This window comes from Miscanthus floridulus, chromosome 16, assembly GCF_019320115.1.
Source record: "Miscanthus floridulus cultivar M001 chromosome 16, ASM1932011v1, whole genome shotgun sequence".
In the NCBI taxonomy this organism is placed as follows: Eukaryota; Viridiplantae; Streptophyta; class Magnoliopsida; order Poales; family Poaceae; genus Miscanthus; species Miscanthus floridulus.
Window position 1 is genome coordinate 10,098,774 of NC_089595.1, and position 72,089 is coordinate 10,170,862.

The following is a 72,089-nucleotide window of genomic DNA, read 5'->3' on the forward strand; positions in this document are numbered from 1 at the left end:
TATGTAGAACTCGACGGTAAACGCAAGAGACAGTCGATTTATCCTGGTTCGGGCCCTCGATCTTTGATCGAGTAATAGCCCTACATCCAGTCGGTGTTTAGCCTTTGCGTTGGATTGATTATCAAGTGTTGTGTCATACCGGCCGAGAGCAAAAGAGCTAAAAACAAGCTTGAGCCCGCCGATGAGGGTAGCTAATAAGCTAACACCCGAACCAAAAAGCAAAATTGCTGAAAAGACACCTGAGCATTCTGGCCGAGAGCAAAAGAGCTGAAAGCATGCTTGAGCCCACCGATGAGGGTAGCTAATAAGCTAACACCCGAACCAAAAAGCAAAATGGCTGAAAAGACGCCTGAGCATTCCGACCGAGAGCAAAAGAGCTGAAAACATGCTTGAGCCTGCCGATGAGGGTAGCTAATAAGCTAACACCCGAACCAAAAAGCAAAATGGCTGAAAAGACGTCTGAGCATACCGGCCGAGAGCAAAAGAGCTAAAAACATGCTTGAGCCCGCCGATGAGGGTAGCTAATAAGCTAACACCCGAACCAAAAAGAAAAATGGCTGAAAAGACGCCTGAGCATTCCGGCCGAGAGCAAAAGAGCTGAAAACATGCTTGAGCCCGCCGATGAGGGTAGCTAATAAGCTAACACCCGAACCAAAAAGCAAAATGGCTAAAAAGACGCCTGAGCATACCGGCCGAGAGCAAAAGAGCTGAAAACATGCTCGAGCCCGCCAATGAGGGTAGCTAATAAGCTAACACCCGAACCAAAAAGCAAAATGGCTGAAAAGGCGCCTGAGCATACCGGTCGAGAGCAAAAGAGTTGAGAAGATGCTTGAGCCCACTAATGAGGGTAGCTAATAAGCTAACACCCAAACCAAAAAGCAAAACGACAGAAACTAAGTCTGAACATAAATCAGAGCAATTTCAAGACAAGACCCTCCAGCTTCTTGTGCCAAAGAGCAAGAGGCTCGGGGGCTACACTCAGAAGATCCCAAGAAGCGTTACATGGTTTTGCTCAAGAAAGCACTCGGACAACGCTTGTTCCTGCTCAACAAGACTTAAAGAAAGCAAGACGAGGCTTCTAGAGCTCTACCATGAAGTGCTCGGGGACTTGCCGGTCCTAGGATATTTTTGTAACCAAAGATAGGACCAGATGCTGACCACACTACGAACCAAGCCAAGAAGAAGAAACTGGAGATATCCTAAGTCTTTTTAGTACTAACAAGAACACAAAGTTTATTGAGACAACGGTCTATACCAGGTTGTTTACAAGTCACAGACAAAAGCCAGACAAGCACTTGACAGATCAAGGAAGCCTGCCAAAACATCAACCTACATATACCGAGTTGTTTACAAGGCACAAACTAAAGCCAGAGAAGAACATGATAGATCAATAGGGTTTGTCAAGACAATGATTTACCCAACCCGGGTTGTTTATGAGATAAAGAAATACAAACAAAGAAGACATCAACAAAGAACAAAAAATCTCCATTCAGTTTTCAAGTATAGTGTTTTGTTATAGAAGCTAGAATACAAGAGTCGATTACATCAGGCATTGTCATCAGGAGAAGAAACATCAATGTTAAGATTATCTAAAATCTTCCTGGCTAAGTCATCAACCTCAGGCTCCAACCTCTCAATAGCATCCAAGTACTCTTGGCTCTCGGCTTCATCGGTGACCTTGGACAAAGGAAAGTCTAGAGAAAGAACCCAAACCTAGGCAAGGACGTTCCTGGTACATAGATGGGCACACCTCTTCACGAACTCCTGGAAACGAGTCGGCACTTGGGGAATAAATTGAGCCCAAGATTGACCGTCATCTGCTGGAGTCCGAAGAAGGTCGGCTACTGACCAAAAAGACTTCCACAAAGCATTCCAGTTATCAGTAGCCATTGCCAACCTACCAGTCAAATCTTGAACAGTCTTTTGGGCCTGCATAAGATCCCTATCAGCTCCACGCCTAATCAACTTAGCAAGCGTGAGTTCTTCTTCAGCTCGAGTAATTACCTCCTCATCTTTGTTGTTGTTAGTGCGGATGAGTGTCTTCATCTCTTCGATACCCTCCAAGAGCTTCTGCTTTTCAACTCAGAGAGCTAGGCGAAGCAATAAAAACAAGTCAGCAGAAAGGGAAGCCAGAATACAAAAGGAAACAAGCGGAACCTGCAATACCTTTGCACTCGTTCTTCATGGACTCCACCGCAGCATCCTTTTGCTTCTTCACCTCTACCACCTGGGCATGAAGAGCCTTCTCCTCCTTCTAATGCGTCTAACGCTTAGTCTCCAGCTTGGCCCGATAGAGGTCAAGCTCTGCCTTCAGGGTACTCACCTCAGAGGACAACTTTTTCTCATTTTCAGATGAGAAAAAGAAGCTGGTATGATCATGAGAAAAAGACTGAGCAAAAAGAGACAAAGAAAAACAAGACATAAGGACAGAAGAAAAATGAACATCCAAAGAAAGAACTACAGAAAAACTTACTTGGAGCTTTTCCCCAAAAGAAGTCGCAAGGGTCAATAAGCTTCCCCAGGTGGCAGTTAGCTCCGACAGTCAATGAGTGGCATCAAACTGCTGCACCACGTCATCAGCAAAAGGCAGACCATCGGAGGCAAGAAGAGGAGAAGGAGAAGTCGGTCGAGGCGAAGAAGGCACAACCAGGGCAATCTCTTGGGAAGCCAAGGCCAATCCCTTAGATGAACCCGCCGCCATGGCCACGGTCACTTCGGGAGCTAGCAAATCAGCAGCTATGGACTCTATCCCCCTCACAGCCACCTCGGCACCCGTGTGTTCTGAGTCCTGAGACTCAGTACGTAAGGGCGCACTAGAGGTTTGACAAGAAGTCGACTGGAGGCTTGGGGAAGATGAAGGCCTGAAAGTTGACAAGGAAACCCGTCAAAAAGAATAAGAAAAAGGAGAACAGAAGCAGAGAAATAAAACCAGAATTCACTCACTCAGCTATCTTCTTCTTCATAAAACCAAAAGAAGACCTTGTAGGGGGAACCACGGCAGCAAAAACGTCACTGCCACTCAGCGGCAGGAGCGGTATAGCCGGTACCGGAGCACTAGAAGAACTCGATAACAGAGCTACAAAAGAACTCGGTGCCGGAGCCTCAGAAGAACTGGTACTCGACGACCGCCTACTATAAGAGAACAAGACCAAAGTCAAAACAAGAAGAGGGTTTCAACAATAGGAAAACAAGAAAAGAGCTCACCGACGAGTAACGAGGGGAACATCATCATCTTCTTCTTCCTCACTCTCAACCAAGGCCACCATAGCACCAGCTGAAAAAGGACAAAAGTACTCGGTTCAAGACAAAAACCAAAAAACAAAGGGACAGAGCATATTAATATGCTCACCTAAGAGCATGCTAGCTACAACTGGAGTACCTGGACGAGTACTTGACTGGCGAGACTTCTTGGCAGAAGACAAACTAGAAGAACTTTTAGCTCGACCCCTCTTTCCGACACTACGAGGGCCTCGAGGAACTAGACGAGGAACATACTCTTCATATACGTCAGAAAATGTGGAAGAAACACTAGGAAGCATAATAGCAGTTTGAAACTTACTGGTCAAAGACGCCCCAGCAAGACTACCCCCAGCATCCAAATTTGTAGGGAGTTCATCAAGGGGAATTGGATCAGCGAAATTACGTCCCAATTCCTATAAAAGAGTAAAACAACAAGACAAGGAAGATTAAGCAAAAATGGGTACAGCAAAAGAAATACAAAAAGTACCCGCACAAAGAAAAAACAACTTATAGCTGGAAGCAGGTTGTTTGCATGGTACTCAGAGACAGTAAGCGGGACAACGCTTGCTCCTTTCAGCATCTTCTGAAGACGCTCGAGTACCTCCTCGTCAGTCAACTCATGGGCAGGGACCATGCGAGAAGGATCCTCAGCCTAGAGTACTCAAAATCGAAGTTCTCTCGCTCCTTTAGAGGCTGAACATGACGGCGAAGAAAACTTGAGACGATACCAAAGCCTGTCAAGCCCTGCTGTTTCAGAGTACTTATCCTCTCAAGAAACGACTGGATCGCTTGGAGCTCGTCCGACATTAGAGGGATCTTTTCCCAACGGTCATTAACCGAGGGACCAGATCTAAAATGAACAGTGAGAGGGGGAATCAGATTGGCGGTGTAAAACCAGTCGGCATGCCAATCCCTCACAGAATCAACTAGGTCATAGTCAAAGAATTTGCTTTTGAAACCCTAGCGAAACTAAATCCCGTAGCCGCCAAGAACATTAGTGTCTTCATGACGGGGTTGAGGCTTCAGACGAAAGAAGTGACGAAAGAGAGAAAGAGAAGGAGGAATTCCAAGGAAAGTTTCACAAAGATGAACAAAAATAGAAAGATGGAGGACGACATTAGGAGTTAGTTGGTTTAGACTAACCCCAAAATAACCAAGAAATTGATGAAGGAAGGCAGAAGCAGGAAGGCAAAGTCTAGCACGGATAAAGGAGACAAAAAGAATAATCTCAACAGGACCTGGAGCAGAGACCCGATGCTTGCCTAGAGCTCTCCATTTAGCAATGTCCTTGCTTTGGATCAGACCATCGCTAACAAGCTCGCGAAGCTGGTCTTCAGTCATTGTTGGAGCCAGCCAAGCCTTCTGGGTAGCCCTCATGGCCACGAACTCTTGGTTCTCGATCACAGAAAGTGATAACTCCTCATCCACAAAGGTTGCCTGGGACTTGCTCATGGCTTTCTTCCTACCCATGTACTAGCAGAAACAAAAAGGCACTAGGGAAAGACGAGGCTAAGACAACGACGCTCAGATGATGGCGGCAATGGCAACAGCAGAGTTGCGAAGGCTAGGGTTTTCAAGGCAAAGACAGGGTACCAAAGAAAAGGAGGAGAAAGGCCTTTAAATAGATTTTACACCGGTAAAAATGTGGCCCACAAGGCCCATTTTAACACGGCATGAGGACGTAACGGTCCATTTACCGACGCAGTGAAAATAAAGGACAGCTCAAATCCACACAACGGTACAGTTCAACGGACAGATTTCAGACTTATCCATCCAGCACCATGGCAGAATTATCATATCACCACAAAAAGAACTCATCAACAATAAAGCAAAGAAGGGTTATCTCACAAGGAGCGCAACGACCCGGTCGTTATAGAAAGAACTCAGAAATCTCATCAACAACCGGGACACCAGAAAAATAAAGAATTGCAACTCAAAAGACAAGATTCTTTCTATTATAACTAGTTTCAAAAATAGAAGATTACGCATCTTACAAGACTCAACGAACTCGGTACCATGAAAAGCAAAGTAGCAAAGAGGAACCCAGACACGGCTAGGCTCTGGAACGACTACGTGTTCCAAATTGCTACTCGGCAGGACAAACCGCCCTCGGCTACACTATTTTCTTCAAAGGACGGGCGCAGCGCATCCAAGGCGGAAATCAACAGCACGGTAGGACAACATGGAGCAAAGAAGGCCGACAGGCATCTGTCTACCCAAGTCCGATGTGATGCTAGATATGATGCTGATCTGCACCGGACAGTCTCAAGGCAGGCGATGAGGATCAACCCAGAACTGCCATATGAAGGATCGCATCCCACATCACAAGACTCCCTCCAACTACCGCCATGTACTTCCAAGTACGATGCTACTGCGGGATTAGCCTACCTCTAATCCCTATCACAAGACTCCCTCCAGCTACAACAAGACACACAAGAACTGCAAAATACGCTCGGCGGCTGCTCTACTTCACAAACTACCATATTCATGACTACAGAGACTTCAGAACAAGCAACAAAATGCTCAATGAATCAAAACAGCACTCTAGGAGGGTATTTATAGACCGAAGGAGCGGTGCACATGGATCAGGAGCACCAACGAAATAAGCCTAACAAAGGACACAGTGAAAAGACAGAATTCAATAAAAGAGGACTCAGGCATGAAGGAACAGTACCCAAGGACAAGCATATTCGAAAGGATATACCAACACTGTACAACTCATGAACAAACATCATTCACACTCAACCACCACCATACAACTACATCTGACAACAGCAGACTACCAGAGAATATGCCAAGACCCTACATCAGAGTTCTTTCTGAACAAAACAACCCAGATATATGCTCAGGGGCTACAACATGAGAGGTATATAGTTCTTTTAAACAACTCAGATTCAAGATCCTCCAACTTTTTGTTCCAAATAGCAAGAGGCTCGGGGGCTACACTCAGTGAGTGCACTTTTTTCTTCAAAAAAGTGCACGTCACTCTGAAGACTTCTTTAGGACAGACGACTTCAGGGCCACACGATAAAAAGAACCCGGACATAGCTATATCCGAGCTCTTTTCGACAAAAAGAACCCGGACATAGCTAAATCCGAGCTCTTTTCGATAAAGAACCCGGGTATATGCTCGGGAACCCTTCGACGAAGAATTAGGGCAATTTCATGAAAAGACCCTCAAGCTCCTTGTGCCAAACAGCAAGAGGCTCGAGGGCTACATCCAAATAGGAGTACTTTTTTCTTCAAAAAGGTACACACCACGCGAAGATCTCACAAAGCGCTATATGGTTTCGCTCAAGAAAGCACTTGGATGACGCTTGTTCCTGCTCGACAAGACTTGAAGGAACAAGATGAGGCTTTCAGAACTCAACCATGAAGTGCTCGGAGGCTTGTCAGTGCAGGACCCATGGGATACTCCGCAAGGAAGGGAGAAGAACTAGTCTAACTAGGATTCTTCCCCTGTAATCTTAGTAGTAGTATTATTCTATAATCCTACTAGGAACTCTCATTGTAAACCAACTAGGACTCTGGCCTCCTGACTATATAAAGGAGGGCATGACTCCTTAGATCAGGAGTTCAGAGAACAATTGTACGACACAACACTTGACAATCAATCCAACGCAAAGGTTAAACGCCGACTGGACATAGGGCTATTACTCGATCAAAGATCGAGGGCCCGAATCAGGATAAATCGACTGTCTCTTGCGTTTACCGTCGAGTTCTGCATATGCTGAAGCTCGAACAAACTGCCCCGGGGACCCCCGTGGCAGGCTATCGGTGGTGAAACAAAGATCGAGGGCCCGAACCAGGATAAATCGACTGTCTCTTATGTTTACCGTCGAGTTCTGCATACGCTGAAGCCCGAACAAACTGCTCCGGGGACCCCCGTGGTAGGCTATCGGTGGTGAAACATCGACAGCTTGTTCGGGCATCGCTAGCGAGGAGTCCCCGGCGTCGCTAGCGATGATCGAGCACCGATGAGCGAGGAGTCCCCGGCGTCGCCAGCGATGATCGAGCACCAAGGAGCGTGGAGTCCCCGGCGTCGCTGGCGATGTCTGAGCACTGATAGCCTACCATGGGGGTCCCTAAGGCAGTTTGTTCGGGCTTCAGCGTATGTAGAACTCGACAGTAAACGTAAGAGACAGTCGATTTATCCTAGTTCGGACCCTCGATCTTTGTTTCACCACCGATAGCCTGCCATGGGGGTCCCTAGGGCAGTTTGTTCGGGCTTCAGCGTCTGCAAAACTTAACGGTAAACGCAAGAGACAGTTGATTTATCCTGGTTCGGGCCCTCGATCTTTGATCGAGTAATAGCCCTATGTCTAGTCGGCGTTTAGCCTTTGCGTTGGATTGATTATCAAGTATTGTGTCATACAATTGTTCTCTAAACTTTCGATCTAAGGAGCCCTGCCCTCCTTTATATAGTCAGGAGGCCAGAGTCCTAGTCAGTTTACAATAAGAGTTCCTAGTAGGATTATAGAATAATACTACTACTAAGATTACAGGGGAAGAATCCTAGTTAGACTAGTTCTTCTCCCTTTCTTGCGGGGTATCCCATAGGTCCCGCACTAACAAGCCCTCGAGCACTTCATGGTTGAGTTCTGGAAGCCTCATCTTGTTCCTTCAAGTCTTATCGAGCAGGAACAAGCATCGTCTGAATGCTTTCTTGAGCGAAATCGTGTAGCGCTTCCTGAGATCTTTGCGTGGTGTGTACCTTTTTGAAGAAAAAAGTACTCCCATTTGGATGTAGCCCTCGAGCCTCTTGCTGTTTGGCATAAGGAGCTTGAGGGTCTTTTCTTGAAATCGCCCTGATTCTTCGTCGAAGGGTTCCCGAGCATATACCCGGGTTCTTTGTCGAAAAGAGCTCGGATTTAGCTATGTCTGGGTTCTTTTTGTCAAAAAGAGCTTGGATATAGCTATGTCTGGGTTTTTTTATCGTGTAGCCCTAAAGTCGTCTGTCCTGAAGAAGTCTTCTGAGTGATGTGCGCTTTTTTGAAGGAAAAAGTGCACTCACTGAGTGTAGCCCCCCGAGCCTCTTGCTATTTGGAACAAAAAGTTGGAGTGTCTTGAATCTGAGTTGTTCGAAAGAACTGTATACCTCTCCTGTTGCAGCCTCCGAGCATATATCCGGGTTGTTTTGTTCAGGAAGAACTCTAATGTAGGGTCTTGGCATATTCTCTGGTAGTCTGCTGTTGTCAGATGTAGTTGTATGGTGGTGGTTGAGTGTGAATGCTGTTTGTTCACGAGTTGTACAGTGTTGGTATATCCTTTTGAATATGCTTGTCCTTGGATACTATTCCTTCACGCCTGAGTCCTCTTTCATTGAATTCTGTCTTTTCACTGTATCCTTTGTTAGGCTTATTTCGTTGGTGCTCCTGGTCCATGTGCACCACTCCTTCGGTCTATAAATACCCTCCTGGAGTGCTATTTTGATTCATTGAGCGTTTTGTTGCTTGTTCTGAAGTCTCTGTAGTCATGAATATAGTAGTTTGTGAAGTAGAGCAGCCCCCGGATGTATTTTGTAGTTCTTATGTGTCTTGCTATAGCTAGCGCCAGCTGTCGATGTTTTACCACCGATAGCATGCCACGGGGTCCATGGGGCAGTTTGTTCAGGCTTCAGCGTATGCAGAACTCGACGGTAAATGCAAGAGACAATCGATTTATCCTAGTTCGGGCCCATGATTTTTGATCGAGTAATAGCCCTACGTCCAGTCGGCATTTAGCCTTTGCGTTGGATTGATTGTCAAGTGTTGTGTCGTACAATTGTTCTCTGAACTCCCGATCTAAGGAGCCATGTCCTCCTTTATATAGTTAGGAGGCTAGAGTCCTAGTTGGTTTATAATGAGAGTTCCTAGTAGGATTACAGAATAATAATACTACTAAGATTACAGGAGAAGAATCCTAGTTAGACTAGTTCTTCTCCCTTCCTTACGGGGTATCCCATGGGTCCCGCACTGACAAAGACCTAGTATAGTTTTGATTGGTCCCTTATAGTAGAGATGACAATTCTAGAAATTGCCTTAATCGGAGTCACGGATCCTTCCTTCCTATTTGTCTTGACTGACTTCCATATTTGACTTGATTGACTTTCATTGGTTTCCATTTTACCGTAGACTGCGGGATGGGCTGGAAATTGCCTTGATCGGAGTCACGGATCCCTCCTTCCTATTTGCTTTGACCGACTTCCATATTTGTCTTGATTGACTTCCATTGGTTTCCATTTTACCGTAGACCGCGGGATATGTGAGGCGTGCGTTGAAGCCTGGATGGGGGAGATCCAAATAACGTTGGCCATCGGATCAAGTTAAAGCCTATGAGAAAAGATTAGGAGCCATAGCTTTTAATGATATGGTAATTCTTGGAACAATTTCGTTGGTGCACAATGGTTGTAGTCTCTCAGTAGGTGACTTTTTTTAGAAGACATAATATAGTTTTGATTGGTCCCTTATAGTAGAGATTAAAATATATACTCATCTCTTTTGTACCCTAACCAGTAAAAAATCTATAAGCCAATACCCAATATATACTCATCTCTTGCTGTGTATATGTTTTTTTTACGAAAACGTTTTTTTTGTCGTATTTGATTTTTTTTCGATTTGGAAATGGGGAGGTTGTTTTTTTACTGTGTTTTTTTTGACGTGGGACGGGGCGATGCAGATGATAGCTGTAGGGATTTTTTAGGTGTAGATAGATAGATAGAAGATAGCTACCTATGTGGACGTGGCGATCGTATACACAATGATTATCTCCTTTTTTAGGTGGTCTGATGCGGATTGCACGTGGATAGGCTAAGACTGATCTAGAATTTTTCTTTTGACCAAGACCAATCCGGATTTTGCATGTGGGCATGCACGTGCACCGTATATCCTGGGGGCGAGCGTCTAGAATTTTCCTTTTGGTAAGACCGATCAACGTATTCTCGGGGACAAGCGTGTACACGATGTACGTTGTGGATGAAACCGATGTACGTTGTGGATGAAACCCTATGAGGTTTTTAGGTGGTACTAATTGACGACGTGGGATGATCGTGGAATTGATCACGATTGTTACGGGGATTAATTTTTACCTTTCTGATTTGCTGCGGTTGTTATGGGGATTGAGCTGATCGTATGGAGCGAGTACGCGTTGTCTTCCTGATCTGATCGTATGGAGCGACTTTGGTGTAGCATATGTGGACAGAATAATTATGAATGCTTTAGTTGTAGAGATTTCTACTATCCTTGGTAGAATCTTGATTCTCATTTATTAGGTCATCTTTAACAACAACACCTAAAATACAAGACCCATTCGTCATTTGGATAACGCTACAGGCAAAAGGTTCAATACCTATTTGACATCTTCTTCAACAACAAGACAAAAAAATGCTTTCTGTAAATGGGTTTTCAGGAGAGAGGATACTCATATTTTAGTTGTGTCTCTCAGGCAACTCAAAATAGGTCTCCCGTATAGGTAATCTGTTGAAGGCTGATTTTGAGTCTTTTACTATCCATTTTGGGTTTAGGTCTCCTTCAGCCTGTTCGGTTGGCTGGTTCATATCGTTGCTGGTTCATGAAGAAGTACCGCTAGCTGGTTTGTGTGAGAAAAAAATACTATTTCGATTGAAAATTTATGATCATTTACGACAAGTCACAGCCAAACGAATAGACTGCTTATTGGAGACCGTCTTAGAACCCAAACTTCTCAACGACCAAAAAACTTGAAATGACCTAACGACTGGTAGGCCCACAATATTGAAGTCGCTCTGGCGCACAATGTTTATGTACATCGCCTCTTTCAAACGTTTCGAATGCAAGACCTTTGACTCGCCTCTTTCACCCGATCAATTTTGAACCTTTTTATCTTCAGTGAATATCTCTTCTTTCGTTACTATAGATATACTACTAGCAATCCTTAATAATCTCTATATATCTTTTCATTACATAAAATAAATATCTCTAATCTAATTAATTTAGCCCTTAATTAGTTCCCTTCGTATGGTCGACTTTATTATATTCGCAAACCAGGAGAGGACCCCCGTTCCGTCAGCTCTCCAAGTCGGAGTACGATCGGTCAATCAAGGGCCGGTTTAGTTCACGAAATTTTTGGCGAAATGCTACTGTAGCATTTTCGTTGTTATTTGATAAATAGTGTCCAATCATAGTCTAATTAGGCTTAAAAGATTCGTCTCGTGGATTTCGTCTAAACTGTGTAATTAGTTTTATTTTTTATTTATATTTAATGCTTCATGCATGCGTCCAAAGATTCGATGTGACAGGGAATCTTAAAAAATTTGGCGTTTTGGGTGAACTAAACGGGCCCAAATCAAATCGGGCGCAGGGGCAAATGCGTCATTCCATAGGAGCCGCCCACTGTCCATGCCCCCCCCCCCATTGGCGCTCCGCTCCCTTCCCGAAACGCCCCGAAAGCCTTGATCCACGGTGACTGCTACGACTTGTCAGCCACCGATCTGTGGGCCCGTGTCGGAAAAGGGACCCGCTGGCGGTGGCACATCCGCCGGTGGGTGGGACCCGCCCGTTCCACCTCTTCCCGTCCAAAGTGGGCGCCATGGAGGGAGGGGGGAAAATTGGGAGGGAAGCCCGGAAGGAAGGAGCCGTGCTCGCCCGCCCAACGGCAAAACCCAAAATTTGAACCCCGAGTCTCCACCACCACCACGACTACCCCACCAACACCAAAACCCCTCATGCCTCCGCCTTCCATTTCCTCGCCCCACCGATCCGCCATCATTCCCCTTCCCCGTTCCCACCGCGAAACCCTAGCCTGAGCGCCGCCGCCGCCATGCCGGACCTCCCCTGCGACGGCGATGGCGTCTGCATGGTCTGCCGCGCCGCCTCCCCGCCGGAGGTCGACCTCCTCCTCTGCTCCACCTGCGCCACGCCCTGGCACTCCCCGTGCCTCTCCAAGCCCCCCGCCCTCGCCGACGCCGCCAGCTGGAGCTGCCCCGACTGCTCCCCCGACCCCGCCGCCGCCGCCGCCGACCCCGCTCCCTCGGGCTCCGCCAACACCCTCGTCGCCAAAATCCGCGCCATCGAGGCCGACCACACCCTCTCCGACCAGGAGAAGGCGCGCCGCCGCCAGGTCCTCCTCGCCGGAGACGCCCCCGACGACGACGACGACGAAGCGGCCGACGATGCCCTCGAGATCTTCGGCAAGAACTTCAGCTGCGTCTTCTGCATGAAGCTCCCCGAACGACCCGTCACGGTAAAAACAAAACTCTCTTTTCTTTTTACATCAGCCGCCGAATCGTCTTCTAGAGTGATGCGCGTGTACTCCCCTAGATCTTCTCCCTTCTGGTTCGGCCTGTTCAAATCCCAAGGCTCTGGATGCTCATCCACTGTTTACCTTTGTGTTTGCTTGCTTGCTTCTTGACCTGTATTCCTACACTTTCTAGTCCCAGTGCCGCGGCTTTTTTTAATTAAAAATGAAAATAGTTAAACCCTTTCTTATCGGAGACGGTCTTAGAACCCAAACTTCTCAACGACCAAAAAAAAACTTGAAATGACCTAACGACCGGTAGGCCCACAATATTGAAGTCGCTCTGGCGCACAATGTTTATGTACATCGCCTCTTTCAAATGTTTCGAATGCAAGACTTTTGACTCGCCTCTTTCACCCGATCAATTTTAAACCTTTTTATCTTCAGTGAATATATCTTCTTTCGTTACTATAGACATACTACTAGCAATCCTTAATAATCTCTATATATCTTTTCATTACATAAAATAAATATTTCTAATCTAATTAATTTAGCCCTTAATTAGTTCTCTTCGTATGGTCGATTTTATTATGGCCCGTTTGCTGATCTAAATCTTGGTTACAACTAATTGAAAAACACTATTCCAACTAAATTATTATAAAAAAAATAATGTTCCGACTAAAAAAAAAAGCTGAACAAATCCAACACGGAGTAAGCCGAACGGGTGGCAAACCAGGAGAGGACCCCCGTTCCGTCAGCTCTCAGTCGGAGTACGATCGGTCATTCCATAGGAGCCGCCCACTGTCCATTGGCGCTCCGCTCCCTTCCCGAAACGCCCCGAAAGCCTTGATCCACGGTGACTGCTGCTACGACTTCTCAGGCACCGATCTGTGGGCCCGTGTCGGAAAAGGGACCCGCTGGCGGTGGCACACAGAAACCCGCATCTGCCGGTGGGTGGGACCCGCCCGTTCCACCTCTTCCCGTCCAAAGTGGGCGCCATGGAGGGAGGGGGGAAAATTGGGAGGGAAGCCCGGAAGGAAGGAGCCGTGCTCGCCCGCCCAACGGCAAAACCCAAAATTTGAACCCCGAGTCTCCACCACCACCACGACTACCCCACCAACACCAAAACCCCTCATGCCTCCGCCTTCCATTTCCTCGCCCCACCGATCCGCCATCATTCCCCGTTCCGACCGCGAAACCCTAGCCTGAGCGCCGCCGCCGCCATGCCGGACCTCCCCTGCGACGGCGATGGCGTCTGCATGGTCTGCCGCGCCGCCTCCCCGCCGGAGGTCGACCTCCTCCTCTGCTCCACCTGCGCCACGCCCTGGCACTCCCCGTGCCTCTCCAAGCCCCCCGCCCTCGCCGACGCCGCCAGCTGGAGCTGCCCCGACTGCTCCCCCGACCCCGCCGCCGCCGCCGCCGCCGACCCCGCTCCCTCGGGCTCCGCCAACACCCTCGTCGCCAAAATCCGCGCCATCGAGGCCGACCACACCCTCTCCGACCAGGAGAAGGCGCGCCGCCGCCAGGTCCTCCTCGCCGGAGACGCCCCCGACGACGACGACGACGAAGCGGCCGACGATGCCCTCGAGATCTTGGGCAAGAACTTCAGCTGCGTCTTCTGCATGAAGCTCCCCGAACGACCCGTCACGGTAAAAACAAAACTCTCTTTTCTTTTTACATCAGCCGCCGAATCGTCTTCTAGAGTGATGCGCGTGTACTCCCCTAGATCTCCTCCCTTCTGGTTCGGCCTGTTCAAATCCCAAGGCTCTGGATGCTCATCCACTGTTTGCCTTTGTGTTTGCTTGCTTGCTTCTTGACCTGTATTCCTACACTTTCTAGTCCCAGTGCCGCGGCTTTTTTTAATTAAAAATGAAAATAGTTAAAAAAAAAAACCCCAAGCCTCCTCTGTATGTTCATGCCATCTATTTTCGTTCTTATTTATTTCAGATTTCTGATATCAACCTGTACCGCTACATTTTTGAGTCCCAGTGGTCCTGCTGTTTTTTTCCCCACAAAAATAACAACATAAGATAAATAACCCAACGCACCTTCTGTGTTCTTGCATCTATTTTCGTTTTTTATTATTTATTTATTTCAGATATGCCTATATTGCTATAATTTTGAGTCCCAGTGCTCCTTCTGTCTTTTTAAATAAAATAAAACAAAGTAAAAAAAAGCTCTTACAATATATTCCCATTTTTATTTTTTATTTGTTCAGATATAAACCTGTATCGATACACTTTTATTCTGCACTGTATATCCTTGTTTCCCAATCAGATTTTTACCCTTAGTGAAGTATCTGCATAATGTATATTTGTAATGTTCCTTAATTGGTAAGTGTTAGTTTACTGAAACTTACCAGATATCACGGATCATGCATTGTCTGTATGTTTGTAACGGTTTCTGTACGGAGTTTCTTTAATTGGTAACATAGTGGTAGTCTCTTTAGTCTTTACTCTTTAGGAGATGATTAACCATTTCACTCAATAATTGCTTGTGCCAATTCTAATCTCTATATGCTTTTCTTTTGCAGACACCCTGTGGCCATAACTTCTGCTTGAAATGCTTCCAGAAGTGGATTCAGAATGGGAAGAGGACCTGTGGGAAATGTCGGGGACAGATCCCGGCCAAAATGGCTGAGCAGCCAAGAATCAACTCTGCGCTAGTTGAAGTTATCAGGATGGCTAAGATTTCAAAGAATCCTAACTCTGCTGGCTCGGCAGTTCCGTATCACTACATACGAAATGATGATAGGCCTGATAAGGCATTTACAACCGACAGGGCTAAGAAGTCTGGAAAAGCAAACGCATCAAGTGGCCAGATCTTTGTGACCATTGCACCTGATCATTTTGGCCCCATTCTTGCAGAAAATGACCCCCGCAGGAATATTGGTGTTCGAGTTGGGGAAACATGGGAGGACCGACTTGAGTGCAGACAATGGGGTGCTCACTTTCCTCATGTGGCTGGTATTGCTGGCCAGTCTACGTATGGTGCTCAGTCAGTAGCTCTTTCAGGAGGGTATGAAGATGACGAAGATCATGGAGAGTGGTTTCTTTACACTGGAAGGTTTACTAATTTAACCACTTGCTGTTCTCCTTACTTTTCATGACTGATCCTACATGTCATCTCCTTATTGAAATGTCTGCAAAATTATTTCTACTAGTGAAATGTCCTGCAAAATTATATCTACTAATGCAGTGGTGGGAGGGATCTAAGTGGTAACAAGCGTACAAACAAGGAGCAGTCATCTGATCAGAAATTTGAGAAGCTGAATGCTGCTTTACGCATTAGTTGCTTGAAGGGCTACCCTGTCAGGGTTGTGCGGTATGCTTTCTTTTGATAAATACTTGCACATAAAACTGCAATCTTCTGGCGATTTCTGTTTTTTTATATGACTGGGGCCCTGCTCTTGCTTGATAATGTCAATGATGTTTCCTGGTTGTATTTAGTCTTGTCTATCTCTCTGTTTCCTGAATTCTGAAACATTGAGGTTGTTGGGTGTTTTGACAGTTAGTATACACTATGTCCTGCAATTGTTGAACCTTTGTCTCACTATATTGTCTTAATAGGTCGCACAAAGAGAAGCGATCCTCATATGCTCCTGAAAATGGTGTGAGGTATGACGGGGTTTATAGAATTGAGAAGTGCTGGAGGAAGATTGGTATTCAGGTAACTTAGTTCTCCTTTATACAGATTGCAGATGTAGATATAGTTTCATACTACTCCCTCTGTCCACGTATAGTAGCTGCAACTCAAAAAACACCAAGACCAAGGAGCTGATTAATTACCACGTGTTTTTAGGTGTCTTCCTTTAATTTCGCCTCCAAATAACTGTACCCCACGGTTCTCCGTCATACGCCATTAGCACTCGCCCCCGCATGCATTCCGTTTTGGCTTTCATGCGCATGTAGTATCCTTCTGTCTAACGTCTAGTGCTAACGGCCAGCTGCATGCGCGAGAGCCAAAAATTCCGAGCATAAATGTTGCATGCAGCCATGAGCAGAGCTGCCTTGTATTCAAGGACAGAAAAAAAATATGGTTACACCTAGTATATGTGGACGGAGGGAGTATGCAGCTACTTATTAGCTGACAAAAGCATATGGAAATGTATTTACTCTTCTGTCTTTTTTTTTTGCCACAGGGTAAGTTCAAGGTCTGCAGGTATCTCTTTGTACGCTGTGACAATGAACCAGCTCCTTGGACCAGGTTGGACAAAACACTTAGCCTCATCACTTCTAGACTAGTTCCTGATCTTCAGGAAAAAAATGTGATTCTTCCTGCTGACATCTGTGCTCTGATTTTTAGTGATGATCACGGTGATCGTCCAAGACCCTTGCCAAAGATAAAGGAGCTGCAAGGTGCAACTGATATAACAGAGAGGAAAGGGCATCCTTCATGGGATTATGATGTATGTGCATCCTGTTTCTTCTTTCAGTGTTACTGTACTGTGTTATGGATGGTTTGTATTCATTGTGATAGGAGAAAGATGGCTGGAAATGGATGGTGCCTCCGCCAGTCAGCAAGAAGCCTGTTCTCTCTGGGGATCCTGAGACCGACAAGCAAATCCGGAGAGCAACAAAGCGGGCTCATTTGTCTGTTGCTGAAAGGCTGCTTAAAGGTTCTTGCTCTTCTGTTTGATTTATTATTTACTTCTTAGGTTCCTTTTATGATGTTGCTGTGAAAGTGTGGTCTCAGGATTTGTTTGTGTACCCTGATCCTGCAGAGTTTGGTTGTTCTATCTGCCGGGCGGTGATTAAAGAACCACTTACGACTCCATGTGCTCACAACTTTTGCAAGACTTGTTTGCTTGGGAAATATGATAGCCAGTCCTCTGTGAGGGAAAGAAGCCGTGGTGGTCGGACTCTAAGGGCACAGAAGATTGTGAAGACGTGCCCTTCCTGCCCAACTGACATCTGTGACTTCTTAGAGAATCCCCAGGTGTGTTGAAGTACTGAGTTTGTTGAAGCATATATACTCTAGAGTGCAGAGTTGGTCATATGATATGCTTTTGTTATGTATTTGTTTCAGATCAACCGGGAAATGATGGAGCTGATTGAGACTTTGCAACGCAAGGCTGTTGAAGAAGGCAAGGTGGCTTCGGATGATGCTGAGGAATGTGGTGATGGTGACTCGGAGGAAAATGATGGTGCTTTGGTGAAGGGAGAGGATGATAGCGGCTTGAATGAGGAAGATCAAGACAGTGCAAACGCTGATGCTAATGCTGATGGTTCTGTGAAGATTGTGGTTGAAATCAAGGAGGGAGGAAAAGATGATAAAAAGTCAAAGATGGGCACGACTGAAGTGGTGGATGTGTTAGTTGATGAAGATGCTGCGGAACAGACGAAGAAGTGCAAGGTTGATGAAGATGCTGCGAAACAGACGAAGAAAGCGCAAGAGGATGAAGAGCAGTGCTGCGGTGGAAGAGGTTGCTTTGTGCGGCACTCCTGTGAAACGGACCAGGAAGAGTGGTGATATGGATGCTGAAGGCAATGGCAGTCCTGCTGTGAGCAGCGGCCGCAGGGTGACCCGGAGCAGCAGTGTGAATGCCACTGGAGCTGATAGTCCGGCGAGGAGGACCAGAAGCCGTGCCGGAGCTGATGCTGGTTGCTGAAGGTAGAGGAAGCGTGGTGCGTGGAGCGTGGATGCTGATGGTCTGGATGGAAGCAGAAGCCAGTCGTCGAAGCGAGGAGCCGTCTTTTTTGGGGTGGTTGTACGTAGACTGGGAACCTTGCGTTTTCTTTTGGTTGGGTGGTGCAAGTAAGACACTCTTTGCTGTGCAGTGTTGCAGCTGTTTCTTTTTGGTAGACCGATTGCTGCTTCCTGGATGCTAAGCGTTCATCCAAGACCCTTAAAACTATTTAAGACCCATTGGGCGTATAATTCCCGTTTCCTACTTGAATTTAATATCTGTCTATGACTATTCTATGTCGTACTCTTATGCGCGTGATTTTATCTGATCGAGTGCCGCATCCTACCTGCTTGCTCGTTCACTGGAAATTCTATAATTCACCTTGAATCCCAAATTCTATAGAGGTCCCAAGTCAGTTCTGGCCCCGAGATACAGTCAGCTCTGGACTTGGGAGATTGTTTTTTTTGGGTGGTGGTGGTGGTGGTGGGGCGGGGGGGTGGGGGGGGGGGGGGGGGGGGGGCGGGGTATCTTTACAGTCGTTTGTTCTAAGTATAGCTTGCTAGATGATGAACGCAGTGGCAGGCAACCATTCAAACAAGGAGGATCAACCAGCACACCAGAATCTGAGGACTGCAGAAGTTTCACAAAGACAAGGCATCCGAACATTTGCTTGTGCACACCGTGAACACGTGATGTGCACATAAATGAGATCAACCATAGCAAGATGAACCCTAAGAAAAACAACTCAAATTGATGACCATTTTCCAATCCTGGTGAGTTCAACTGTAAAACTTTCAATTTCACCCGCAGAAACACACCCCTCTTCCTCTCCTACCACTTCAGCTCTTCTACATACCTGTAGCCGCTTTACAATTGACATATAGCTCGCTCAATGGTAGGGCAAAACCAAGGCACGATTTAGGGTGAATCTTCAGCAGGCTCATGCAGAGCAGAATTCTCATTAGTCTGTCACACTCAACAAGTCACTGCCTTGCTGACGAGGACAAAAAAAAGAAGCAAAACTGGGGATGATTTATTACAGGCTCTTCAGCCTCCAGTTAGTGGGCAAATACCGCCTGTCCTCAGTTGGATTGGGAGCCAGCTTCTCTTTAGTTAGGAGAGGTTGATGTACTTCCCTCTTTAGTAGTCTCTGAACCAGTGAGTGGTCTGTTTCTCCCAGACCGAGAACGGACATTGTTACCCACAGGGAATGGCTCCTGATAATGAACATGTGCAACTCTGTGTCAGTTCACAACACAGCAAATTTTGTTTGTACAAGTTAAGGATTACCAAAAGGTTTGCTACAGCTTAACGTGGGTGGGACTGCTACATGCGTTAATTAAGGTATACAGTGATGACAACGAGAGAATATTACACGTACCTGATCTCCTGCATGTGGACCATCTTTGTGGAAAAGCATAGGACGGCACCATTTCTCTTCATTCATCAGGCTAGAATTCTGAAAATGAGCAATCAAAGCATTCCTTCCCTGGATTCTGGCGTATGCAAGTGATGCCACTTTCTCACTATTGAACTTCTCCCATTTCTTGCCGTTGAATGTCTGAAAAAAATTATTCAATCCAGGAGTTAAACTGGATATATTTTCCCTTACTGTGAGGTATCAAGCAAGGCATGGGCACAGCAGTATACCTTGTAAAATGGAATTATGTACTGTGGATCTGTCATATTGATGAAAGCATAGCCCACGTTACATTTGTTCTGAGGAAAGCAAAAGCCGCAAGAGTCAGACCCTATGAATCTCACTACAAGTTCCATCCTTCACACTTCGGGGGAAAAATAATAACATACCTTAAAATCAATTGGAAGGTAGATGAAATCATAGGTTCCTCGGTGATTCTCATCAATGACAGCCAAAAGCAGCTTACAGTTGTACCTGTTGATGGCATTGACTATAAGTCTACAGAACAAAAAAGGCCAACCTGATACAATAACCTGGGTGTATGGCATCAAAAGTTGGCATAAGGTGTAAACGTACTTGTTAGGAATGTTTTTTATCATCAGTGTGGTGCGCGAGTCTTCACCCTTAGCTATGCGGTCAAGGTCCAGCTCAAACTGCTTCTTGTTTTCAGACTGGGCAGCATTTCCATCATGCCTGCGGCTCCTTATCCGATCATTAGTGGCATCATATGAGGTAGGAAACATGCACCATAGGATTCCTTCCGTTGGCCGCATGAAAAAATTGTTGAATCGATGGAAATCCAGCACTTACGGGGGAGAACATGGTCTCCCTGTAATTTCCTCTGGCAGATGCAAATACAGAGAGATCTGATGGATACAGCTGAGGGCTGCCAGGAAACCCTACACTTTCAAGGGATCCTGGATGAAAAGAGTGTGCATTTGCAAAACCACCAACACTGTTTGGAGCTGAACCCAAGTAATGTTGGTCCATAGGATGGGCAGCAGTGCGCCGCACATGAGGAGGCATAGCAGGGTAACAGTGCATATGCACTGGTTGCTGAAAGTTAGACCACAGCATTGGAGCAGAGGGGCTTTGAGGAAAACCATTTGAGTTACTCCAGGTATAGTGATGTCCATGAAGGGGGCAACTTCCAATTCCAGTAACTCTAAATTCTGCAAAACAAACAAACAAACAAACAAACAAACGATGAACTTTGAAACAGAATAAAAGAAAGCAGCATAACACAATCTAATCGGCAATAACCCATAAGTATAACATCAGCTAACACATCAACGTTTGTACCCATATACCCGTGCTTGGCAACAGTACATATGTGTAATTAAATCTAGTGGAAATAAAAAAGAGCACCAATTTTACAAATCCATGCTAAACAGGTGAGGGAAAAGACAATTATAAGAAGTTTGCCGAAGAAATTTTACCTTCATTTTGATCAGAGGAATGACCATGAAGGTCACTGTGGTCAACTTTGTGATTATTGTAGTCCATTCCTTCAGTTAATCTGAAGTTAGAATTCCTTGCATTTAATGTCATGGAGTTAGAGCCATTGCAAATACCATTATGGCGCTCTGGCAGTGAGTGTGGGTGGAAGGCTTGCAGTCCACCTCCAAAGTTGCCATGACCAAGCGATCCACTAGGTTCACCAAGAGCAGTTTGATTACTGTGCTGCCGTGTAGATTCAATTCTGATAGGCGATGATAACTTCTGAGGAGCATTCACAGAGAAGCCATGTTGTGATTTATCGTGTTGTGGTCTAACTGGAGAATATAAATTATGAACAGTGCTGCTCTCCCAACTTTTAGGGTCTAACTTCCCTGTTTGACATGTGAAAAGAAAGTGCAGGCTCATTTATGAATACTAGGAAGGGGCGAATAATGTTAGAAATGACTACAACTCATATGTTACATACCAATGGTCCCAAGTGGAGAGTTCTTAAGTTGGTGAGCTACGGCATTTTGCTTCTGTTCTCCAGAACATTGCTCTGTGAAGCTGGTAAGCACAGAGAAAACATGTTACTTCACCACATAAACTGATAGGGTTTGGTGGCTATATAGTATAACTTGCCAACCAGAATGCCTGGGAGTGGAAGTTTAGAATTCAGTTGAAGTTGTACGTTACTCAACCATTAGACATGATAAAAGTACTAGTTATTGGCTATTTGTTTGGTTCTCATGCAAATCCTATTGTTAGAAGGATTTGAGCAAGTTGGTAAGCACCACAAAGGCTACAAGAGAAACTGTGAAAATGTGAAGCAACATTTGTTTTCCTTACACATATAAGCACTTGATTACCTTTTTTGTCCCACTATCCATATATTACTACTTGAAATATCTTTGGAAAATCTGCTAGCGTATTAGTCCCATGTGATGAAGAAAGATGATAGTGTTCGAGAAAAAAAAATGAAAGATGATAGTATACAGTGTATGTATGACAAGATAATTGGTCATTATGAGATGCTACTGGAAATGGTGAAATGATGCCAGCCAAGTTAATTACCAAGATCCTGCTCCTCCAGAACGGCTATGGTCAACCTTGATTTGTGAGCATGACATGTCACCGTTGTTGAGGTCATTCAGCGCTTCTTGTGCTGCTCTGGTATCATAGAATTCTACAAATTTCTTATTGCAGCTTGTAGGAGCATTGTAAATCTATAACCCAAAAGGAAAAGAAGATCGTCAGAATAGTTTGGAACTCGAATTTCACAAAGAATGTTCAGAAGTAATATTACCTCCTTGACATCGCCAGAAAGTTGACTCTTGAAGGACTCTTCACGAAATTTGTTGACATTGTTGGAATCATCATGCTCTAGCTCCAAACCTCCTCCAGTGTAGAATATATCTTCATCAGCATCATCCTGGTTAGACAAGCCAGTGTATTCGAAGCCATCAATAATTCCCGATATCAAGTCATCGTCATCGGGAAGGAGATCTCCAATAGTTTGAGCTTCCATTTCTTTCATGGACCCTAGAGGTTCATCTCCCTCACAACCAGAATCATTTGCATCAGCTGATTGACCATAAACGCCACTTGCCATCAATCTTGCTGCTGCAGCGTTGAGGCAAGGGGGGAAAACATTGTCAAGGTAAATAAAGAAACTGGCTAATAATAGCACATTTTGGACGAAATAATGATGGCACCAGCTCTCCAATCTCTAGTAAGTATTAGTTTCTTGAAAAATGCAAGGGGAACTCACATTTGCTACTGAAGACTTCGGTGTAGGAGCTGGATGAAGGGCAGTCTCTGTAGTCATGCACATGTTGATCAGCACTAGTTGGTTCAACAAAAGATGGCCCTCCTGTAGACAAGCCAAGACTGGACCTGGAGCTACTGAGGACATCGCCCCAAGAAATTGATGGTATACCGGGAGCATTTTCTTGTTGGCCCACCAAATTACCCAGGTTAAGTATGCCCAGGTGCCCCTCGAAGGCTTGACCTCGTTGATGTTCCAGACCAGCTGCAGGACTTGAGCCCATGGGATGGACCTTATCAAGTGGAGAAGTGAAAGTAGGCTTGCTCCCTGACATTAACGAACATGAACAAATACACTCAGTTCCTGAAGAGCTGTTCAATCTATTGTCATGTTACAGCCTTCAACAAATGAGTCCGACGATACGTTGATCAAGGCATTTAATTGCTAACTGTGCTCACTGAACCATCCAACTAATTCCTACCTAATGGTCTTGAGCAGAAGTTGTATAAACATTCCAGGATAAGGGATGGCCAGGCTCATTCCCTGCCCAACTGCACCCAAAATGCTTACTAAAAACTGGATGCTGATGAATTAAGCAAACCTAGGTGGCATGCATCTAGCAGTCCATATGGGAACTTCCTGGCAAGAGAAAGGGTGAACTAAAACGATACATCAGACCAGCTAAGTTTCTGGTTTTAGTCAGTTAGTTATTAATAATAAGGCACAAAGAAAAATTAGTCGAGAATCGAGCAGAATATCTGCCCATCCCCGCACAATTTGTAAACATGAATCATGAGCTTATCAGTTGGTATATGCAGGACGAGCTGGACAAGGCAAGTTAGGTATGTATCATTTTAGGAGATTTAATTTATTTAAGGTACAATAACTCCACTAACTACCAACAGCAAGTATAGAAAGGTCCATACATTTTGCAAGGTTCAATAATACATGAGGAAATGAGAGAGGGAGGGGGGAAAAAAAGAAAGGCCTAACTGACAGTTTGCATCATGCAAGAAGCAACAATCATATGAAGTGAAATAGCAGCCACGATATATTTTTTTTTTAAATGAAGCATGTTGCGCACCTTTGTGATTGACCATTGACACTGATGATTTCCAGAATCCAACTTGCCTCTGCGTAAGGAAGACATGGGAGGTAAGGAAAGCATGTAGATGTACTGATTTTGCATAATTAATCTGAGAAGAGAAGGGGGGAAAAAAAGAAGCAAGCTAGATTTTTGTTGCTAACCTCAGTGGGGACGAGATCCTGGGAGAAGAATGATGAAGACGGCGATTCTGACAGGGGAGCAAACGGGGACAGGTGGCTCCTGTCAACGGCTCCGGATGCTATCACCATAGGTGCAGGATTACAGGAAGCTCCGTTGTTTTATTTGGCAGGGCTCTAAGTTTGTTGTCTGCGTATGGCACCCCCACCCAGTTTTGTTTGTCGAGGAAACCCAGCCCAACTCAACTCAAAAACTGAAACCGCTGGAGGTTATGGTCCCTCTCGATCATTAACTGCTTCCTGCTTAAGAAACATCGAAGAGGGAATGAGGTGATGAGGAGGAAACATAAAGCCAAAGAAAGTCTCATTCATTTATTACAGGTAGTTATCTCATTGTCATTGATGAATAGACAGCGGGAAATGAAGACAGGTTTTATGGATCGTGGCCATGGAATGGGATTACAGTATTCTTTTAAAGTAAATAATAGTAAGTTAGTAATAATAATATGAGAATTCATAGATATAGGAGTAAAATTGATTAAGGCAGGGAACGATGTGGAAAGAAAGAAAGAAAGAAAACGTGTGCAGGTAGAGAAAAAGGCAGAGAGGTGAGACGACAAGAAAAGGTTGCTTTTGCTTGCTAGTTTTTCACCATTAATCAGAAGAAGAAAAACAAAAAGGGGGAAAGGTCGCGTCCTGCCTGGCAGAAACTATAGTAAGAGAAAATTACTAATCGGAGGCGGCGGCATCAAATCCCCATTGGTATTTGGTAAGAGCAGCAAGAGAAGAGGGAAGAGGAAGAAAGGGAAAAGGACGGGGGGGGGGGGGGGGGGGGGGGGGGGGGAAAGAACTGACCGAAACAATAAGGGAAGGGAAATCTGGTGTTGCAGTGGTTCTTGAATGCTTTGCTATTGACTTATGGGCAGCATGAATGTGGAAGGCCCCCCTCTATTCGCCAACCCCAGATTAATCAGCAGGATGGATGGGTGGATTTGTAAGTAGTAGTATGTCAGAGCGAGGCAGGGTGGTTCCTCTATCTAGTGCTTGCTGATACTAATACTAGTAATAGATAGTGTTGGAACAGCAAGCATGCGCTGCCGTGCCCTGCCCTGACCTCTCGGAGAAGAGAAGGGAGGAGAGGAAAAGAAGAGGAGTACAAGTGGAGAAGGCATTGCTTTGGCTTGAGGCAGGAAGCAGAGACAGAAATGGATGGGATTGGAGTGGAGTGCAGTGTTGGAGAAGGAAGAGATTGAGAATGCAGAGGAGACGAGACAGACAGAGATACCAGGGGAGAAACGGAAATGGAAAATGGGGGGCGGAGGAATGGAGGAGGAGGAGGAGGAGCTACGCAGCACGCCTACGCGATTCCAATCCAATCCACCCGGGCCACCGGCGGCCGCCATGCCTAGTTGCCTTGGCTTGGCTTGCATTAATGAATTCTCCCGCACCGCAAGCAAAGCAAGCCCCCCCAAATGGCCAAATCACCTTCAGCTTCAGATTGATTGGCTTGGGGAAGCAGCAGCAGATGGCTTGCCGCCGCACGCAAACGCAACGCCGGGGAAAACGTCCGCCGTTACGCAAACAGCATCAGCAAGTAATAAAATCAGTTGTGCTTGTTACTGGGCTTTGGATTCACGGATCGGAGAGGGGGAGGAGGAGGAGTAGAGCATCTCAATCTTACGATGGAAGAATAGATCCACATACTCCTCCTCCTCCTAGGTAGAGCTAGAGAAAGAGAGCAAGCAGCAGCAGGAAGAATAGCAGACAGATGCATGTAGGAGTATGCCATTGCCGTACCTCTATAGGTCGCCTGTACTGTAGGAGTACGATGCGATGGAAATGGCAATGCAACACGCTGCTGCTTCCTCGTCGGGGGCGAGTGGCGAGGGCAGGGGGTCGCCGGCCGGAGCCCGAGGAGATAGGAAAGAGTACAGGTAGCTATACTCCCGAGTCCCGACTCGACTCCCGTTGGGTTTCGTTGGGCGGGGTCGGAAACAATAATGGACGCAGAGCCACCAGGCACAGAAGCACGACGAGGAGGAGGAGGGAGGGAGAGGGGGGAAGAGTCCAACACACCAGAACAGATGATGATGACAAGAACAAGAACAAGGAAGAGGAATCAATTATTAGAAAGAAGAAAAAAAGAGGAGTACATTTATTTATTACTTTATTTATTTACAAATGAGATTAGTGCTCGTCTCTTCTCCTAATATCAATATATAATCCTCACTGATCCTGGAGGCTGGAGCATGCATGGAGGTCCTTGATTCCACCTGTTCCTGATGGCGCGCGAGAAACACGAGGGAGGGGAGAATTGCAATTGGATGCTAATCGGCCCACTCTGCCGTTGCCTCTTCAAAAATCCCTCTGATAAGGCCCCGTTCGGCTGTCAGTCTTTTGGTTAAAATTGGCTGAAAAATACGATTCTAACTAAATTATTGTGAGAGAAAAACATTGTTCCAGCTGAAAAAAAGAAGCCAAACAAACCGAATATGAGGTAAGCTGAACGGGGCCGATATCATCTATTTACTCTATCCATGGTATTATCAGGCTCTTCTTCTTCTCTCCGTAATATTGACACGTTTTGGTTCCCCGCCACAAATTGTCACACAAATTTGCTAAAGCCAAGTGCTCCTAATATTTACCACACTCTACTGAGAATACTCGAATAGAATCCTGTCACTCTCGTCACACGTTGTAACAGATGGTAAGTGGTGGTAAGTTCCGTCTAGCAACCAAACACCTCCTACTCACTCCACATTAATCAAGGCGAAGGTGCTTGTGATGTATTTTACATTATAGCCATTTAGAATCATCATACTATTTATTCTTTGTAAATGTAATTAAATTAGCAATAAAAATGACTTCCGATAGGGCTTTGTTCGTTTCACTGAAATTTGGCTTATGCTGAAATGTTGCGAGAGGAAAATATTGTTTGACGCTGAAAAATACTGTTGAAGTCGTGCAGCAGAATCTTAAAAAAAATACATCTCTTCGGTTTTGAATTTTTGATATGGAGGAGGAGGGAGCAACCGAAGAGGCAGGCAGGAGGAAGGGGCAAGTGCAAGGGCACTCAACCTCTATCTATCTATTGCCTTCGCTGCTCCTCGCATCCGTCCTATGCTTAGGGGCCTTTGGAGAGAGCTTCAACTTTAAGCTTTTGCGAAAAGAATCACTCTCAAGTCTCAACCAGTAAAACGTTCATAGTGCCAACTGATTTAGGTGGGTATCAACAGATGATCACTTCTCCATTTACACTGAGAGCTAAAAAAGCATGCTTCACTCTGCTCCCTGTTATATTCTGGTGGGAATCAGCAGAGAATCAATTCTTATTAGCTTCCCACCTTGCTCCCTCCTAGGAATCTAATGGAATCACTCTATCGGAAAAACAAGGAGCAGATCTGAAGAATCAGGGAACGGAACTCTCCCAAACAAGGCCTTAACTTTCACCGCCCCTCCTCTTCTTCTCGACTTGTATTTTTTTTAAAATATATATACACTTAATCCAATATGTACCGGTACTGGTTTTTTTAAGAGTTATTTTTATTCATACCATTATAATTTTGCAAGTTTGGAGATACGCCATCACAATTTGTCTATTTAGAGAACTGCCATTATAATTCCACCTCTCCCTCATGCCATTTTATACGTCTAGCTCGTATATGGACCCGCTGTCAGGACGTATGCATACAAGGAAGACGTATGGTCGTTATGTCTTCGTCTCAGTTAGAACAAGCCCGCCCGCGGCGGCCAGGGCGCGAACGGAGCGGCAGCGCGAGCCTGGACCGCGGACTCGGCGGAGTGGTCGAACCACGACTGCGCCAGCACCGTGTGCCCCTGTGCCACCAGCATGCTCTCCAGGAGCTCACGCTCGCCTACCACCTGGCCATCGGCGACGCGGCGCTGGGGCTCCACGCCCGCGCCCGCGGAGTTCACGCTCCACCGGGTCGCCGGCGACGCTTACGCGAGCACCGACCGCGTCACCGCAGCCTAGGGCGTGCGCTTCGAGGTGCGTGGCGCGGCAACCGAGGAGGAGGTCGCGGCGGACGTCTTCTTCGGCTGGCCGTGGCAAGGAGTCCGACGCCGAGGCACACGGCCCACACGCCCATCTCCTCGCCCACCTCGCCTTTTCTAACTGAGGAGACGGAGACTTAACGCTCGTACGTCTTACCGTATGCATAAAGCCTGACAGTGGATCCATGTCCGAGCGAGACGTATAAAATGGCACGGATGAGCGAGGAGCGAAATTATAATAACAGTTCTCTAAATAGGTGAATTGTAATAGCGTATCTCTAAACTTGTAAAATTATAATGGCATGAATCAAAATAATCTTTTTTCTTCTTCTATTTGTATCTATGTTTTGATTTGTTTATAATCCCAGAGATGATGTTTTATTATGGATATCTTGTCGTGCAAAACAAAGCAAGCAATGGTTGGTGTCGCTCTCCCACGTTCGCAAGCAACTCCTATCCTGAATAACAAAAGGAAATCCAACTAGTGAGACGTGAGCCCAATTGGTTTCGAATCGCTCCCAAAAAAAAATATAGATATATAAGTTTTCCCTCCCGGTTCCGGCAATGGAATGGAATATGCTCTGCTCCGTCCGTCCCGTGAAGCAAGACATTCGAAAATTCATCTGTATGGATGGATACTGTACACTTTCTTTTAGTGGTATACGTACTTGACTATTTTGCTTCGTCACTAGTGTGCGCGCGCTACAAATCCTACTGTATTTTTCTTTCTTTATATAATGGATGGAAAAGGAGAAAGAAAAAAGATGAGACGGCTGAAAGTTGGAACAGTGTCATTGTTAATTAATGTAGTATACTCTGTATGCTAACAAAAATGTAGTATACTCCGTATGTATGTACCACACAAAATTCGAGTCAAAAAGGGTACGTACGTAATAGCTCTTGCAGTCTTGCTTGGTACGTACGTAGTACTGGCAGGCATATGACTCTGCTGACCTGCATTTTCTTTCTTCTCGTGGATCCGTGTCGCTCAGCTCCATGGACTACTTGGAGCACGAAATGTAGTAACTCCTTCCTGTTTCTAGAAGATGTCGTTTTAGATAAGTCTTGGATCAAACATTAAAAATATAAATTATAAATAACTTTTAAATTATTGAGTTTAGAAATATGAGAACCATATGAATACATTTGTTCTGAAATATACTTTCAAAAAAATATACATATATCACTTTTCAATAAATATTTTTATAAAAATAAGAAGTTAAAGATATGCTTCAGAGATTGTGTGTATAGGAGCCGGCGTCCATCTTCACGAAGTAGCATTCCATCCCGAAGAAGCCACCTAGGCTGGAGTATCATCTTGCCCATCCTGGTCATCACCGAGGATGCGTCCTGCATCTTCTTGATCTTCCCTCTGGCGCTTCAGGACCCTGTTTGACAAGCGCAGCATCGTGTTGATACCTTCGATCAATTGCTCTCTGTCCGGCTCAGGAAAAAGACCTACCCAGTATTTCATAAGCGCACATATATGACAGATAATATCTAAAGGACTCTTGATGATGATTTTGTCAAAACATGCTTTATTGTGTGACTTCCAAATTGCCCAACAAATAGCTGAAACTCCTAAAACATGATACTTTCTATCAAGAGGTAACCATGTCACACCATCTCCAACTTTGATCTAAGTTCCCAGGAACAGTATCAGCTCCAAAACACTTAGCCACAATTGCCCATACTGATTTTGCAACATGGCAATGGAAAAAAAGATGTGAAATACTTTCAGGTTCATCACAAAAGTAACATGTCGGATCTCCTTGCCACTTTCTTTTAAGAAGATTGTCTTTAGTCAGTATAGCATCATTCATAAGTAGCCACATAAAAATCTTGATTTTTGTAGGGATCTTTCCCTTCCACAGTATTTTATGATAAATCCCAGCATCACTCCTAGTCAAGGCATTATACATTGATTTCACAGAAAATTTATTGTTCTTTTCTAAAGACCACAAAACCATATCAGAGCCATTACCAAAGTTCAAGGTTGAGACGTCACACAAAATTTTCTCCCATTGCAATCTAAGATCTTCAGGTAACCATCTACGGAAAGTAATTATAGAGACCTCATTCCTAACCTGGTCAACCATAACATCTTTAAGATTACACAAGGCAAAAGGTACAGGAGCAATCTCACACAAGGGTTGCTGGTACAACCATGCATCTTTCCAGAAACGAGTATAGCAGCCATCCTTAATGCTAACATCCCTGCCTAGCAAATAAACCTCCTTGACTTTGAGTAAATCACTTCAGATATGAGAGTCATTCAGTTTATGTGATACATTATGGATTGAGTTGTTCCTTAAATACTTATATCTGACTATCCTTTGCCACAACCCATCTTCTTTTTCCAACTTCCACCACCACTTACAGAGTAAGCTAACATTCATTTTCCTCAAATTTTTAATTCCCAAACCACCTTTTTTTTTTCTTGTTTTTGCATATTTTTTACCATTTCAACAAATGATATTTCTTTTTCGTCCCCCTCCTTGCCAAAAAAAGGATCTTCTGATCTTGTCCATTTTATTCACTATTGTTTTAGGCAACAGGTAAACCGACATGTGGTATATTGTTGAATTGTTGAGACTAGAACTGATCAGTGTAGACCTACCTGCAATGGACATACAGATACCTTTCCAGACATCCAATCTTTTCAAACATTTATCAATAAGTGGTAACCAATCCCTAACATGTAAACGACTTGGACTAACCGGTACACCCATGTACTTAATAGGGAAGAGCCCAACTTGACAGTTGAATAATTCAGCATAGGTCTGTCCCAGATTCTCTTCATCATTGATTGTGATAACTTCAATTTTGTTAAAATTTATTTTGAGACCAACTATCATTTCATACAGATATAGCAAAAACTTCATGTTATTTGCCCCTTCCATATCATGTTTGAAGAAAATTATTGTATCATCTGCGTATTGAAGAACAGCAACTCCATAAGGAATAATATGATCAATCAAACCAGTGAAAAGGCCATTATGTTGAGCTTTAATGATCATTCTAGTCAAACAATCAGCAACTAAATTGAAAAGGATGGGTGAAAGGGGATCACCCTGTCTAAACCCCTTAAAACTTTTAATGTAAGGACCAATAGAGTTGTTCAGCTTCACACTTACAGTACCTCCTGTAACCACCTGTTTGATCCAGTTGCACCATTTAGGACAGAAACCTCTCATCTCCATGCAATAAAAAAACAGATTTCAATTAACCTTATCATATGCTTTTTCGAAATCTAACTTTAACCTTAACGTATCTTCATATTACCACTATTTAGAATTGTCATGGTATTATTCTCTACAGATTTAATTTGATCTTAGATTGTTTGACTTCAACCAGATCTAAAAGTGCATCCTCTGTGGACCTGTACGTATCTGCCTTCCTGCTCATTTTTTGCACTGTTTTTTTTTTCTATTTTCAGGGCTCTTTGGAACGCAGAGGATTGAAAAAACACAGGAATAGGAAAAACGTAGGAATGAGATAGGCATGCATGTGTAAAACAGAGGATCGTAAAACACAGAGATGTTGGGTGAAAGGTTATTTAGTTGGGGCATAAGAAAAATGAAGGCTCCACTTTGCTTTAAAGTTAAGGTCCAATAAAAAAATAACACCAAGTGTGTGCTTTTGCATGTGTTTTTTTTCCTGATACGGAAGCATTAGCATTCAACTCCTCGTACTTTGTGGGTAGGAATTTTTCTAAGAACTCTAAGTGCATGTTAGAAATCCTTCGGGTGTGTTTAGTTCGCGAAATTTGGAAATTTGGTTACGGTAGCACATTTGTTTTTATTTGACAATTAGTGTTCAATCATGGAGTAATTAGGCTCAAAACGTTCGTCTCGCGATTTTCAACCAAACTGTGCAATTAGTTTTTTTTCATCTACATTTAATGCTCCATACACGTATCGCAAGATTCGATGTGATAGCTACTGTAGCACTTTTTGAGAAACTTTTTAGGAACTAAACAAGCACGAAATCAACACACAAAGGAGGAAATCTTATGGAATGGTAGTGATACTTTCTACCAACCTAACCATAGGATAGGAAATTTTCCATTGCCACAGTATTTCTCCAAGATTCCTTAAAAAAAATCGAAACCTGTTCGCTTGGCTGAAAAGCCATGGTTGAAAGGACTGTTGGCTGATTAGTTATGAGAGAAAAATACTATTCGTTGGCTAAAAAAGTATGGCTTATAAGTCCAGCAAAAGGGCGCGGGCGCCTGTAATCCAAAGGAGCGCTCAATAAGAAAATATACTTATGTACCGGTATTTGTTTTTTTTCTTCTATTTCTATATTTTGGTTTGTTAATTTAATTATCTATATCCCTGTGATACTTTATCGATATCAAGCGGTTCCTTCCTAATATAATCATCCTTAAAAACAAAACAAGAAATCCAACTAGTGAGGTGAGTGCAATTGCAATTGGTAAAATGTTGGAAACAAGCACAAACAGGCAAACAGCAACAGTCCCATACTGTTTGTGGTTGTTTATTACAGTAAGTACATACCCCAGTTTTGTCTTCGTTATACATACTACGAATGTGTTAGGCTATCTCCAACAACAACACCTAAAATACAAGATCTATTCGTCCTTTGAGTAGCGCTACAGCCAAAAGGTTCAATACATATTCGACATCTTCTCCAACAACAACACCCAAAAGAGAATCATTTCTGCAAATGGGTTTTCAGGAGAGAGGATGTCCATATTTGGGTTGTGCCTCTCAGACAACCCAAAATAGGTCTCTCATATAGATACTCTGTTGGAGACTGATTTTAGATCTCTTGCTACTCATTTTGGGTCTAGATGCCCATATAAATTACTTATTGAAGACCGTCTTATACTTACGTATTTTTTTATAGATACGGAGTAGATAGAATGGGGACGGAGAAAGTACTCTATTTGCCACGAAAAGTAAGAATCCAATCCAACGATGAAACGTTGGAACTTGAAGCCTATTGTGTAGCTGTCTGTTCGACTGGTATTAAAGCCGGTTGATAAGCTGGCTAAAGCTGTTTTGTTGTGAGAGAAAATACTATAGATTCTAGCTGATAAGTTGGCTGATAAGTTCAAGCGAACAAGGAATCGGTACTACTACTAGCAGGCACATTGACTCTGCAGACCATAGTATTCCATGTTCGCTTACCGTTTCACAAAATAACAGTTACCTTATTCGCTTGAGCTATTTTTCTACCATGAAATAGTGTTTTTCTCTCACAGCATTTCAGCATAAGTATTAGCATAAGCCAAATTTCAGCATAAACAAACAGGATGAGTGCTTTTCTTTCACAACAAATCAGCATCAACATCAGTATCAACATCCGTCGTTTTTCCACCATCGGTATGTAGTGTACTCCCTCTGATCCAATCCAAAAGATACTAGTACTATGTACGTATGTTAAGCACATAAAAAATTCAATTGCTCTAGATAAATTTGGTCCATCGTAAAAATGTATAAATTTAACCGGCTTGTCATATGTGTATGTGAAAATACGACATACCAGACCCTATGTCAAAGCTCAGAAATCAAGATCACATTAAATTTATGTAAATTAAAATTTTTCACGTACTGTACTTGACAGTGTGAGAAGATCGAGTGCGTGTTCCTCGCTTGAATGCTCTGAAGTTCATACAATGGGAGGCGCAAGAATGATAAAAGAGGTGGTAGAACTTATGCTAGACGAGGGGCAGCCCGAAGAGAAGCTCCAGGAGCCCTACTGCTATGGATGGAATGGTAGAGAATGAAGAATATGAAGATCCTCCGAAATGGGAGCCCTGGCTGCACTTATATAGAGTTCAGGGCTAGGGCTGGTTACAAAGAGGAGATTCCCCTGACCGAAAGGTCGAGAGCTTGATGGAGGTCCTAGCTAACTTGGCTTGCAAGCTACGCCGTCTTCTGGTGCTCATCCAAGTGTGGCTACCGTCATGGTCTTGTGGCCACGTCGTGGCAGGGTCTGACGTGGTGCTACTGTACTGGCCATGGCAGTACTGTAGCCATGGGTGATGGTTCGTCAGCTGTCCTGTGCAACGCGTCATCCGTCATGGTCTTCGCCGTTGTCTTCAGATTTCCCGGGGTGTCGTACCCATAGTAGGTAGCCGCCCTGGGTCATTGTTCACCTGGTCGCTTTATGGGGATAAGGGCCACGACCCCAATCGTTGGGGTTGGGGCACTTCGCCCGCTAGGAAGGTGTTTAGGTTGAGACCCTTGCCCTGAATCCCATCCCATAGTGGGTGGGATCGTACGCGTGTCCTGTCGGTCCGTATCTAGACGGTGGGTGTCATACTCGTTGTCGCCGTCGTACGGTATTGCCTTGTTCATGCGGTACGACGCTGGGTTGGCGTTTGACCAGACCGAGGTGACTGTCGTCACGTCGGTCCTTGCGGTGTCAACGCAGCGTGCTTGCCTTCGTCAGCACGGGCACGTCGCGTGGGGCTCGACCTCTCCTGGTCTCTCCCAGGGGTCATGACGGGGAAGAGGTCGCATATTTGAGCATCATGCGGCCTAGCGTCGGAGGAAGGGATCGTGATCTCCCCCAGCCTTAGCGCCTAGCCTGCTTTGCTCTGCTTTTGCTGGGCCTCGGTTGTTTGGGCCTTTGCTAGCTACTGTGTTGTGGACCATGCGGCCCGCTAACTAATCGATGCCCTGAGACACTCCGGGGTCATGACCCCAACAGTAGCCCCCGAGCATTTTTGCGATCGCGAAGTGATCGAAAATGCGCTGATATGCGTGTTCATCCAGAGCGTTGGCTCATGGTCATTGTGCTTTACTTCGCCTGGGATGTCCTGATGATGTGGTACATGAGCCTCGCCCGTGTAAGTGTGCCTTGCCCATGTAAGTGTGCCGTACATCGGGGTTCGTGACCCAGGCAGGACCGAGTGGTTTTGTCGACGCTGTATTGGTCCTACCCTTATGAAGGTCTTCATTATCCTGACCTTTCATAGGCATCTGTTGTTGGCGGTGGCTCTTAGGCTACGTGGCTTGTTTCTGGGCCTATAAATATTGGCATTCCTTCTGCTCGAGCTACTCATAGTTGTGCTCGAGAGCTAATCTTTCTTGATTTTGAAGGAGTCAAGAGGAAAGGAAGAGAGATAGAGGCGCCACGAGTTTTGTTGAGTGTTTCTTATGTTGGCCGAGTGCCATCGCCTTTCTACCTATCGTTTGGTGCTAGGAGGGATCATGCGACCATGGCAGGACTAGATGGCTTGGTCACTGGAACCATAGCTTTGCGACCCCCTCAGCCTCCGGAGCGCTCTAGTTCGAATGTGTGAGGTGGCCCTTGCTGTGGGTGGTTCCACCATGCCGTCCCTGTCCTTGTGAGATGGCGACAACGAAGCCATCTCTCACCCTCGTGTCTTGCGCTCTAGGAGCTATGGCGCTGGATAGAGTTTTGCGGGGTGCTTCTCTCCGCCTTGTTTTTTGATGGGGGGAAGCATCCCGCAAGCCCCTATTTAGCGCCATAGCTCCTAGAGCATAGGTCGCTACTATTGTGCCTAGGGTTGCCAGGCCTCATGGCGCTGGCCGCTCTCATGTCGTGAGAGATTAGAGAAGGATTTGTTTGTGAAGTGACGCAGTGCTCGGCTGGGTTGATTTGTAATTTCCCAGGCTTTGACCCGGGATTATCTCTTGTTTTCATATTTTATGAGCTTTGCGTCGGAATTTTAGAGGCGTCTCCCTTGACCAGATGTCGTCATCTCATTTCACCGCCGTCAGGGTAGTGGCTTTCACACGATGCATTGCTATCCGCTGAGAATCGGGGATTTAGAGCGCCGACGCCCGCCTCTGTGCTCCCTAATGCTCTTTATGACCTGAGGTGTCGTGGTGCCTTGTTATGGGTAGGTTTTTAGTTTCTCTAATCAACGTGGAGTTCGGCTGTGCCTCACATGAGATGTCCCCAACCGCCTTCACAGTGACTAAAGGGCAAGATGCCTCCCCTCTAGAGGGTGTCAACCCAGGAGACTTCGAAGCGGACAACTCGAACACAGGGAGGGATGGTCGTGTGGCTCCGCACCACTGATTAGAGCCACGGGGGCACATCTCCTTCCTGCCCCTATCCCTTTTGTGGCCTTGAGCCCTTCTAAGGACCGACCTAGGGGTGGATTTCCTAGTTACGATGTTGGTTCATGGTCATGACCCAGTTGCTCGGTGCATGGGCTCGGGGGCTCTCGGGCCTCTTTCACCGGGGTCATGACTTTTCCGGCGCTCATTCGTCATGTGATCGCGCGTGCGCTGTGCGGTCACGGTGACCGATGGTCGCTCTATGCATGGATCCTAGGGGCGGTCGACCTCCCCTGATCCTTCATGTCTTAATGGTATTGCTGTGTGTTATGGCACACCGGCTCGGTTTCCAAGGGTTTGTGGAGTTCGTATTTGGGCGGATTCTAGCTAGGTGTGGTTTGCTTCCCTAATTGCCTCCACATAAATAGTACCCTCTATCCAAGCTGACCCCTTACCTAGTTCTTGCCTCCTATCACCGTTCCTATAATATTTCAAGGTAAGATAGAAGGGAAAGGGTCGAGTTCGTGCGATTTACCTCTAGATCACGTACGTTGGCGCCATCGCTTGTTTGCTCCACTGTCTCCGCTCCTTCTTCCACCTACAACGTGAGATGGGGGAGTGGATTCCTTCATCGGTAACGAAGGTGAAGCTGCAGCGCCTCATAGCAAAAGGTCTTCTTCTATCGAAGGAAGTTGTCGGATGGAGGGTCCCCAACAGCGAGGCGGCACCTCATCCACAGCCTAGGGAAGTGGTGTCGTTCACCAACTTCCACAAGCGTGGGTTTGAGATTTCAGTGTTCGACTTCCTCCATGGTTTCCTTCATGAGCACGGAGTCTAGCTGCATCATCTTCCTCCTAATGCGGTGTTGTAGCTAGCGGGCTTGGTCGTCGTGTGTGAGGCCTTCCTAGGGATTGCCCCCAACAAAGACCTATTTTGGAAGGTTTTTGAGGTGAAGACCCGCAAGACGCATGGCTCGGATGGCAGCGTGCTTGCTCCTATGGGTGGGATGAATCTTCAGACATGTCAGGGAGTCTCTCATAGCTATCCATGCCTACTGTTGAAGACTTTGAACTCTGGCTGGCACAATCATTGGTTCTACATCCACGATGATGCCGTCGCCCCTCCCCCTTTCTCTGGTGCTGCTCCGGTAAGGTTGGACTCATGTGGTTAGGGGTGCAGCAAGAAGCGGCTATCAAAGGTGGCGAAGATCCTAGAGATCCTTGTGGGCTAAGTATCGGTTGGGTTGGATGGCGTCGCGGTCCTACGGACCATGATCGAGCGACGAGTCCTGCCCCTAAAGCGTTGGGCGACCCTATTGTGCGACTACTCGGGGGTCAAAGGCCCGACCCGTGAGTCCTCGAAGGCACTTGATGCCGCTGAGGTCATGAAGCGGGTCGAGGGATTTGTTCTCCTCTGGGACCATTCTCGCCGCTGAATGCGCTGTGGAGGCATTTTCGGTGACCTATCGGCCTAATCTGGTAAGCCGCCCTAGTTCATTTTTCTTTCATCATTCGAAAGTTGTTGGCTAATTAAATGCCGTTTTTGTAGCCTGTGCCTTCGTTTAGCTCTTGCTTCCACCTCTTCTATCCCGGAGGCACCGAGCGCATCGTCCAAGAGAAGGTGGCCGCCGATAAGCGGAAGCGCCTCAGACGGGAGAAGGCAAGGAAGCAAATGGAGTGCCAGAAGCGCGGGGCTTCATCATCGGATGCTAATGAGGAAGAGGATGATGATGACGATGATGATGATGGTGGCTCTGAGGAAGATGATGAGGACCTGGCGGCCCTTTGGAGTGTCCCCAATGCCTTGCTTGGGTCTAGCAGCGGTGCCGGATCGAGCAGTGCTGATGGTTCAGCGGTCGTCGAGGCCGAGGAGAGTTCTGTACGGAAGCGGACGACTTTGTCACCACTAAGGGGGCTGAGCCCAAGCCATCCTACGCTGCCACCGATGACAGCTGGGGCACTTTGCATGTGGCTCTCATCACCCCCTCCCCACTAAGGTTTGAGGCTCTTGTCGTGGATGCAGCAGAGTACCGTCCTTCCCTAGAGATTCCTAAGGGAGAGGACCCAGACCTCCTCCACCACCTCCTCACCAATATAGTGGCTAGGCCTCCTACACCCTTAGCTTTTCATGTGGGATCATCAGGGCCCGGGGATGCCGGGGCCGCTGGGGATCATGGCGCAGGGGAGGTTGGTGCTACCAACACTATCAGGGATGCCGCACTGGCTTTTGGCCTAGCGGTGTCGATGGAGGCACCTCCCATCGTGACCCCTTCTACTAGGCTACGCAGGGGGGCAGATCATCCTGCCTCTTGTGGAATGCACCACTAGGTACACCACTCTTTTGAACTTCCCTTGTAGTGTCTGTCGCCATAGTTTGGCTGCTTGAGCATGGTTAATCGTTGTGATGCAGGGGCCCCTATTGGAACCTACTGTCCTAAGGCCCTTAGTTGTGGCCTTGCGCTCACCTCTCGGGGATGAGCCCGTCCTAAGTGGGATCTCTTCTCATGGCCTCATCCGTCGAGCTCGAGTGAGGCGCTGTTCGTGGTGGATGACGTGGTCGAGTGGGCCACGAAGGAAATCGCCTCTCGGAGCCGTGAAAGGGTTCGGGTAGCCTTGGCTGAGATGGGCGTCACGTTAGCCACGATTGCTAGGCTAGGCAAAGAGGCCCAATGTTGAATGATCGATGACATGGAGGCTTAGGCGTAGGTGAGTTTTTAGTCGTCCGCCCTCACCGTGCTCGTTCCGCTCTTGCCACAATCGTCTGATCGTTGTTCTTTCCCGCATGGGCTGATGAAGATTCTGGTGAAGAAATTTCGGTTCTTGCGCCTGGCCTATCAGGCGTAGGCGGGAAGTGCTACCGACTATAGCTATCTTGTTGTGGTGGAGGCCGAGGTGCAGCGCCTACGTGAGGAGCTGGGGGCCTCCCAGGAGTTGAGGGAGGAGTTGGTCCATCGGGAGGCACATGCTCAGTCCTAGATCGAGGCTTTGACATCTCAGGTGGTCGGTCTTAAGGACCTGATGACTGTCTAGGAGACCGAGCTTACCTCTACTGGCGCTGCTCAGGAAATGGCTAAGTAGGGGCATCGATGCCTCAAAGGTGAGTGTTAGAAGTTGCGCTCCACTTGTAGCGGTAAGTCCCCCTAGCTTTGCGTTGCATCTTTGCTCTATTGTTGCGTCAGGCTGTGAACTGGTGATCCTTTCTCAGGATTACGCATGAGGGCGCTCTAAGATCAGGAGGAGAAGGTGATCGCAAACCGGAGGATGCTGGAGGTGGACAACCAGCTGGTCACGCGGACCGCCTCTAGATGAGCTCTTTGTGATGTGCTTGGCGCTGGCCGGGGGAATGCCCAACTATCTCTTCATCTTGATGAGGCTTGTCTCCATGTGGATTGCCTAATTTCTAAGGGTGCTCGGCGTGGCGCTCACATCGCCTTAGTGTCAATTGGGTCACACTATGGCAGTGTTGATTTCAAAATCATTGGGTAAGGGCATGCTCTAGGGAGATTCGAGGGCGACATCCTTGCTATTGAAAGTGCTGCTGCTCTGGGCGCGGAGGCCTTTGCGAGCAGAGTGTCGGCTGCGAGCTTTTGCCGCTAGCTCCAATCTTCTAGGGTGTAGGATTTTGTCATGGACATCTAGGGCTCTATGGACAGTCAGTTTGTAATGAACATGTTTGGTCTTGCTTGATGGTCAGGTGATCGGCGCGTTCTTTTGCCATTAGATTGCCTCATTGCTTATCTTTTCGTTCGGGTTGGAATGTACTTCATACCCTTTGATCCCATGCTCGAGGGTGCATAATTTAGCCTAGACACCGGTCCATGGAGCTCGGAGGGTACACAGTCTGTTGGAGTAGCATGATGTCGAGGGTGGGTCGTAGATCTAGCTCGATGCGAAAAGAGAGTGAACGCGTGGCTCGATCGCCGGGATGGTGGCAAATAGTGCTACGTCGAGGGTGTTGTGCATGCGTGTCAGAGAGTGTAGCCCCCATGAGTGAGCCATGTCTGGCTACAAGCACGAACCAGATCGAGTCACTCGGTAGTGGTGTGCTACTAGGACATACTTTGTGGGCGTCATGTTATCTGGTTCGCTCCATGGGTTGGCCTTAAGCTCCTATGACTATTGGTGAGCTTATATGTGTATGTGGACATGCTTAGGCTGTGAGGCTAAGGTCAAAATAGATGCGACTGACCAATGTACCAAAAGCTGCTGATGAGCTGATCGCCATAGCTCGAGGCACTTCGAGTCCCTGAGCGCTGGCCCACGGCGAGGTTCTGCTTATGGCGCCGCGAGCCCCCGTGAAAGCTCTAGTTTGGTTTTGGTGAATTGATGAAACCCTAAGTGCTAACCTAGTTTATCAAGTGATCATGATATAGGTAGCACACTCCAAGTGATGAAGCAAATGAAGATCATGACATGATGATGGTGATGCCATGGTGATGATCAAGTGCTTGGACTTGAAAAGAAGAAAGAGAAAAACAAAAGGCTCAAGGCAAAGGTATAAATGGTAGGAGCCATTTTGTTTTAGTGATCGAGACACTTAGAGAGTGTGATCACATTTAGGATCGATAGCCGTACTATTAAGAGCGGTGAAACTCGTATCGAAATGCGGTTATCAAAGTACCACTAGATGCTCTAACTCTTTGCATATGCATTTAGGATCTAGTGGAGTGCTAACACCCTTGAAAATGTTTGTGAAAATATGCTAACACATGTGCACATGGTGATACACTTGGTGGTTAGCACATTTGAGCAAGGGTTAGAAACTTCACCGGCGGAGTGTCTGCCCATAGAGTGCAGACAGTCTGATGGTGCCACCGGTGCTCTAGACAGAAAAGACGAAGGTCACTGTAAGTGACCGAACACTGGCCATAGTTGGATCGGCATGTCCGGTCAATAGAAGCTGCAATGACGCTGGCGTCGGTCTCTGACCGGACGCTGGGTCACTTAGTGACCGGATGCTGGAGGGGTGCGTCTAGGCCTGCTGACATGGCAGCGCACAGGGAAGTCGCCGTGTGACCGGACATTGGGTGTGTCCGGTCGAGCATGACCGGACGTGTCCGGTCGTGAAAAATCATCTCTGGATGCTTACTAGAAACGACCGGACACTGGGGTTCAGCGTCCGGTCACTTTGAGCTGCTGCGTCCGATCATCACATGACCATTGAGATCGAGCGCTCAGTATTTGAAGAAAGGGGACACATGGCATGCATCGCATGACCAGACGCTGAGGTCCAGTGTCCGGTCAATATGACCGGAGCATCCGGTCAATATGACCGGAGCGTCCGGTCACCCCGCGTTGAACCCAGTGAAGGGGTACAACGGCTCTATTTCATGGGGGCTTCTATTTAAAGCCCTATGGCCTGCTCAAGCTTACTCTCTTGGCCATTTGCATTGATATAGCAACCTTGTGAGCTTAGCCAAAGCCCTCCTACTCATCTCCATCATTGATTCATCATCCTTGTGAGATTGGGAGAGAATCCAAGTGCATTGCTTGAGTGTTTGTATCTAGAGGCACTTGGTGTTCGTGTTTCGCTGCGGGATTCGCTTGTTACTCTTGGTGGTTGCCACCACCTAGACGGCTTAGAGTAGCGAGGATCGTCGAGTGGAGGTTGGTGATTGTCTCCGGCTCCGATCGTGGTGATTGTGAGGGGTTCTTGACCTTTCCCCGATGAAGAGCCAAAAGGTACTCTAGTAAATTATTCGTGGCTTATGTGGTCCTCATCTTGTGTTGGTTGTACGGCACCCTATTGAGGGTTTCGCGTGTGATGTCAATTAGCGTGTGAACCTCCAAGTGAGTGAATCGCCACAACGAGGAGTAGCTTGCCGGCAAGCAAGTGAACCTCGGTAAAAATTATTGTGTTCATCATTTGATTCTGAGGTGATTGGTCTTCATTGATATTGATTCTTGTGATTGATTGGTTCACTCCTCGACACGGTGGTATAACTATCTTGCTCACTCTCTTTACATTACCACAAACTAGTTGTCAAGCTCTGTAGTGTAGCTAGTTGTGAGAGCTTGTTAGTTTGATTAGTGTGGCTCTTTAGTTAGCCTTTGAGAGCACACTAACTTAGTGTAGTGACATAGCTATTGTGTGGATAGAAACTATATCAACTAGAATTATGGTAGGTGGCTTGCATTTTTGGTAGGCTAGCGCAACACTTGCTTTGCTTCATAATTGTCTAACCGGTTTGCTAAGTGTTGTTGTAGAAATTTTTATTAGGCTATTCACCCCCCTCTAGCCATTAGGACCTTTCAAGTGGTATCGGAGCCGAGGTCACCATGATTTGAGGCTTAACAACCTTCGGTGTAAAAATGGCTCAAATCAACAACACCAAGAAGCACCCCAATTTGATGGCACAAATTATCCGTATTGGAAATCAAAGATGACCACACATATCGAGTCAATCAATAGAAAAGTGTGGAAGGTGGTAGAAATCAAAATTGAGATTGGTGATCCGGAGAATCTCACCGCGGCCGAAGAAGTGCTTCTCCAAAACAATGACATTGCTCTAAGTTCCATTCATGATGCAATTGATGAGAGAACATTTGAGCAAATCAAGAATATTGAGATGGCTCATGAGGCTTGGAAGAAATTGAAAGAATCATTTGAGGGCACTCAAGCCATGAAGGGTGAAAAGGCATACATTCTCAAAGAGAAGTTTGCAAGCTTCAAGATGAAGGAGGATGAGAGTGTGCTGGAGATGTTCCATAGGCTTCAAGTGCTTGTCAATGATCTCAAAGTACTTGGAGAAGAGGTGAAGGACAAGGACTTCTCCCACAAATTCTTAAGATGTTTGCCTTTAAGATTTGGCACATTGGTCACTATTCTAGTGAGGAGTGGTTTGGACACCATGACACCAAACCAAGTGTTGGGAGATATAATGGCCGATGATACATATAGAGATGATGATGAGAAGGAAGAAAAGAAGGAGAAGAAAGATGAGAAGAAAAAGAGTGTGTGGGGGATACACCCTCGGGTACCACAAGATGGTACATGGGCCGCACCATCCGAGGTGGCCCGGCCCGTAAGATCAAGGCGTGCACATCAAGATTACAAGTTGTACTAGATATTGTAATAGTACCAAATTGGATACTTTACTTGTAACCTTATCTCTTCGGAGTATATAAGGAGAGACAAGGGCCCCTAGAGGATAGGTTAATCTATATACATCTCAATACAATACACCAAAGACACATGACGTAGGGTATTACGTCGATCAGATGGCCCGAACCTGTCTAAATCGCTATCTCTGCGCCTTGTGTCACCATCTGGTTCCTGATTACGCGCACCGTCTACCGACAATCTACTACCTTAGGCACCCCCCTAGGTAGACTACCGACCATATTTCGTTGATAGTGGCGCGCCAGGTAGGGGCCCCCTTTAGGGGTTGTGTGTGCTGATCCACGGCGAACCAGATGGGATCTCAAAGTCAGCATCACGTTCTCGGCAGGATCGTTCTTTGATTCTGTATGAGAATTTCTTCATTGTCGTCATCTACGGGGATTCGGTTCCTCGCACACACCGACCTACAGATCACCAACTCAAGGCTTAGTCCGATTCTGTGGGCAATCTGCCTAAATCAAGTTCGATCCCAGCATCCAGTCTCCACCGACTCCAAGGCTGATCGAGTACGACTCCAAGTAGGCAAGCAAGACCATGTCTGAATCCTCAACTAACGAGCAAATAAGGAAGGAGCCGAATGACAACAAGCCAAGCCAATTAATCTCCTAGAACACATCCCACAAAAGAGTCCTACTCCGATTCGATCTGCATGATGATTAATTGCCATCATGTGCCCCAACGCACAGCAGCAAGAGCACATCGATCGAAGGACAATGCAAGATAAACGTGTGATCTACAGAGCCGTGCAAAGATAATTAAAGTAATCAAGAGCCGATCCGCATGCAAGCACGAACAATTACATGGCCAAGCAAGCAAACAAAGCAAGGCGTATCAAGCTACAACTCCATGCAAGATATGACGTCAAGTACTAGTTATGCACAACCATACAAGAGAACGAAGCCAGCATCCGTGCTGCCGGAGGGTGACCTCCCTATTCCAGACGAACAGAAGAAGCAAGCTTTTCAAGTTCGACCGAAATTCATCCACTAAGCGCTCCGATGGCATCAAGCCAAGCGAGCCGCTGAGCGAGCAGCTCCACCAAGCTCCGACCACGTCGACCACCAGACCACGTCCCGAGTGGCCCCGCCAAGCTCCGACCATGTCGACCACCAGACCACGACGACCACGTCCTGAGCGGCTCCATAGAGCTCCGACCACTAGACCACCAGACCACGTCGCAAATGATGATCGCCGCGAAGAACGGCGCTACGACAACCGCGACCACCGTCAGAACAGGCCGAAAAGCTTGAGGACCGGACAACTTCATCGCCACCGATCAGATTTCTATCTAAAGATAAGTACACTTCTAATATTTATATTTAATATAATTTTCATTACGACGTTCCTCCACAACGTCCTTGTCATGATTATTCTTCAAATAATGTTTGTCCATGTATACCATCTTAAATATAACATACAGCTATACTTAATGCAAATCCTCGACCAGTCATGTTGACGCTCGATGCCTCTAGAGACGGCCCTATCTCCGGCTCCTCCCTACACGTGCTCGAGCGTCTGCCCTCTGCGTTATGGGTGGTCGGCAGCGGCTCCTTAGCGATGCTTTGTTCTTCCTACACATGCACGGGCTTCGCGCCCCGCGTTATGGTTAACGGGCTAGCTAGGGCTGGAGACTCAGCTACATACTAACTGGTCAGACAGTTTATATTAAGTATAAACACAAACTTCACATTAACACTGATGTTTACAAAGCACCAACTGCTTTATCACATCATGCTCATTTGCAAATGACTACTGAGCATCATACGCTATTTCTTCGCCGCTGATTTTTTCTCCATAATTTATTACTTTGTACATCATGTACTACCATTCTACATATTTATATTGCAGGAATTTCAAGCTATGCTCGAGGACTTCGTCGCTGGCTTTTTGACCTACGCTTGGGGACTGCCTTGAACACCCTCCGACCATGGCTCAGGGACTTCGTTGCTCGCTCCTCGACCTGTGCTCGGGGACTGCCTCGATCACTCTCCGACCACGGCTCGGGGACTTCGTTGCTCGCTCATCGACCTATGCTCGGGGACTGCCTCGATCACTCTCCGACCACGGCTTGGGGACTTCGTCGCTCACTCCTCGACCTGTGCTCGGGGACTGCCTCGATCACTCTCCGACCATGGCTCGGGGACTTCATCGCTCGCTCCTCAACCTGTGCTCGGGGACTGCCTCGATCACTCTCCGACCATGGCTCGGGGACTTCGTCGCTCGCTCCTCGACCTATGCTCGGGGACTGCCTCGACCACTCTCCGACCACGGCTCGGGGACTTTGCGTCTCAACTACATGTGACTAGCAACTCGCATATAGTTGGGATATTTTTTAGACCTTGCTACAAGGCTCATACCTCGCCTTCCAGCAAGCTCGGGGACTACATCGGTACGATGCACCTACCAGTGCATCTCGTATCGCCTGTATGACGATTGGATTCTCAACTTAACTGGGAATTCTTTTTTAGACCCTGGCACCACATGCCTACGTCACCTACTACTAGGCTCGGGGACTAAGTGGGCACACTTCACCTTGCGGTGAATGTGTTTGTTTTTCGACCACTACGCCTCTGACGATCAAAGACGCTACGCTTCAAGACGCACTTACATTTCTTTTTAGAAATACAAGTGGGCACACTTCCCAGTACGGAAATCTTTTTCTTTCTTCTTAAGAGCACCATACATTCTTCGGACAACCTACTTCTCCGGCGACAACGGTGGTCGGAGATGTCAAGAACTCAAGCCTCACTGTTCGGAGAAGGTTGAAATGGCGTGTCGCATCAGAATACATGGCGCTCAGGGACTAGCTGTGGGGGATACACCCTCGGGTACCACAAGATGGTACATGGGCCGCACCATCCGAGGTGGCCCGGCCCGTAAGATCAAGGCGTGCACATCAAGATTACAAGTTGTACTAGATATTGTAATAGTACCAAATTGGATACTTTACTTGTAACCTTGTCTCTTCGGAGTATATAAGGAGAGACAAGGGTCCCCTAGAGGACAGGTTAATCTGTATACATCTCAATACAATACACCAAAGACACAGGACGTAGGGTATTACGTCGATCAGACGGCCCGAACCTATCTAAATCGCTGTCTCTGCGCCTTGTGTCACCATCTGGTTCCTGATTACGCGCACCGTCTACCGATAATCTACTACCTTGGGCATACCCCTAGGTAGACTACCGACCATATTTCGTCGACAGAGTATGGCATTCAAAGCCACATCATCCAAGGGCAAGGCAAGGCAAGAAACATCAAGTGAAAATGATGGCTCATGGGATGATGATGATGATGAGAAGATGGCTCTCTTTGTAAAGAAATTTGGCAAGTTCATGATGAAGAAGGGCTACCATGCTAGAAGAAAGAAATCTTCATCTAGGAGCAAGGAAGAGTCAAGAAGGTGCTTCAAGTGTGGAAGCAAAGAATATCTTGTTGCTCAATGTCCATACAATAGCGACAATGATGATGACAACAAGAAGAACAAGAAGAAGGGCAAGAAGGAAAAGAAAGAGAAGAAAGACAAGATGACCTTCAAAAAGAAGAAGGGTGGTTCATATGTGGTCACTTGGGATAGTGATGCTTCCTCAAGTGATGATGATGATAGTGATGATGACAAGACCACCAAAAAGAAGACACTTGCAAGCATTGCTATTAATGAGAAGCCTTCTCTCTTCAACACTCCATCATGCTTCATGGCTAAGGCCACTAAGGTACAAACTTGTGATGATGGAAGTGATGATGAACATGACAATGAAAATGATAGTGAAAGTGATGATGATGAACCTACTAAAGATGAATTATATGACATGCTAGAAGATGCTAAAGAACACTTTAACATTAAGAGAAGGGAATGCAAGAGCTTGAATAAGGAGGTAAAAGCCCTTAAGCAAGCCCTTGATGAGCTCAAAGCAACTCATGAGAGGCTAGAGGAAGCCCATGAGAAGCTTGGCAAGGCTCACAAAAAGCTTGAAAAGGCTCATTCCTCTTTGATTGATGAGCAAAATAAAAAGAAGCATGTGGATACTTGTGATGTAGGTTTAACTTGTGATATAATTGATGAATCATTATCTATGCCTATCATTGTTGCTCCCACTAACCCTTCTTGTAGTACTTCTACTTCTACCTCATCTAGTAGTGATGGTCTCACTTGTGATGCCTCACTAATGGTTGAGAATGAGAACCTCAAGAAGGAGGTCAACAAGCTCACTCACACCTTGGCTAAGGCCTATGGTGGTGAGGACCGCTTGCTTATGTGCTTGGGTAGCCAAAGAGCTTCTCTCTACAAAGAGGGATTGGGCTATACCCCCAAGAAAGGCAAGGCGACCTTTGCTCCTCACAAGACTAGTTTTGTAAAGAACAATGGTCGGTTTTGCACTAGTTGCAAGTAAGTGGGTCACAAAGAGCAAGAATGCAAAAATAAGAGCAAAAATGCTAATGTATCCTCCATTAAGCTTGATTCATGCTATATGCTTACTAAGGTTACAAATGGTGTAAAGGCTAAGTTCATTGGTAAACCATGGATAGGCTCAAAGACAAAAGCCATTTGGGTACCAAAGAGCCTAGTGACTAACCTTGAAGGACCCAAGCAAGTTTGGGTACCTAAAAAGAATTGATCTTCTTTTGTAGGTCAATTACAAAGCCGGAGGAAGGCATTGGGTTCTTGATAGTGGGTGCACTCAACACATGACCGGTGATGCAAGAATGTTCAACTCAATCAACACCAATGGCAATGATGGTTATGATAGTATCACATTTGGTGATAATGGCAAAGGCAATGTCAAAGGGCTTGGTAAGATTGCAATATCCAATGACATGAGCATATCTAATGTGTTGCTAGTAGAGAGCTTGAACTTCAATTTGCTATCCGTGGCTCAATTGTGTGATCTTGGATTCAAATGCATATTTGGGGTAGATGATGTAGAGATCATAAGTGTAGATGGCTCTAACTTGATCTTCAAAGGCTTTAGATATGAGAATCTATACTTGGTTGATTTCAATGCTAGTGAAGCTAGATTATCAACATGCTTGTTCACTAAGTCTAGCATGGGTTGGTTATGGCATAGAAGGCTTGGTCATGTTGGAATGAAACAATTGAATAGATTGGTTAAGCATGACTTGGTTAGAGGCTTAAAAGATGTTGTGTTTGAGAAGGATAAGCTTTGTAGCTCTTGTCAAGCAGGCAAACAAGTTAGAAACACTCATCCTAAGAAAAGCATGATGAGCACTAGTAAAGCATTTGAGTTATTGCACATGGATTTATTTAGACCAACACAATACACTAGCATTGGTGGTAACAAATATGGCTTTGTGATAGTGGATAATTACACTAGATACACATGAGTATTCTTTCTAGTGGACAAAAGTGATGTGTTTGCAACATTCAAATCATTTGTCAAGGGCATTCACAATGAGTTTGAAACAACCATCAAGAGAGTTAGAAGTGACAATGGTAGTGAGTTCAAGAACACTAGAATTGATGAGTTATGTGATGAATTTGAAATTAGACATCAATTCTTGGCCAAGTACACTCCACAATCAAATGGCCTTGTTGAGAGGAAGAATAGAACACTCATAGATATGTCAAGGTCTATGCTTAGTGAGTACAATGTGAGTCAATCTTTTTGGGCCAAAGCTATCAACACGGCTTGCTATTGTAGCAACCGTCTCTATTGTCACCCATTGAAAGAGAAGACACTATATGAGCTCTTGAATGGTAGAAAGTCCAACATTACATATTTTTGGGTCTTTGGTTGCAAATGCTATATCTTGAAGAAAGGCAATAGATTGGGCAAGTTTGACAAGAAATGTGATGAAGGATTCCTACTTGGTTATTCCACTACAAGCAAAGTATATAGAGTTTGGAATTTGGATAGTGGTACTCTTGAGGAAGTTCATGATGTTAAATTTGATGAAACCAAGGGTTCACAAGTAGAGAATGAGAACTTGGAAGATGTTATAGGCATTCAACTTTCAAATGTCATAAAGAACATGGATGTTGGTGAATTGAGGACTAGGCAAGTGAATGATGATGAAGATGGTCAAGTGCAAGCGCTCTCTAACTCAAATGTGCAAGATGATACAACTCAAGCTAGTACAAGCGGATCTCATGATAATGAACAAGATCAAGTGGCTAGTACATCATCTCAATCCAATGATCAAGCAAGTGCAAGCAATGTTGCAAGGGATCATCTATTGGACACTATCATTGGTGATATTTCTAGAGGTGTACAAACAAGATCAAGATTGGCATCATTTTGTGAGCATTTCTCATTTGTGTCATCCATTGAACCAAAGAAGATAGATGACGCATTGAAGGATGTTGATTGGGTGAATGCTATGCATGAAGAATTGAATAACTTCACAAGAAATCAAGTATGAGAATTAGTAGAGAGACCAAAGGGACACAATGTGATTGGAACCAAATGGGTCTTTAGAAACAAGCAAGATCAAGATGGGATAGTGTTAACACTGGATTTTGGTCAATTCTGGAAGATGACAGGTAGACCCACATGCGGGAAGAAGAGTGTTCGGCAAACAACGCAAGCGGTCGGCTAAATGCTTGTGCGGTCGGTTATTCTGGAAGGCGGTAACTCCATTCGGGAAAACAGAAGATGGTAGGCAAGACCGATCGGAAAGATGAGAGTTGTATTAATAAAGGAATCTATAAGTTTAGGGTAAGGAATCGTAAGTTTCCAAGTTTGTTTAGAAGTTCCTTTGTAAATCGTAGTCCTTTGGGACTCACATTTTGTCTAGGGTATAAATATTGACCCTCGACCATTGTAATAAGGGTTCACAACCAAATCAATACAACCGGCCCCGTGCCAACTTTCGAGTCCTTTTGTCGTGTCGTCGAGTTCTTCGAGAGGAGTCATCGATCCGTCGACCTCCGTAAGTTCCGACAACCTTGTTATCATGTTTAGTATCATGCGGTGGATTTAGACGTGATGCAAGTAGTCTTGTTTGTTTTCAATGGTCGTGCGGCGGATCTTTGTTTGACAATCAAGAAGTCTTTGCTTATGCTTTGTTTATGAGTAGATACCGTGCGGCAGGCGTTTGCTCAATATGCTTAGTGAAAGCAAGATAGTTATCGGCTCTTTTAGATATGGCAAATCTAAATAGATTCATTAAGTTATCTAGTGTTGCATGTTACGGAATATTACATATATATTTGTAACACACTTTTGCCCAATCTAGATTGATATTGTTCGGCCTTCTATCTCTTGTGGTTTCATTCATGCTTCAACGATCATGGCTTCCCATAATACCTTTGCAACTAGGTAGTGCGCATACAATGGCTGAATTATTTTAATCTAGATTGTCACGTGTCGCGGGTTCATGCATGTTAATCACGTTTAAGCTTTAACAAAACCAGGTGTCGTGCGGCAGACGCAGGTTTTAGATTAGTTTAATCGTTTTTTATTTGCACGTTCCTTCTTCATGGACCCCAATTCGGCTGAACTGCCGAGCTTGGTTATGCATTAACTCATAATTATTTTCACTTGTTCAAACGTGTCTTCCCATGCACGTGTATTCGGCAATCAGGTCTCCACGTGTATTCATCTTACTATTAGCTGAATGGTTTATGAACTCATTGGCAGACAGTTCTCTATAGCTGTATGTCGTCGTAAGTGGCTTCTGGGCCGTATATGTGGAACTGTCTGGTATTACCCGACATGTTCCGGTTTGACATTTAATTGTTTTATCCCTTGTTAGTTTTTCAGGTCAAACTGACTGGCACGCTTCCGGATAACGAAGCACCCGGGAACCCGATTGAAGCTACGCTTTTCGGCTTGCTGTGTGTGAGGCACAGTGCGTCACATTTTGTGTCAACACACTTTTTGGCACGCCCGGTGGGACCATCTGCTAGTTCAAGATGGCATCTGAGATCAACAATGATCATGTTCTGGATGTAAGCATGGCAGAATTGCCAGATAATTACAAGGATTTAGTGCTACAAGCATGTGAGCAATACCAACGGAAGTGCTTGATGTCTTTTTCCAAAAACAAGAGCAATAAAGTATTTCAAAAGCAGTCAATGCCAAGAGTTCTTCTTCCGCATCAAACTGATTACACTGAAGAGGAGGATGCTCAGAAGATGGCAGCCCTGGTTTATAAAGCTATGGGAGAAACCATGACAAACCATCACACAGCTTTTCTGAATACCTTTCGGGCAATCATGATCAGTACTTTTGGCCCAATGGTTGATAAATACTTCGAGGAAAATGTTGGACCACTCAGTGGGCCGACGCTTTTCAATGTTCCAAAGCATCAAGAGAAGCCTGTTGGAAAGGAAGTAGCGTCGCCTTCAAATATAGGTGGATTGACTCACACTGAAAAGCAATCACATCCCACCTATGGCCAGGTGACATTTGGTACCACAGGAGAAGTGCCACTTTCAGCTTATAGAGTTTCTCCGGCATCAAACAGATTGCAGAAGAATATGTATGGAGATGGATATCAAGAATTTACTGATTACAGTGCTATCAATGCTGTGCCAAATCCAGGGTATAGAAGTGTTTCAGGATTGCCTTCTGGAGTGCAAGTACAAGGAAATCAGGATCCAGGCATTGATGTTTTGATGCACAGGATGGCTGATATGATGCAAAATCAGTTCGGCTTGAAGCCAAAGAATCAATCCTATTCATACAAATCTCCTTATCCAGAATGGTACAACAGAGTGGCATTGCCTCCAAGGGTGAAGCCTCCAACAGATTTGACCAAGTTTTCTGGTCAAGATGATACTAGTACCATAGAGCACATCAGTCGGTACTTAATGCAGCTTGGAGAAGCTGCTTCAGATGAAGCATGGAGGATTCGATATTTTCCTTTGTCTCTTACAGGACCGGCTTTCACATGGTTCACGTCTCTACCAGCTCATTCCATTGGTACGTGGGCAGAACTAGAGCAGAAGTTTCATTCATATTTCTATACGGGTACTAATGAGAAGAAATTGGTTGATCTCATGAGTCTGAGGATGAGAACAAATGAAACACCATTGGAGTATCTTCGCAGATTTAGGGAGACCAAGAATATGTGTTATTCTCTAAATTTACCAGATGATCAACTACCTGGAATTGCTATAGCAGGAATGTTGCCGAATATCAGGGAGAAGTTGTTCGGTTTAGAGTTTGATGATCTTGGTCAACTTGCACAGCGTTTAGCAGCTATGAGTAATCAAGCCCAAGGATTCAGGAGAGATAATCGCTTTCAGAAGAACAATGCCACTAATGAGGTGTATCAGGGCTTTCTGGATGAAGCGACTGAGTATATTGATGAAGATGAGATAGCTGCAGCTGAGTTAAATTGGGCAAAGGAACCCACTCAAGTTAGTCAACGCTGGTTGAAACAACAAAAGGGAACCTATGATTTTGATGTTACTAAGGCAGACAGACTTTTTGCATTGTTGATAAAGGAAGGACGCATCAAGCTACCAGAAGGACATCCTATGTTACGTCCTGAAGGAGTGAAAGACAAAAAATATTGTGGCTTTCATAACACTAATTCTCATTCTATCAATGATTGCCGAGTGTTCAGAATGCGAATCCAGAAAGCTATCCAAGAGGGACATTTGAGGTTTGATGGCAAGATGAAAATTGATGATCAGCCTTTTCCACAAAATATGATTTCTTTCTCTGTGAATATGGTATCTGCCAATGATCTCAAAGGTAAAGGCAAGGTGAAAGTGTTGACTTCCGATAGAGCAAAGGAGAGTGGTGCTGTTGACCCGGATCGGCAAATCACCAGTAGAGAGCTGCAGCATCGAGTTCGGTTTCAGAATAGCCGAACCGAGAAAGGTCAAACTTCCAAACCCAGAGTTACATCACGTATTTTGCTAAACAAGTGGCAGAGGGAACAAGAGAAGGAATACTGTAAGAAACAATGGTTTATGGAAGAATGCCGGAGGTATGAGGAAGAAGTATACCGAAGGGAGCAAGAAGAATACATGACAGAACAGGAGCAGTCTCATTGGGGTTGTTCGTTCTTTAGGCATTGTTGGAATGAAGGTTTGAGGTTGCCTGCAAGAAATAATTGTCCGGAGTGTAGTGCTCAGTACTCCGAGTATAGGCAATCTCGAGTCAACCGCCGTCCCGTCTATGAAAGACTTGGAACGAAGGTTCCTGAAGATGATCGGCGCTTAAAAATAGGTGGCTTTGAGAATCAGCAAAGGAAAAGAGTTGCAGGTTCAGGTTGGATTCATGATAGAGTGCATGATGAAGAAGCTGACTTTTGTAAATACGTATGGCAAAAAGGACAGTGGTGTCCTCCAGGCCTAAGGAAAAGCCAGAAAAGAAGAGTACAACGATTGAGGAATAGGGAGTTGGAACAAGAAGTTACCGAAACAAAGCAAATTTGGCGTCCTAAAAAGAAGCCTGATGGATGTGGTCCTTCGGCTAATGCTTGCATGGCTTTCTTCCTCCCATCAGAGTTTATAGCTCCCGAAAGCCAAGATGTCCAAGAAGAGGTGTACTCCGATTTTGATGAAAGTGAATGTCAGGATTTGATGGCTCAGCTTGTATTAACACAGCAGGCTGTTTTTGATAAACCAATCAAGAATCGTCACTTGAGGCCACTCTATTTAAAGGGATATGTCAATGGCAAGCCTTTAACTAAGATGTTTGTCGATGGAGGGGCTGCTATCAATATCATGCCTTATACTACCTTCAGGAAACTTGGGATGACTAATGAAGAATTATTGAAAACTGACATGGTGCTTAGGGACTTTGCTGGCAATCCTTCCGATACCCGAGGTGCTATCCATGTCGAGCTGACTATTGGGTCAAAAACTCTGATTACTACCTTTTTTGTCATTGATGGCAAGGGGGCATATAGTCTACTCTTGGGCAGAGATTGGATCCATGCTAATTGTTGCATTCCTTCAACTATGCATCAAATTCTTCATTCAATGGATTGGAGATGATGTTGAAGTTGTACATGCTGATAATTCGGTAAGTGTTGCTGCCACAGAATCTACCTATTGGGAATATGAGGGCGTCGATTGTTTCTCTGGAAAAGTGTGGAAAGAAGGTCCTGTAAATGTTTTCAGCGAAGGCCAACAGCCGATCCAAGCAGTCGGCTCTCATAGCAATTTTTAATGGGAAATCCCGTCGATGGCAACAAAGGAAAGTTGGGGCGTGGTTTTATGTCAGCTGATAAGTTGGAAGAAATCAATGTTGGTGATGGTTCTAAGCCAAGGCCGATGTATATTAGTGCAAAGTTAGACCCAGAATATAAGTCAAAGTTGATAGATTTGTTGAAAGAGTTTAAAGACTGTTTTGCTTGGGATTACACGGAAATGCCTGGATTGGATCGTTCCATTGTTGAGCATCGATTACCCATTAAACCTGGGTTTCGTCCTTATAAACAACCTCCAAGGAAGATATACAAAGAGGAGGTATTGGCCGATGTGAAGAAGGAGGTTGAAAGGTTAATAGAAGCAAACTTCATTCGGCCATGCAAGTATGCAGAGTGGATTTCAAATATAGTACCGGTATACAAGAAAAATGGAAAAATGAGAGTTTGCATAGATTTTAGAAATCTTAATAAGGCTACTCCCATGGATGGTTACCCAATGCCAGTTGCCGATTTGCTGGTAGATGCAGCAGCAGGTTATGAAGTCATTAGTTTTATGGATGGTAATGCTGGCTATAACCAAATTTTTATGGCGATAGAAGATATTTCGAAAACAGCTTTCAGATGTCCTGGTCATATTGGTTTGTTCGAATGGATAGTCATGACGTTTGGGTTAAAGAATGCTGGTGCAACTTATCAAAGAGCTATGAATTATATTTTTCACGAGTTGATCGGCAAGATTGTAGAAATCTACATCGATGATGTAGTAGTCAAGTCTAGAAATCATGAAAGACATTTAGCCGATTTAAGAAAGACTCTGGAGTGCACAAGAAAGCATGGCTTGAAGATGAATCCAAACAAATGTGCCTTTGGAGTTTCGGCTGGTGAGTTTTTGGGATTTTTAGTTCATAAAGGAGGAATTGAAGTTGGGAAAAAGAGCATGGAAGCAATAGACAAAGTTGTGCCGCCAACTAATCTCACAGAATTGCAATCATTGTTAGGCAAAATCAACTTTGTAAGAAGATTCATATCCAATTTATCAGAAAGAGTTTTACCCTTTTCCCCTTTATTGAAGCTCAAGAAAGATCAAAAATTTGTATGGGGTGACATACAACAAAAGGCTTTTGATGAGATCAAACAATATATGAAAGCACCACCTGTGCTGGTACCTCCACAACTTGAAAAGCCTTTTAAGTTGTATGTGGCGGCCGATAGCCTAACGATAGGATCGGCCCTTATGCAAGAGTTTGAAGGAAAAGAAAGAGTCATAGCTTATTTTAGCCGAAAGCTGTTAGACCCGGAAACAAGGTATTCGGCTACAGAGAAACTTTGCTTGTGTGTATATTACTCCTGTACCAAATCACGGCACTATTTGTTGAATTCCGAATGCGTGGTGGTTTCTAGTTTTGATGTAATCAAACATATGTTATCAATGCCGATTTTGAATGGAAGAATTGGCAAATGGATTTTAGCATTGTCAGAATTTAATTTAAGGTATGAATCGGCAAAGGCGGTAAAGGGTCAAATTATTGCTGATTTTATTACCCAACATCGGGATCTTTCTGTTGAGGCGATAAACATTGTGCCTTGGGCCTTGTTCTTCGATGGATCATCTTGCAACAAAGGTGGTGGTGCTGGTATTCTTTTGATTTCCCCACAAGGAAAAGCTTTTGAGTATGCAGTCCCTATTGAATTTCATGTTACTAACAATCAAGCAGAGTATGAAGCATTGCTTAGAGGGCTTCAGCTTCTTATAGAAGTAAAGGCCGTTGCTGTTGAAATCTTTGGGGATTCTGAGTTGGTGATTAATCAACTGAATGGTCAGTATGAATGCAAGAATAATGTGTTAAGAGAATATTATGAGGAGTGTAGAGAACTTTTGAAGAATTTTCTGATAGTAACCTTGCATCATATCCCTAGAGAGTACAATGAAGAAGCAAATAAGTTAGCTCAAGCTGCTTCTGGATATCGAGAGAATCGGGAAGTTTTTGCTATAGAGGAAGATGTTTTAAATACTGATCCAGTAGATGGTGATTGGAGATACGAAGTTACCAATTATCTGAAAAATCCATCTCAAAGGGTTTCCCGAAAACTCAGGTACAAAGCTCTCAAGTTTGTGTTTCTTGATGATCAGTTATATTACAAGTCCATCGATGGAGTATTGCTCAAATGCTTGAGTCAGGAAGAGGCCAAGAAAGTGATGTATGAGGTTCACGAAGGGTTGTGTGGTGCACATCAGTCAGCTTATCGGATGAAGTGGATAATTAGGAGAACTGGTTATTTTTGGCCAACTATGTTGGAAGATTGTTTTGAATATTACAAAGGGTGTCACAATTGTCAGAAATTCGGCAATATTCAAAAAGTTCCAGCGTCTGCTATGAATCCTATAATCAAGCCTTGGCCGTTCAGAGGATGGGGTATAGATTTAATTGGTCAGATCAATCCTCCTTCTAGTAAGGGACACAAATTTGTACTTTTGGCCACGGATTATTTCACCAAGTGGGTTGAGGCTATCCCTTTGAAGAAAGTAACGTCAGAGAATATGATCAGTTTTGTTAAGGAACATATAGTTCACAGATTTGGGATTCCTCAGACTATAACAACTGATCAAGGGACTCAATTTACTTCTTCAGAATTTTGTGACTTTGCCAAAAGTATGGGGATTAAGTTATATAATTCTTCTCCTTATTATGCACAAGCTAATGGTCAGGCAGAAGCATCAAATAAGATTATGATTAAAATTATCCAGAAGAAGATTGATGAAAAACCAAGGAAATGGCACTTGGTTCTTAATGAAGCACTGTGGGCTTACCGAATGGCTTGTCATGGATCCACTCAAACGTCTCCCTATGAACTGGTTTATGGGCATCATGCTGTACTACCATGGGAGTTACGGTTAGATTCAAGGCGAATTGTGTTACAGAAAGAATTGGCAAAAGAAGATTATAAGAATCTGATGATGGATGAATTGGAAGATTTACATTTGATTCGTCTCAAGGCATTGGAAAATATTGAGAAAAATAAAATACGCGTTGCCAGGTATTATAACAAAAAGGTTAGGCTGAAACAATTCGCAGAAGGAGATTTGGTTTGGAAAACTATATTGCCAGTTGGGACAAAGGATAGAGCGTTCGGCAAATGGTCTCCAAATTGGGAAGGTCCTTTCCGAATTGTAGAATGTGTGCCTGGCAATGCATACATATTAAAGACTTTATTCGGAGAAGAGTTTACCAGAGCTATTAATGGAAGATTTCTTAAGAAATACTACCCCAGTGTTGAGGTTGGTTCGTGAATGTAGATCAGAAAAACCGACAGAGAGAAAATCGCCTTTGGCCTAGAAGATCGGATACAAGACTGAAAAATAGCCGATATTGTTCATATCGCCTTTAGCCTAAAAATCAGATACGAGATTGGAAATAGCCGATATCGTTTATATCGCCTTTAGCACAAAATAGCCGATGTAGTTTGCATCGCCTCTAGCACAAGAATGTTTATCCGAAACTGGGTTGTTTTCAGCATTTTTCTGACAATCGCAAGTGGGATTTTACCGAAAAGAATCAAAGAAGTAAATGTCATTCCAAAGGATGAGATTATTTATAAAAGTTCATCCTAATACAAACTACTCCTCAAATAACTTGTTGAGGACGGATTGGGGGTTTGTGATTTCGGCAAGGGCAGCAGCATGATCGTCGTAGGCCTCCAGACGCTCATCGATGTCGTCGACTTCGTCCGGGCGTCCTCCAACAAAGCCAACTGGTTGGGAGGAGTAGTCTTCGTTGGTTTGGGAGGTCATTGCCGCCAGCCCGAGAGAAGCGCCGAGGTGCACACCTTGGATGACGGCCTGATCAATGCGGCCGTCCACAGCATCAAGGCGTGCCTCAGATGTCTCCCCTTGAGCATTCACCTTGTCGGCAATCTTGTTCGCCGCCGTCTTCAAGCGGTCATTCTCCGCGGAAAGAGCTGGGCAGAAAAGAAGAAATGGGTCGGCAAGCAAAGGAAGTCAGGATGACAAAACTAAATGAAGATATCAAACCGGTGATGGCGTCGCAGAATTGTTTCCGCTGGTCCTCCCATTCGGCTTGATCAATGCCGAACTTCTTGGAGACGTCGCCTAGCTCCTCCCGGGCTTCGTCCCTCTCCTGGCGAAACTTGAGCGCCTCCTCGTGAGAGTATGGATGGTGTGCGTCTGCTGGCTCTGCCGAACCCCAAGGATTGGAGTGGTAAGAGCTTGAGGAGCTGGAAGACCCGGAGGAGCCGGATGATGGAGTTCCCGGTTGAGCTGCCGTTACTGGAGGAAGGAGATGGTATTGGCTGGAGCTGATGACCCTTATCCTGATGAATGAGGAAGAGGAAATCGAAATTAAGAGATGAACAAGGAAGTTGCAAAGGGGGCAAAAAGCCGAATCATACCCACGACGCCGGCAGCGCGATGCCCTGCTTCCTTCAGCTTCTCCGTCGGCAGGACGCTTGCCACGGTTGCCACTGTTCGTCATTTGCTTTGATGGAGGTTAGGGTTTCCTTCTGGAGTGAATCGGATGAAAGAAGTGGAAGAGACGGATGTGAGAACGCTGAGGCGAAGATAGTGATGAAGGCCAACGGAAAAGTCTATTTATAAGCCGAAGCGAGGGATCGTGGCGAGTTCCACGGGGTTGTGGGGCGAGAATCCCGAACGGCGGAGTAGGTTTTCTCCCTTTCGGCTGGACCGTTACTGGACTGGGCCAGGCCTGAGTTAAGTCGAACGTCGCTTGAATATCTCCATGATTTATTGGAGCCAACATTGTTCGGCTATACCCTCACAGTATTTGGATTGGATTCGTTCGGCTATCGGAAGAATGGAGACAATCGGCTACATTCTAATCGAGTAATTTAAGGGAAAATGGCCGATTGCTTTTTTCCGAACGAATGAAAATAAGTGAACATAAAGTTGTTTAATCAAGGAAAAAAGGGTATCACACTTAAAGTTTATTACAAGCCTAATGTCTACTGGTTCAGAAGATGATTGATTGCTTCTATGGCCTCAGTCCTGATTCGGCTAACATTATCTAGCACTTTTTGATCTTCATCTTCAGAACTCTGGATGCTGGACAACTTATTTTTGATCTGCTGGTCTTCTTTGATGGTCGAAGCTATCTTTAGTGAAGTTGCTTCTATGTTCTTCGGCAGATTGGCTATATGGGCCCTGTGAGACTGAATTTTGGCATTCAGTTCGGCTAGTTGAGCTTCTAGTCTGATTTTTTCATCCTCCATGGATCTCAGTTCAGGCTCCAAGGTTGCCAAAGAATTTCTCGTAGTCTGGATATGAGAGTGAAGATCTTTAATCTCCAGCTTTTTCAAAGATCTATCCTTCTGCAGAGCGGCCCTCGAAGATATGTTCTTGGTTGCCCTTCTCACCATAGCAAAGTGATCATCAAGATGGGCTGCAGATTCTAGGGGAGCCTTGAGAGCAGAAGGGATATCTTGATCAATGAGTTCAAGGAGGTCTTTTATCTGGTCTGCATCCTGAACCAGACTAATGGTATCCTTATTCAGCAGAATAATCACTTCTTTTAGCCGAGCCTGATTCTCCAGTGACAAAGTTTGATGAGAAGTGATCTCTTCACCTTTCTCAATAATGTAGTCCTCAATAGAGAAGGAGTAACTGGTGGTCGGTTTAGTGATGTTCTTCTAGACAAAGAGGAAGAAAGAAGGTGTTAGCCGATTGGGTAATTTTGCTAAAATATAGTATGAGACAAGGCATTACCTGTTGGGCTGATTGGTCATCAGGATGGGTTATACCCTGGCTTGCTGGAGGACTTGATTGAAGGTTCAGAGGAGACGGATCTGGAGATTGATCAGGAGAAGTTTCCCTTGCCAGTTCATCTAAGATCTCATCTATTCTCAGTAAAGTAAATGATAATGAGCATAAGAGATAGATGTTGTTAAAGAGAAAGGAGAAGAGAATTGGTTGAACAATGTTACCTATAGTCTCATCAGGTTTATGAGCCTTTGAACCTTCAGCTTCATGGGTCTCTGAAATTTCGCTATCATGGATTTCTTCATCTTCAGTAGAAACTTCAGGGGTTGGTTCTACAGGCGCTGAGGTATTACCCAGTATGGGAATTTCGACTTGTGGCTGCAGTGGAAGAAATGAATGTAGAGATAGTCAGGCTTACTGCTAAATGAGATGGTTGACCTGATAAGAAAACAGAAGGTTCATGCCTTAAGGGATAATCTGGCTTTCTTGGTCCTTGGTTTCTTGGGTAAGAGAAAACTTTCAGGTGTTTTCCTTTTGCTTTTTCCTCTGGAAGATGCAGCAGCTGAAGTAGCAGGAGTTCTCATGAGTGCCTTTAGAGGTGCTGAATCCAAAGTTGCAGAAGTTTTCATGAATTCCTTTAAGTTTGGAGCATCAAACCCCAGAGCAGGTTTGGGACCAGCCGGATAGTACTGAATTGCTTTGGCAGGGGGAGTAAACTCAAGATCCTGTGCATGACCAGATGTTAAAATAAGAAGTGGATTCAAGAACAAGAAATGATGGGCATAATGAAATTACCTCACTGTCAGAAGCAAAATCGGGTTGCAAGTTTTTGCATAAAGAATGAACTGATATATTGAAGATATGAGCATGCCATTCTTGCCACCAAGAGACAAAGAGGGGATGAGCAGCATCTATTAGCCCAAATGGAGATGGTTCATATATTGGTAATTCCCATCCTAATTCAAAGACCTTCTTGGCTTCCATTCCTTCTGTTATTACTTCCCTTGATTTTATGATTGTTGAGAAGAGGAATTTTGGAGGCAGTTGGCCGCATCCTAATTGTCTGGCCACCATGTTTGGATAATAGAATTCATAGGTGGATTGTACTAATCTCCCATGATGAAATTCGGCTGGCAAAGTGCAAGGTTTGATAAAGGAGTTGAAAATCTCTAGTGGATTCTTGGCCTGAACAACCAATTTCATAGCTAAACTTGCAGGGCAAAGTCAGATCTTCATTTTCTCTGTAAGGAAACCAGAGCACATTGCCGAATCCTTTGAAAAATAGCTTGAAGAGATGACCAATGTCTATATCAATGCTTATAGATGCTGCTGCTTCCCCATAAGTCTGACAAGCCTTAACCTTTGCTGTGCTGCCTTCAGCATAGTTAACTGAGGGGAAACTTAGGTTGAAGAGGCTCACAGGGGTTATCTGATGCATATATAGTTGGAGCCACATTTGAATTAGCCACCAGGGACCATTCACACAAGAAATTTCTCCACCTTGGCACATCTGAAGGGTGATCTGATGCATCATATGATAAGCAGACCCTAAAAGATATTTGCCTAATGGGATCTGGGTGCCTGCAGCTAAGTCTTCAGCCATTACCATGTGATTCAGGGTTGGTTCATTGGATTTTCCACAAAAAATGAATCTGCATAGCCACATATTCATGAAGGCTTTCAACTCTTTGTCAGAAACGGTGCCAGATACATTCACATAGTTCCAGGATATGTTTGACCCATCCACATCCAGAACTAACGGCTCTTTGATTACTCTTGCTCTTGTACTTATAAGGATATACTGGCAATGACACATTCAAACCAGTCATCATGAATACGTCGGCTAGAGTGATGGTCATAATACCATGACCGAAGATAAAGGCATTGGTAGCGTCAGACCAAAAATGAGAAGCTGCTATCAGAAGGGAATCATTCCTGGGTGTCTCTGCTAAAGATAACTCCAGACAATGACTGATGTCCTGACTTTCCCAGTGGCTGCTGCTCTTCTCCAACATTCTCCTGTACCAGTTGCGCCATCCGGTGATTGGGGGAAATGGCCAATTCTTGAACTGTGTTTGGCCATCGGTTTGGTGAGGTAATTCCAGACTTGAAAGGAATTCTTTGGGTTTCCTTCTCAATGATTTCAGAAGGGTTAGGATTTCCCATTGGGCCGAGGAAATAGGAGTCGGGGTTGGCAGCATAAGGGATCAAAATCTGGCTCTTGTACTCCTTTAGAAGATGATTGAAATCAGAGGGGAGTAAATCAAAAGAGGAGCGGAAGGATGGGATGAAAGTTGCCGAATAGAAATAAAGTTTACCTCTGGGATTTCATCCTGGGTCGCCATTGAAGATTTGAAGGAGGTCCGAAGTTGCGCTGAAAGCTTGAATTTTTGGGCAGCGGCTGCGGTTTTGAACGGTGATGACCTAGGAGGATGAAAGAGCTTGTGGTCAATTTCAGAATAAAACAACTTTTATCCCGAAATTGAGGGGGCATGTGTTAACACTGGATTTTGGTCAATTCTGGAAGATGACAGGTAGACCCACATGCGGGAAGAAGAGTGTTCGGCAAACAACGCAAGCGGTCGGCTAAATGCTTGTGCGGTCGGTTATTCTGGAAGGCGGTAACTCCATTCGGGAAAACAGAAGATGGCAGGCAAGACCGATCGGAAAGATGAGAGTTGTATTAATAAAGGAATCTATAAGTTTAGGGTAAGGAATCGTAAGTTTCCAAGTTTGTTTAGAAGTTCCTTTGTAAATCGTAGTCCTTTGGGACTCACATTTTGTCTAGGGTATAAATATTGACCCTCGACCATTGTAATAAGGGTTCACAACCAAATCAATACAACCGGCCCCGTGCCAACTTTCGAGTCCTTTTGTCGTGTCGTCGAGTTCTTCGAGAGGAGTCATCGATCCGTCGACCTCCGTAAGTTCCGACAACCTTGTTATCATGTTTAGTATCATGCGGTGGATTTAGACGTGATGCAAGTAGTCTTGTTTGTTTTCAATGGTCGTGCGGCGGATCTTTGTTTGACAATCAAGAAGTCTTTGCTTATGCTTTGTTTATGAGTAGATACCGTGCGGCAGGCGTTTGCTCAATATGCTTAGTGAAAGCAAGATAGTTATCGGCTCTTTTAGATATGGCAAATCTAAATAGATTCATTAAGTTATCTAGTGTTGCATGTTACGGAATATTATATATATATTTGTAACACACTTTTGCCCAATCTAGATTGATATTATTCGGCCTTCTATCTCTTGTGGTTTCATTCATGCTTCAACGATCATGGCTTCCCATAATACCTTTGCAACTAGATAGTGTGCATACAATGGCTGAATTATTTTAATCTAGATTATCACGTGTCGCGGGTTCATGCATGTTAATCACGTTTAAGCTTTAACAAAACCAGGTGTCGTGCGGCAGACGCAGGTTTTAGATTAGTTTAATCGTTTTTTATTTGCATGTTCCTTCTTCATGGACCCCAATTCGGCTGAACTGCCGAGCTTGGTTATGCATTAACTCATAATTATTTTCACTTGTTCAAACGTGTCTTCCCATGCACGTGTATTCGGCAATCAGGTCTCCACGTGTATTCATCTTACTATTAGCTGAATGGTTTATGAACTCATTGGCAGACAGTTCTCTATAGCTGTATGTCGTCGTAAGTGGCTTCTGGGCCGTATATGTGGAACTGTCTGGTATTACCCGACATGTTCCGGTTTGACATTTAATTGTTTTATCCCTTGTTAGTTTTCAGGTCAAACTGACTGGCACGCTTCCGGATAACGAAGCACCCGGGAACCCAATTGAAGCTACGCTTTTCGGCTTGCTGTGTGTGAGGCACAGTGCGTCACATTTTGTGTCAACAGATAGTAGTAAGGAATAAAGCAAGATTGGTAGCACAAGGCTATACACAAGTTGAAGGTCTTGACTTTGGAGAAACATATGCCCTGGTTGCTAGATTGGAAGCAATTAGAATCTTGCTAGCCTATGCTTGTGCCCACAACATCAAGCTCTATCAAATGGATGTTAAGAGTGCATTTCTCAATGGTTACATCAATGAAGAAGTATATGTTGAGCAACCTCCCGGTTTTAAAGATGATAAGAAGCCCGACCATGTGTACAAGTTGAAGAAGGCATTGTATGGCTTGAAGCAAGCACCTAGAGCATGGTATGAGAGATTGAGGGACTTCCTACTCTCTAAAGGGTTCATGATGGGCAAGGTTGACACCACTCTTTTCATCAAGAAGATTGGAAAAGATCTATTTGTATTGTAAATCTATGTTGATGACATTATATTTGGATCAACCAATCAAGATTTTTATGAAGAATTTGGAAAGATGATGGCTAATGAGTTTGAGATGTCCATGATTGAAGAGTTAAGTTACTTCCTTGGTCTTCAAATCAAGTAATTGAAGAATGGTACATTTGTGAGTCAAGGCAAGTATATCAAGGACATGATCAAGAAGTTTGGCATGAGTGATAGTAAAGCCATTAGCACACCAATGGGAACAAATGGCAACTTGGATAGTGATGCAAGTGGAAATATGGTGGATCAGAAATTGTATCGGTCTATAATTGGAAGCCTACTCTATGTGACCACATCAAGGCCGAATGTCATGTTTAGTGTATGCATGTGTGCAAGATTTCAAGCCTCACCAAGAGAAAGTCATTTGAAGGCTATAAAGAGAATATTGAGGTACTTGAAGCATACACCAAATGTTGGTTTGTGGTATCCCAAAGGAACAAAGTTTGAGCTAGTTGATTACTCCAACTCAGATTATACGGGATGCAAGGTTGAAAGGAAAAGCACCTCGGGTACATGTCAATTGTTGGGAAGATCACTTGTTTCATGGTCATCAAAGAAGCAAAATAGTATTGTATTATCAACCGCTGAAGCCGAATACATATCCGCCGGTAGTTGTTGTACACAAGTACTTTGGATGAAGGTCACTTTGAGTGACTTTGATCAAGTTCAAGAAAGTGCCATTGCTATGTGACAATGAGAGTACAATCAAGTTAACCAACAATCCGGTTCAACATGCAAGAACAAAGTATATTGATGTCCACCATCATTTCATAAGAGGTCACCAACAAAAAGGGGACATTTGCATTGAGAGTGTAGGCACCGAAGATCAACTTGCCGATATATTCACCAAGCCATTGGATGAGAAAAGGTTTTGCAAGCTAAGGAATGAGTTGAACATATTGGATTTCTCAAATATGTGTTGATGCACCCCCCACTTATATGACATGCCTCTCCTTCAAGCAATCCAAGGTAAAAGTTAATTGGCATGGCATACATCCTTGCTAAGGACATGTTTAGTGCATCTAGTCATCTTTCATATTTAATAGGCTCATTCATGAAAATCAAATGAATTTGATGATTGTATGGTACCACTATTGCTTCTATGCTTGTTTTTGGTCTAGTGGTAGCATATGACATGTTTGTGGGCTTGTAAACCTAGTGTTTGATCTAGAAAATGAGCTCTAAGTGTTTAACTCAACATGATACAAGATAACCCTTATTTGGAGGTGTGAAGAAGCTTGTCCTTGGATCAAACCGAGTTAAATATCTTTGGCAAATATTCTAGATTGAACCAAATTTGGGAAAATGATCCTCACCCTATTGATTGACATTGATAATCCTAACCTATCTATAATTTAAGTCTTTGTGGTCATTGATGACAAAGGGGGAGAGAAACAAAGATATAAGTGATAGGGGGAGAAATAACAAAGATATTAGTATATGGGAAGAAAGACAAAAGATATATTAGTGTACTAAGATGGTGAAAAGACAATAAAGGGGGAGAGATATGACAAAGGAAAGTGATCAATTAAAATTTCGAGCACACAAGTAGGGGGAGGAAGCTCATGAACTTGTACGGTGCATTTGAATGTGCATTTCATATGTTTGCTTGCATGGCACATGTTTTAAATTTCAATATCCATGCTTGTGTGGTGTATGCTAGCTGTAGGTTTGAATGATGAAATGAAAAACTAGCATCCATAGGATATCTAATGATTTCATTTCTAAGTGTTTCCAAGTGGTATAGAGCTAACCATGGTGCTAAGGATGGTATAATGGTGCACTCCGATTGGTATCACGCTTCAAAGGTCCATCTTTTATACCTTAGCATCATTTGGTAGACATTGTCTCCTATATTTCCTATCTAAGCATATGTGCAAGCTTCAATCCAAACTCTTAGCACATATGTAGGGGGAGCAATTGCTACCATTTGGGGTTCATGAAACTTGTCCATATCCTTTTACACATGGTAAATATGCTTGGACAAGCAACATGGATTCAATTGAATTTCAATTCATATCTTTGTGAAAGGGTTGTCATCAATTACCAAAAAATAGGAGATTGAAAGCTCTAGTTTGGTTTTGGTGAATTGATGAAACCATAAGTGCTAACCTAGTTTATCAAGTGATCATGATATATGTAGCACACTCCAAGTGGTGAAGCAAATGAAGATCATGACATGATGATGGTGATGCCATGGTGATGATCAAGTGCTTGGACTCGAAAAGAAGAAAGAGAAAAACAAAAGGCTCAAGGCAAAGGTATAAATGGTAGGAGCCAATTTGTTTTAGTGATCGAGACACTTAGAGAGTGTGATCACATTTAGGATCGATAGCCGTACTATTAAGAGGGGTGAAACTCGTATCGAAATACGGTTATCAAAGTGCCACTAGATACTCTAACTCTTTGCATATGCATTTAGGATATAGTGGAGTGCTAACACCCTTGAAAATGTTTATGAAAATATGCTAACACATGTGCACATGGTGATACACTTGGTGGTTAGCACATTTGAGCAAGGGTTAGAAACTTCACCGGCGCCCTAGACAGAAAAGACGAAGGTCACTGTAAGTGATCGGACGCTGGCCATGGTTGGACCGGCGCGTCCGATCAATAGAAGCTACAATGACGCTGGTGTCGGTCTTTGACCGGATGCTGGGTCACTTAGTGACCGAACGCTAGAGGGGTGCGTCCGGTCCTACTGATGTGGCAGTGCATAGGGAAGTCGCCGTGTGACCAGACGCTGGGTGTGTCCGGTTGTCCGATCATGAAAAGTCATCTCTGGATGCTTACTAGAAATGACCGGATGCTGGGGTTCAGCGTCTGGTTACTTTGAGCTACTGCGTCCGGTCATCACATGACCATTGAGATTGAGCGCTCAGTATTTGAAGAAAGGGGACACGTGGCATGCATCGCGTGACCAGACGCTGAGGTCCAGTGTCCGGTCAATATGACCGGAGCGTCCGGTCACCCCGCGTTGAACCTAGTGAAGGGGTACAACGGTTCTATTTCATGGGGGCTTCTATTTAAAGCCCCATGGCCAGCTCAAGCTTACTCTCTTGGCCATTTGCATTGATATAGCAACCTTGTGAGCTTAGCCAAAGCCCTCCCACTCATCTCCATCATTGATTCATCATCCTTGTGAGATTGGGAGAGAATCCAAGTGCATTGCTTGAGTGTTTGTATCTAGAGGCACTTGGTGTTCGTGTTTCACTGTGGGATTCACTTGTTACTCTTGGTGGTTGCCGTCACCTAGATGGCTTGGAGCAGCGAGGATCATCGAGTGGAGGTTGGTGATTGTCTCTGGCTCCGATCGTGGTGATTGTGAGGGGTTCTTGACCTTTCCCTGATGAAGAGCCAAAAGGTACTCTAGTAAATTGCTCGTGGCTTGTGTGATCCTCATCTTGTGTTGGTTGTACGACACCCTATTGAGGGTTTGGCGTGTGATACCAATTAGCGCGTGAACCTCCAAGTGAGTGAATCGCCACAACGAGGAGTAGCTTGCCGGTAAGCAAGTGAACCTCGGTAAAAATTATTGTGTTCATCGTTTGATTCCAAGGTGATTGGTCTTCATTGATATTGATTCTTGTGATTGATTGGTTCACTCCTCGACACGGCGGTATAACTATCTTGTTCACTCTCTTTACATTACCGCAAACTAGTTGTCAAGCTCTGTAGTGTAGCTAGTTGTGAGAGCTTGTTAGTTTGGTTAGTGTGGCTCTTTAGTTAGCCTTTGAGAGCACACTAACTTAGTGTAGTGACATAGCTATTATGTGGATAGAAACTATATCAACTAGAATTGTGGTAGGTGGCTTGCATGTTTTGTAGGCTAGCGCAACACTTGCCATCGGGCTTGTGGCCTCGTGGCCTTCGTGCGGCTCGCGTGCGACTCCACGATCGACATCGGGGGGAAGAAAGAGTCACGGACGCCTGTGAGGATAGGAGATGAGAAAAAAATAAAATTAATAAAAGGGCAGTCCAGTCATTTTATTGTTTTGGTCTAACACTTGAAGCTGTTTTGCCAAACAAGTTTATAAAACAGCTTTAGCTTCACCAAAAAAGTTGCTTATGTAGCTAAAACCTAAAAACCAGTTTTATTGGTGAAGGTGAGCTATGCCAAACGGGACCTAAATGGAGCTAGACATGAACGCATCAGTGTTGGATGAAGCAGGGCAATGATGAAACTGGGGAGCACAAAGCAGGCGAGGAGGCGAAAGGACCTGGCGAGCTGGATGATGTACCCGGCGCGGACATTCTGGGAGTCATGGCAGAGGCGGTCAAGGTAGAGCAGCAGGCGCTGGCGAGCATCTGGATGCAAGTGGCACAGCGGCGAGTAGCCCACCCCGTGTCCGCACGAACCATGAGCTCGCTCGTGTGTTCGCTAGCCAGCCGTGATGCAATCCCTTCATCCCACCTTGGCCATGGCCACACGCACGAGCTGCTGCTCGCCCTTCCTTGCCTCGTCCCAAGACCGTGCGCCATCATCACCCTGCATAAGTGGGCACCCTCGTCGTGCCCTAGGAGCCAACCCGAGTCCCATCTGTGCCTCAACCGAGCTTGCCATGGCCGGCTATTTAAGCAGAGCACATGCACGTCACAACTACCTTTGCGTCCTTTCAAAATTCGTCCACACCAGTGCCTCCCATTTCAATCCCTCATAGCCATGAGTGCGTCCGGTTGTTAGCTAGCCCCTGGATGAGAGCTCATTGCAAACCATCTTCGGTAAGTGACGAATTTTTGAATCTCGTGGAACCAGCCGCCATGTCCGCTAGAGCTGAAGCTCTATTGTGGCACTAATTTTTTTCCTCTCTGTTCTATCCAACATGTGTTTTAGCTTCGCCATAATGCCCCATACATGACCTTTGCACAGTTTGGTCGGTCTCCTCGTTGTTCACCGATAGCACCCCAGTGCTCGCCGCTCGCTTGCTGCATGCTGTCGTCGCCGTCATGTGGTCAGTCATCATGTGACCTCGACGCCCTACCGTGAGAGGAGCCCTTCGGTGCATCGCTAGGGTTCCTAGTGTTCCCCACCAACGTCCTCTTCTAGGGCACCCACGACGAGGTCACCAACGCTGGCCTAACCACGCCCTCACCGCCCATCGCTAGCGCTAGCGCTGCCGCCGTGAGCTCCTCGCCCTCTGGGCACATGAAGGAGAACCTAGTCATCGACACCTCGATGTGGCCCGTGGCCCTGAGCACATCGCCCATGAACTCCCTGTTGTCGGTGAGCCAGATGCCCGGGACCACCGACAAGATGCGGTCCCCGGTCTCCGCTAGGCTACGGCGGCTACTGAGCAGAGGCAAGCAGGCCGTGGTTGGCACCTCCTATAGCCCGCGAGGCACTAGTGACATCAAGTAGGGGCCCGCCAAAGCCGAGTCTGCCCGCCCGCCTAAGACGCCTCCATTGGCAAACTGATCCAGATCCCCAAACTTGGCTCGGCTTGGAGCTGAAGGCGAGGTCACGGGCAAGCTGCGAGCGTGGCATGTACAACACTTGGCAAGGCGCCGTAGAGACGAGGTGGGCAGCGTGTGTTACTCTGCGGCATTGCGTCGAACAGGTGGCGTGCATGTCCTAGCGAGGATTGAACCCAGATGACCTATTCAGGATATTTCATTTAGATTTTAGGGGGTTCACCGCATATTTTCCTATCACGTGGCAATGCCACGTCAGATAAAAATATCCGTGTGGCAAGTATGGACCTATGGTGTATCATTTAGCAAGTTTAGATGTCTAGAAATGCATTTTTCAAGTTCATAGACCTAAATGACACCCCGTTAGGCTGTCTCTAACAGGAGACCCATGAGAAGACCCAAACTCAAAATGGGTCTCCAAAACAATACATATAGCCTCAATGGAGTACCTATATGGAAGCAGTGGCAGGCCCAATGGGTAGTCTAGGTAGGCTCAGGACTACCCACAAATTTGGCCCAAAATTCTATTACTACTCTTCAGAAACCAAGAAAAATTGGCCCAAACACTCTCCTTCAAGCTTCCCTGGTCACTCTCGTCTCAGCCTAGGCGGAAGACACCACGAGTCCGCGTTCCTCGCCCCCCCCGACCCCGACGTGACGTGGGTACGAGCGACCGCCCTAGCCGCGCGCCGCCCCTCCCGGATGCCTGCCACCGGTGCGAACGCCTGCCCCACCTCGCCAGCTGGCCCACCCCTGCTCGCCCCACACCCGCGGCCCCACCGGCTCCGCCAGTCCACCGGCGGCCAGCGCCGGACGCGTCTAGCCGCCGCCCGCTAGCGGCCCACGGCGGCCGCTGCCATCCACTGCACCGCCCTGGCCGACTGGCCGCCTAGCCCCAGCCAATGGGGCCCTGCCCTACCCCCGGTGGCTGACTGAGTAACTAGTCACTGGTAGGTGCTTCTGTAGTTCTGTTCCCAATTCCCATATCCACTTAGGTCCTGTTTGGTAGTATTTTTCGGGTGTAAACCATTTTCACATATAATTTGTTGTGCACAAGGATACTACTGTATTTTTTTACACCTGGAAAATGTTGTTTGGGCAAAAGCTTCACCCTGCATGATTGCATATGATGCTAGGTGCTTATATCTGTATTGTGCTGATCCTTCAATTATGAATGACACATCTGCAATTGTAGTTTCTTTTTTTTAAGACCTTATCTTTTGTATGATCTATTTGAGTAAGTTTCGGACCTATTTATGTAAGTTTCGAACCTTTTTAAATGTATTATTGTAATTTGGTTAATTTATAGCTATGTTTGCTGAACTTTTTGTTTGGATTTTATAGTATTACACATGAATTTTTTTACTAGGACTACCCTGGTCTTAGATCCTGGGTCTGTCACACCCATTTTGAGTGTAAGGAGAGGTATAACCTAAATCTGAGTATCCTCTCTCCTAGAGACCTATTTGCAGAAAGGGTTCTCTTTTGAGTCTTATTATTGGAGAAGACAAAAAATGAATATTGAAGTCTTTGCCAGTAACGCTACCCAAACGTGAAATGGATCTTGTATTTTGGATAACCGTTGTTAGAGACAGACTTACAAGTTCAAAGACTTACAAGTTCAAAGGCTTCTCATTTAACTCTTGTTAAAATATTATTATCATCAGTACCGCTATTAAAAAAATCGTGAGTGAATTATTTTGCTGCAACTGCCTGCAATGGATGGGATGGATACGGATAAGGTGGAATGAAAGAAGCACATGCTTGATTAGAGTCATGATTAGCTTAATAAGATATTGTATAATAATTGCTTCGCTGCTCATTGGCTCGAGAGAAACTGAACTCTACAGGTAGCAGGAAAGGGAAGAGAAGAGAAGAGAATGGAGGGTTGGAGACGAGATCACTAGATGCTTGGCCCAGCTGCTGCCAGGGCTATTGGGCCACCCAGCTTCCATCCCTGCCGCTGCTATTGTCTTTTCTCCAATTATAATTTTTCTTCTCCTTCCTTTCCTCTAATCTCAGAATATAATAGGTATGGCCACGTTAGCTTAAACTTATCAATCTGGTACCGTTTTTCTTTCATAACAAATAAACGAATAATACTTTTCAACCTAGCTTTTCATCGCATATTTAATCTGTGTTGGTTACAATTAATATTTATTATAGAACTCTAAACAAAATATAATAAGTTAATACCTAGTCTGCTATCTATATCTATATCTATCTATACTTAATAATAAAGATACAAAATTTTCGGTCATTTTTTTTATCCATCTATTTTTTTGTCCGCTTCCCTCTTACTGTCGGACAATGGAGAGTTTCTTCCATCTAAATTTATATATATAACACATGCTCATATGAATTAGAATAGCTCTCGTCTAACACGATATACGATCTGATTTCAAAGCACTCGATTTCTTCTATCAAAATAAAAAATTTATTTTCCGTAAGAGTCAAACTCCATCCCTTGTCGGAGTCAAACTCCACCTCCTTGCTGCGTGT

The 72,089-nt window shown here is 45.1% G+C and overlaps 1 protein-coding gene and 1 pseudogene across 1 annotated transcript; one reads left to right on the plus strand and one right to left on the minus strand.

Moving 5' to 3' along the window:
• The first annotated feature begins 11,785 nt into the window (after positions 1-11,785).
• LOC136512466 (E3 ubiquitin-protein ligase ORTHRUS 2-like) lies at positions 11,786-18,351 on the plus strand. The gene is given in 10 exon segments (XM_066506422.1): positions 11,786-12,438; positions 14,966-15,498; positions 15,631-15,756; positions 16,002-16,101; positions 16,574-16,638; positions 16,738-16,840; positions 16,912-17,050; positions 17,156-17,370; positions 17,461-17,822; positions 17,824-18,351. Coding segments are annotated over 10 exon segments (2,286 nt in total). The 5' UTR covers positions 11,786-12,015; the 3' UTR covers positions 18,044-18,351.
• Positions 18,352-18,788: 437 nt separating this feature from the next.
• Positions 18,789-25,993, minus strand: LOC136512666 (protein MEI2-like 3; annotated as a pseudogene).
• Positions 25,994-72,089: the final 46,096 nt, after the last annotated feature.